This window comes from Trachurus trachurus, assembly GCF_905171665.1.
Source record: "Trachurus trachurus genome assembly, chromosome: 13".
NCBI lineage: Eukaryota > Metazoa > Chordata > Actinopteri > Carangiformes > Carangidae > Trachurus > Trachurus trachurus.
Genome location: NC_139892.1, coordinates 25,505,039 through 25,577,127, shown reverse-complemented (window position 1 = coordinate 25,577,127; position 72,089 = coordinate 25,505,039). Strand labels below are relative to the sequence as shown.

The 72,089-nt window shown below is 41.2% G+C and overlaps 2 protein-coding genes across 2 annotated transcripts; one reads left to right on the top strand and one right to left on the bottom strand.

Moving 5' to 3' along the window:
* Positions 1–45,992: 45,992 nt before the first annotated feature.
* Positions 45,993–51,289, top strand: LOC310996292 (F-box only protein 40; the record flags this gene model as incomplete). The annotated part of the gene is made up of 2 exons (XM_083985668.1): positions 45,993–47,897; positions 51,107–51,289. The coding sequence occupies 2 exons, from the start codon at positions 45,993–45,995 to the stop codon at positions 51,287–51,289; spliced, it is 2,088 nt and encodes a 695-aa protein (XP_083841794.1).
* Positions 51,290–52,151: 862 nt separating this feature from the next.
* ttc36 (tetratricopeptide repeat domain 36) lies at positions 52,152–54,185 on the bottom strand. The gene is made up of 3 exons (XM_083984584.1): positions 54,006–54,185; positions 53,588–53,776; positions 52,152–52,503 (listed from the first exon to the last, which is right to left on the bottom strand). The coding sequence occupies exons 1-3, from the start codon at positions 54,109–54,111 to the stop codon at positions 52,235–52,237; spliced, it is 564 nt and encodes a 187-aa protein (XP_083840710.1). The 5' UTR covers positions 54,112–54,185; the 3' UTR covers positions 52,152–52,234.
* Positions 54,186–72,089: the final 17,904 nt, after the last annotated feature.

Below are 72,089 nucleotides of genomic sequence, written 5' to 3'. Positions count from 1 at the left end.
CAGATAGCTGTCTTGATTTAGGTTTGTGGGTTTTTATCGAGCGGCTGCTGATCTTACCTTTGTACCTCACATGTTATTGTTCAGGTTCCTTCTCTTCTGCTCAACAAGCTACCTTTACTCTTCTCCTCCTGCCAGGGAAACCTTCTTTATGGGCCTCAGAGGGAATTATTCACAGTCTCCTCAGGGCTCTGACAAGGTCATGGGCTTTCTGTCTCCCCTCTCTCTTGGCTTCTGTTCTGAACCGTAATTGATTAGGTTAAGCAGCAAGAGAGGGAAGGTCACGCCTGCAGCGGGTGATCTGGAGAACTCAACAGCACGCGTGGCCACAGACACATGCTCTCCATCACTTGGAGACAACCACGGCACGGACAGGATGAACCACAGTTTTGAAACGGATCCAGTCACAACAAGACCCATTTGGCTGCAAGACACTGCTCAGGTTTTACATTCTCCAAACCACTGGATCATGTATCAGAGGCAAAGTGGGAAGCCTGGTACTTTGTCCCTCTATAATGAAGATTTATTTCCATTTTTAGAAAGGCAACACATATTCCTTTTTGCATCAGGAGCCTGTTAAAAAACAGCATCTGGTCACACATTAGCAAACAAAGACAAACAATCTCAAACTAAATCCTTGAAAGAACATTGTTCCTGGAAGGTGACAGAATACAAAGGATTCTGTTCTCAATTTGTTCAGCCTGTGAATTAGCTCAGCTTCATTAGTCAGACTAGAATTGTTCTTGAAGGACATAAAATGCACTGAATTAGGAGGATGCGGGTGCAATAAAATCAAGGGGAATATCTGGATGCTTTTTTTTTTACCCCCCTGCAATGGAATCAGTCAGCCAACGCAGCAAATCCAAAAGCTGGCCCAGGTTGATACCATTCAGAGTGAAATATCAAAGAAAAAAAACTGACAATGCTTACATTGAGCGAGCCATGCAGGCACAAAATAGGGGAATTCAAAATTTAGTCTTCAAATACAAAATGAGCTCCCCGCCACCATCACTGAAAAGATTTGTTTGACATGTTGATTTATGTCCTCTGATGGTGTTCGTGAGGAGATTTTGGAGATAGTCAGGTTTGGATCAACATGAGGAGATAGCTAAAATAAAGTAGTGTTTTCTATGCCAACCACGGGGGCTGATCCTGGGGAGAAATTGAATACCATCCAACATCCCTCTGGCTTCTCTTGTCACAAAGCAGGTGTAAACAACGCCAGCTTTTTGTTTACCTTTTAAAAAATGATTTTGCAAAAGGTAAACAAAGGATGAGAAGACTCTTGGCCCACTACTTGTTTGACATTCCTTTGTTGTCTCCCTGAATAATCAAGAGGAGTAAAGCCATGCTATTTTCTGTGCTACAATTGTTGTTAGACGTATACCACCTGACTTTATTCACAAACTGTTTTTTTTATTTTTATTTTTTCAAATATGTTGTTATTTTCTGTGTGGCAAGACTGCTGCAGCTGCAAATTGCAAATGGAGAGCAGACAGAAGATTGATTGATTCAGACACACTTTGATTTTCCTATAAAACAAACAATTTAAAGGGTCAGTTCAGTCAGGAGAGAGGGGAAAAAAACATTTTCATACTTATTCCAAGCAGTATGTAGCCATGCAAATAGTTCTGGTTTATTTGCCCAAGTAGTAAAAAATAAAAAAGCTAGCTCTCAAGCCCAGTACGATGAGGGTGAATGGAATTTAATATGTGCCCCTCATGGAAAACACTAGAAAAATAGAATCAGCCCATGCAAATAGAATCAAAACCAGCTACATGGCTAGAAAGTCAGAATACCAAAATAATAATTAGGTGACTTGATAGGAGAGACTGACACAGAGGGGAAGTGATACCCTACTGACACACGGGTATCATTTGAATTATTAATTGGCGATTCATCTGAATGCAGACGCTGTTTTTAATTTGCTATGACTGAACAGGGATCGTTGTGACTCAGGGTTTAGATATATGAAATACAGTATGAAGAGCTGCATGTGAATGAGCAGCAGGGCGCTGTTATCCCTATGCAGAGCGCGGCTCAGAAAGAGGCAGGCCGGAGCGATGATGAGTCCATCCCTTGCGAATAAATTGGGGTTGACTTTGTGAGGGCCTTGAAGGAAGGGAAAGGGAATGGAATGAGAATGTGCTGTTGCTATGCTGCAGGATGATATTCATGGGAGATGAGAGGCAATGGTAATGTTAGGTGAGGGAGGCGGCGGAGCTTCATGAAACCTTTGAGAGGGTGAAGGGCAGATGACCCCGGCCACTGGCATCGCCGTGAAAGACGGGGAAGATCTTATTCAAATGGCAAAGTCAAACCGAGACGATGCTCCTGCTTTCACCAGTGACCCGAGAGAAAAGACAATAACATTGTGAGACCCTGCCTCGTGTCCTCATGTTGTCTTGTCTCGATACAGAACAGAAGCTCCACAGTGAAAAGAAGTCAAGAAATAGCATGTTTTCCAGCCTTAAAACACTCCTGATGAAAAAAAAACGTTTTTTTTTTATTTTCTTGACAGCATATCACTAAAGGCTGTGCCATCTTTATTTATTATTATTAAAGGGCAAAGCCTGATTTGAATATTCATAAACCGCTCGTTCTGTGGACCTCTGTGTTTGAATGCATTAATGAAACACAAAATGTTTTTTTAAATGAATGCAGCAGTAAAAATGCAATAAAAGTGTATGGCATTCTGAAGGAGGTCATTAAAATTTGAGGGAATAATAAATCCTTTCAGAGAAATAAGGCTTTGAATGTGGCGATGAAGTTGAAGCAATTAAATTATTTAGACCTCCCACAGTGAGAAATGGTGCTAATTAGCATCAGACTACTTCAGCATGATGAGATGAGCCAGTATCACACAGGTGCAATTGTCACTTTGTTTTGTTGAATAATGAAGGGGCTGACATTTGTTTCAAGGGCTTGTTACTTCATGTATACACCCGTCAGACCCGCGCTCTGAAAGGCAGTCTTAAGCCTAATCTGGTGCTACATTCTCAGGTGGACTAACAGGATTTCCCCCCCTTCCCCAATCATTGCATTATGCCTATCAAAGACAAACATTAACTAAAACAAATTAGCTGACAAACACAGCATTCTGTGAATGAATTGGGAATTTAAAAGCTGTTTGATGGGCTATGACAGGAGGTATTCGTCCGCATATATCTGCTGTGCCATATTTCAGAGCCTTGCACGTTGCGGGTAATCCTGTCATGGTGCGTCTCTGGGTGTAGGAGTGTGACAGTAAAGCGGGTGTGGAGGGAGAGGCGGGCTGGTGGGGGTTGTTGGGGGGGTCTTGAGCTGAGCGCACAGCTTGTTACCCAGACATGAGGATGAGTGGCCGGCTGCTCCGCGAGGAAGAGAAGCTCCCTACAGGGGAGTGACGGCGGTGCGTGCAGGGACAGCATGATGAATGAGGGGGGAAGGCTGCAGGTGGCCATAAATCAATATCTCCACTTCCCTCCTTTCTTTTAAGCTGGATACTCCCATACACATCCTCCTGTTCTGTCTTATTTTAAAGATGATGGAGGAACACCCTGAACTAACACAGTGATATCCCTGAACCTAACCTCTGGGCAGCTGGTAGCCATTCAGCTCCCCAAATAACCCCTTTACATGAACATCATAGCATTTCAGCAAAAGCAAACTACACAAATGAAGTCGCCCTCAGGGGGGTCTTATTGGACTGAGTGCTGTACCACTAAATGCATTGGTCTGACTCCATGAATGATTTATCAAATGCTTTGTAGCTCATTTTAGAGCTGTTGTGTCTCCTGAGCCAAGACTAGAGAGCATTAATCCCATCTCATTCAGTGTTCTTCTTAACAATGGCATATTGCTGAATAAATACACTGTCTGTAACACCTTTTGAGACTGACATCAACATAATACATAGCGTCATTTATTTGGAGACAACACATTGTTTGTATTAATGCCTGGTTGGCATAATAAATATATTTTACAGTTAAATAATTGGTTCAAATACAAATATTTCTGTATCCACAAAGGAGGAAAACATAAATGCATTTGAAAGAACGGATGATCTGAGTCTCCTGTATTATAAATTTAAAAAGTAACCCATCTACAGTCAATGTGTAGATAAGGCCTGAGTTACTTCAGTATTAATCCTGAATAATTTAAATGCTAATAATAAACTTAAATACTTGCCAACATGTTATAGCTACAACAGTTTTCTCTTCTCAAACCTATTGACCATTTTATTACCTGCTCTAATCCCAACCAATTTTGCTCATACCTTTTGAAAGTATGATGTTCACACCAATAATCCTCCTCTCACTCATCCCCCATGTTCTTTCAATCACTCGCATGCACAACACGTCACTCAATTACCCAGCAACAGCCAGTGCCCATACTGTACACTTCTTCCCAAAGATACAAATTAAAGCAGAAGTAAGCGGAATATTTGTGTTAATATAAGTCTTAAATAGTTAGGCTATATCTTCCGACAGCAATCACTTACATAGAGTGTTTGGTCTGAAACACGGGTCTGCCAGTCACTCTGCTCTGCTATAAGCCGAGGAGAAAACTTCTTCCTTGTATCCTACAACCTTTATCCACTGAGGAGAGAGAACGGCATGAAGGGCTGTGTGTGCAACCAAAGGATGCGCATGAATGTGGTGACGTAGGGACGAGGACCAATAGATCCATGACGAGGGCGGGGGCTGCTAACTCCATCAGCTGACAAGAACGACCAGATCGCTTTTCTGCTCTCTCTCTCTCTCTCTCTCTCTCTCTCTCTCTCTCTCTCTCTCTCTCTCTCTCTCTCTCTCTCTCTCCCTCTCTCTCTCTCTCTCTCTTTTTTTAACATGAAAATGTTTTATCACACTGCTAATTTTGTATTTTTTAAAAAGAAAACCTATTAATGTATTTATTAATTACAGGCAACTATTTATACATATTTTGACTGGGCTACAAAAAGATATATATGTGTCAGTGAAAAAAAATAGTCCAACTATTTATACAATAATTAAAGTAGGAGAGATTTCATTTAGTTTGTCTCTGTCTTGTCAGAGACGCTCCACTTCAAACTAGAAGTGGAGCGTCTCAGCACCCTCAGGATATAGCAAGTTGTGGATCAAAGTAGCAGGCCCCAGTGTTGTAGAAATATACTCACAATGCTCTTCTGATCAATTCAGTGTTTGCAGTTTATTTGTTACTCTCATTGTGCAATTATCAATCATTAATGTTTTTGTTTACCTCTAAGTTATGGCAACAATTCATTTTCACATCTCATAAATAAAAGCTGTTTTGATCATATCAGAAAAGTAAATACCTTTAAAACCTGACAAACATGAACAGAAAATATCCTTACAAATCATAAAACATACCTCTGGAAAATTGGGTTTGTGGCAAAAACATTACATAAAATATAAAGAGAGAGAAAAATTAAAATTTGACTTGGCATAGATCAAAAATGTGTAAGTTGTAAAGATATTTTTTTCATAAAAAATGCATCTAACAAAGTAGTATCAGGCTGTGGTAAAGAGCAGCATAGAGAAAGAATGTGAGACTGATTGATTGACAGCTTATAAGAGGAGGTAAAGCTTAGCAGTGCATCCTTTTTTTCTGATCACCACTGGCACTGGACAGTGAGCTTCTGTGATGATAGGTGTTTGACTGTGTGCAAATAAAAAAACAGTCAAACGACACCATCATCAAAGTTATATTCAAACCTTTCACACAAATGGATCCTCTTCATGTGCTTATTGTGCATGACCCTCACACCCCAGTGTTTACACCCGTCCCGGAAATCATTGCAATTAATTTAGCCGTCCTGCTGTAGCAGTCCACACAGGGTGGAAGCTGAAATCTCAGACATTTAAAGGTACTGCTTCACAAAGGACATTTGGCCAGGCCAGCCTCGACAGAGCAGATATCTACTTTGGTGCTTCCTCCATTATTGACTTGTGTGTATCAGGACTTCCCACGAGTATTGAGCAAACACAGAGGCCTGCAGAAAGCTGTCTCTCATCATCCCCTGGCTCTTTACTCTCCTTGACAGCATCTATGGGCAAATATTTGACTTGAGATAAGTTTCACATTACCAGGAGATCTAAATTTGTTGGCAAAAATGGCACTGCCGCTGTCTTTATTTCCGAGCTGAAATTGAGCATAAACGTCTGAGCAAGACTGCAAGTGATCACCACATGTTGATGTGTGACTTAACTCATCAGTGTTCACTTTGTAGCCTTCCTAGACATCAGTGGTGTGTAGTGATTTAACAGATAGGTAAGCTGAGTCCAGCAGCCAAACAGGCTAAGACATACTTTTCTTGAATGCAGAAGCAAATCGCTCTAAAATTCAAGACGTACTGTCTCATTATTTTGTGCTGCCTGTCCTTCCTGTATTGAAAGTCTCTGTACTGCATCTTCTTCTCTCTGGACATCTTCACCTTTCTCTTCCCTGTCTGAAGAACTTTTAGAATTATTCTTCTGCACTGAGACTGAACATATTAAATGTGCAGTAAAAGGGCAAAATGTTTTAAAAACTACTGTTAATGATATTTTTCAATATATTCAGTCTACAATAAAATATTATCAGTGGTGTTTTTACATGTTAAAAATGGTAAGGCACCAGCAATTTAGTAATAGAAAGGCCCCATGCCAGGAAAACTACACTGCTCTCCTTTGTTACTGATGTGTTCAACAGGGTCCATGCATGGCTCCACAAAACACTTGGGATACAGATCCCAAACAATTTACAGGGATACAGATCTATTCTATGACAACAACCTTAGGACAACAACAACAACCTTATGGCACACCGCAGACCAGAGTAATTAATTCCCATTTAAGGTAATCAGAACCGTTCCACAGTGGCGCTGTGGTCCATCTGCGGTCCGCTGTAGTCCTGGTAGGTGTTCTCATGGATGGACAATTAACAGAAACATTACCGTCTTACCAGTGTGAAGCTCAGTGTAGCAGTACAGAGTGGTCAGACTTCAACTTTTCTGTGTTTCCCTCAGGCCATATTTTCTTTACAGCACAGTCAAATTCAGATGTCGGGAATGACTGGACAAATTCTGGGAGGAGCAAGCTGTCATCCAGCTTTGCAGCGATCAAGTGGTCACTCTGTGAAAACCCCTGTTCCACCTGACAGACATTGATCAAGTCATTTAGTATTTGCGTAAGACTCGTGGTTAGCTAAGAAAGTTTTCCTTCTTCTTACTGACTGTCCAGACATCACAGACAGAGAGCCAGTCAGCGTCAATCAAATATGAAATGATGCTGTAGTGGGGGCATCAGGCTGACTGCCCCACTGGTCACACATTACTGTAATACATAAACACTCTGAGCATGCACATTCATGTTTTCCCATGCACAAAGTGCACTGCATTGAGAGAGAGGCACAGCCCCAGCTTTGCCCCGCCTTCGGGCCCTGTAACCATAGCTACTGCTGACCCTAATCAGGAAAACTGCGATGGGTCTGTTGCAGCGAGGCAGGGACCAATAATCATAACACAAATTATTATGCAATTAAGAAAAATGCTATATTGGTAGGGTTAGGGTTAATGGAAAGGAGTTACGTCACAACCCTACACAACACCATGACAACAAACCGTACCTCTCACCACCCTGTCTGGTTTGACAAGGGACACAAACATTGCAAAGACAATGAAATGAAGGACAGCTTGTGGTGAACAATCGCCACAGTGCAGCTGTCAGGATAGTGATCAGATAGTGAGCTGCTGTGTTGGAGGTAGTAGAGTTGGTAACAAACCAAAAAAGTATTTGCCATTGAATATTTTGCAATTTCGTATCTTTTATTTGTCACGTCCCCTGTGTGTAAGATATTGGACAGTAATGATGAGAAAGTATAATTGGCTGGTTTGCTTGATATTGCTGTCTCCAAATGTTTAGTTTCCACACCTAACGTGTCAATATCACAACCAAGATCAGAACGGTTGAAGCCAAGCCACAGACAGCTTGACAAACACACTAAACCCAATCCCAATGTCCACCCTCACAGACTTCGAGGCATGTCCTCAAGGAATCTGTGATGGCTCAGAGCTGCTCCACTGTCAAATCATGGAGGTCTCAGAGTGAGCATACATTTTGACCTCTTTGTGCAAATTGTCCGTAGCTAATCCACGATTCTACAGACTTTGCTGTTAATGTTAATCATAGCATTACAAGAAAAAGACTAATCAGCAGAGTTAACAGAGCTCACTGGTGATTCAGAGACAGAGTGTGTTTCTGTGCTATGATGACAGCATGTCTCATCCAACATTATTATTTTGTATAAACACAAGTGAATGGCGGGGGAGTCCCAAATACACAGTTGTGTGCAACATGTTCCATTTCTCTTTGTGTTGTTTTGAGCCCTGGCAGCCTCCTACACTCATCACTTGTGTGAGTGACGTCAATTATGTCTGTGAGGGTTCAGGGCTAAGGAACAGTGGCCCTGACAGCTGATCACACTGCAACTGAGGGAAACATATACAAATATCAAAGATGCAAATTCAGAAAACATTTTCATTAATTTGACAACACATGCACTGCAGATTCACATAGCACAACACAAGTGTTTGGAGGGGACACAAAAAGTGAAGAACCTGGCTGGGACCCAAAATTATTCATAACCCTGTCAAATACAAGGGATTTCTTAATTTTGTCAGTTACAGATTAGTATTTCAACTCAGATTTGACATAAATAAGACATGGAGGAAAGTCTGGAGCCACGACCAATTTATTTAAGTAAAGTTACATTGTTAAAGGTGTACAGAAAAGAAAATTGAATTTAAGCCCACTCTGGGTCATAAAATTAGTGTAATAACTCATCTATCAGACGATGTAGCCCAAACTTTGTGCAAAATTCTATTTTTGAGTAAATCCGGGATGAAAGTGTGTATTTTTTTTTTTCGCATTGGATAACGCAGGCGCACGGATTATACGTCAGCCTGTACACGATTCACCAGCCACTGATATTGGATCCGTCATTCAAACGTCTGAGACACGCACACACACACAGAGCTCGGGCTCGCCCCAAGCTTTGAATATCCCGCCCGCTCGATAACGACCAATCAAATTCGTTTTCCTTACTCGGGTAAACTCGTGTTGGAGCTCGTGACAACTCGGCGCGACAAACAGGACAAATGGCCATTTCTGTACACCTTTAAAGGTGTCCAAAATTACTCATACATACCTCAGTGATACCGAGACAAATAGCCATAGGATGTTCGAACAAACCATTCTCTTTAAGGGTTTAAAGTGATACAATTATTTTCAATATTTCAGGGGGGTTATGACCAGTTTTCAAAGATGAGAGAGCTCAGTGAGGACATTGTAAATGCCAAAAAGGAAGAAAAAGGATACAAAAAGGTGCCAATGTCAACGGTGCAAAGTATCATCAAAGTATCATCAAGAAATACCAAAGGATGCGGTCAAAAGTCAGTAGTGTCATCTCAGCTAGTCAGAAAGATCAAGCGAGATGTTGAAAACAATCCAACAACAACTGAAGGAACTGAGTGCAAGTGGTGTGACTATATCAAGGCAGACACTGCACAAAAACAGTCTCTCTCGACCTCAACCAAGAAAGACCCCCCCTGCTTCAACCAAAGCATGTAAATGCCCGTCTGACCATTGCAGTCTCACCTTGAGAAAGACGAAAGCTTCTGGTCACCTGTTCTGTGTTTAGATTAAACGAAAATAGAACTTTTTGGGCACAGAGATGTAGCTTTTATCTTGCGAAAAAAGGGCAAAACAGTAGGGACCGTGTTCTTTGGCTTGTAGGCTTTATCTTTTTATAGTCACACCACTCGGGACTATAAAACTACTACAGTACTAAGGCTAGGAGTGCTTCAGGACAGCCTTGGTAGTAGTCCTTGGATTGTTTTCAACATCTTGCTTGATTTTTCGGACTAGCTGAGGTGACACTACTGACTTTCGACCGCATCCTTTGAGGGATTTCACTGTGTTAAATGTTTGGTAGGTATACTTTGCACCATTGACACTGGCACCTTTTTGTATCCTTTTCCTTCCCTTTTGGCATTTACAATGTGTGCTCTTAAGTCCTCACTGAGCTCTTTGGTCTTTGCCATGGCAAGTCTTGCATTGACGAAAATGACTGAAATGTCACAAGCAAGTCAACTTTTATAGTCAAAAAATCCAAACAAAAAACAAACAAACCCAGAAATATTGAAAATAATTTTTAACACTTTAGACCAGGGGTCGGCAACCTTTGTGACATGGAGTGCCGGTTTGAAAATTTCTTGTCAATGAGTGTGCCACTATATATTAGCAAGTCTGCCTTTACAGCAAAGATGAACATGTTCACAGCCCTTGTCCCAATTTTGGTCTCTAATGCTAATTTCCTTCTTTAAGATGACTGTACTACTGTAGAAGTGAGGCTCAAAGTTCTACATAATTGAAAGCATGTTGCTTTGAGTGACAGGTGTGTAAGCATGTGCTTGCCACAAGGCAGCATGCAGCAAAGTCTTTGCTCCACACAGGTCTCTCATCTTTACCCACTTCAGCTGAGAGTTTGGCAGTGTCAGGTACATGCAAGACGGCGGCAGCGGAGCCGCTCACCCAGGCCTTCACGAGCAGTTGTCTTCACTGAAGACATAGCTGGGGATGTCTTATAACCAGTGCAGCAGGACAGAAAACTAACAAACAGCCCCTTTTTATACAAATCAATCATGGTTGAAATGTCACAGTCTATTGTTGCTGATGATGTGCATCCCTTTATGGCCGCAATTCATCATCTTCTAATGGCTACGTCCAGCATGATAATGCACCGTGTCACAAACTGGTTTCATGAACATAACAATGAGCTCATTGTACTTCAGTGGCCTCCCCAGTCACCAGATTTGAATCAAGTGGAAGACCTATGGGATGTGGCACTCGTCCTGTGGAACCACAAAGAAACGGAGCTGTTTAGAGAGCAACTTGAGGCTCTACTGAGTATCACTGTGTGCAGGCTGTGTATCTGATGTGTCAATAACATCAGTTTTTTTCCTCTCTTTTACTTTAGGTTATTACGCTGCATAAACAATCACCCATGCAGAACTATTTTTGTGTAAAAAAAAAAGCACATAGTGAATTTTAGTCCCACTCTCAGTGGATAGCCATCTCACTGAGGCTCAACAGGGACAAAAATAAAATTTGAGCTGGCACTGAAGGAGAGAGTCAATGAAGCGAGAAGAAAACATACCCAAGGTTCAAAATGTTAATGAAGCCCAAGGTTGTTCAGGGAAGAGAAGTTTAAGTTCTGACAAGGCTTAATAACTTATTAATATGAATTTGACATGAAAAATAACTCGACAAAAAAAATCTCCTGAGTGGAATAAACAGGGCTCTAAAACATCACACAAGCATCAACATTAAATTGATTCTATCAAATTATAAATACAGAGAAAGCCACATTCAATCTTTTAACCATTTATATTTGAGGAACAAAGCACTTTCAAAATCTTCAAGAAAACAAAATTCACTACAGAAATAGCTTTTTCATTCAAATGCTAAAAGCATGCCTTTGCTATTTGGAGCCCAGACTGCTTTATCTGATATATCAATATCGAGATTAAGCCCGGAAAGGAAAGAAAGAAAAAGAACACAAAACAGCAGGAGGTATACTTGTGGTTCACAGCAATCAATATACTTATCAGTGGGCTACTTCCAACCACTGACCGACATCAAAGAGACAGACTGTAGGGGGATTCTGGCCTCACGCAATGCAAATTGTGCAGTGAAGAGTGCTGGGAATGAAGGGGGATGTGTGAGTAACAGAGAGCACTGCTGTAGAAATGTTCCACTCTGTGTCCAGGTGTTTGTATGTGTCTCTATGAATGTGTATTATACTCTATATAATTTTTTTTTTTTTTTGCATGAAGTCATGTGACTTCTAGAATTCACCATATTCAAATATTATCTGGCTATGTTTGGGGGGGGGGTTCAGTGGGAGTTGGATATTTGGTTTGGCCCAACCGGCTCTGTAAATCCAAAACCTCTGGGGGCTCACAGATTATTTTTCAGAATAATAACCCACAGCTCTGAGGATAAATCTTCACCTTCGCAGTATAGGCACACCCCCTCTTTCTCGTCTAAATAAAGCAGTAGCTCAGAGAATTGCAGAATACTTTTCACTAAGGCTACTTCTCAATTGTCGATCAGTTTTATGCACAACAGAACCAAACATTGCTCTAATTGTGTTTGTGTTAGATCTTTTTGGTATTACACTGGCAAACAGTGCAGAACCACCCACTTCCACTTCACTGAACAAGAAAATGGGGCCTCAGTTAGGTTGGCAGGAGAGGATAAATCTGCCACTCCTTGGGAGCCATCACACCTCGACTAGACTGCAATGTTACCGCACTTTTTAAAAGAGTATTTTATTATTAACAACTGCTTTGAAAGAGCAACTGTCATGATATTCACCTTATGTTCATGGGCACACACAGGGTCAATTTTGCTAGTGCTACAATAGAAGGAGAGGGGCATAGTCTATGGTCTGATTGCCAAAATTGAGTTGTCAAAACAGGAGTAATACTTCAAACCCTGTCTGAAGCATCTACGTTAATGGCATATGTTACGACCTCAATAAAGCATGGCTCAAACACGAGGTCAGTGTAATATAAAATTCTAGTCCTAGCTAAAAGTAATCATTTATAATAAAGTGATAAAAAAAAACTACCTGAGGGGGCAAGGAAACCAAACGAACAGAAGAACAAGAAGGCCAATTATTCAGTGTGCTATTACACAGAGAGCTTCCAAATATTAAAAAGAAATAAAGAGAGGAGGGAAGAGAGAGACTATAAGCAAACAAAGTCATGAAAAGAAAATTGTTCCTAAATTCAGCACAAGTTGACTTTTTTCTTTCCAGCAGACTGCTGTCGATCACAGCAAATAAATTCTTACACAATCATGCTAAAAAGAATCATTTTGTTATCATCTTAACAGAAATCACACACACACTGACGTTAAGGCAAGTGGAATCATATAACGTGTTGCTGTGCCAATGGTAACTTTAAATAAATGTAATAATCAAGATTCACTTCACTTTACTGAGAAGGTTAGTTCATTGATTTGTTAAAATGATCACCTGCTGTAGGCCTATAGTTTTTGATCTTACACCTCTTCCTGGGGCCGTTGCTTTGCTTTGTGTGAACTCTTCTGCAGCAGTGGCAGCTAAGTTGAGAGTGAATGGATGAATCATGCCTTCAGTAAATGAAATGAAAACAAAACCACCATTCAGGTCTGAAACATTTGACGCTTTTCAGAAATATAACAACTACTGAACAGTGTTGTCAGGTCAAACCTGATAAAATGTTCTGAATTAAAAATGTTTTCCACTTACTCAAAATTCCTTGATATGCTGTGAAATTATGCAGACTGTTAAAACATGTCGTTTTGATTACTACTGTAATATGAACATTTTAATGGATTTCTTAATATTTTGGACCCTCACATCTTGTGTTCAGTGGTGCTGCATAAAGTGGCTCTCTGGTTCAAAATGCTTTTATAGGCAGACTCGTGCCTTGTGTTGGAGGTTCTCTTTTTCAGAGAATAATTAATCACTCTGGACTCCCACTCTCTCTATATTGCAATTACGGAAACAAATGTATGTTTAGAAACCAATAATGGCAGACACAAACAGGATTCAAATTCAATAACGTAGGCTATCACATATATCACATCTAGGTACCTGTGCAGTTTTCTCTGTGACCGCTTTGTTAAAGTGACACTAGCTGGATTACAAGTAGCTGCATCTCCAATTTTACATTTGCTGGGCCTAATGATGCTAAATTCAAATACAGTGCACAAGAAATTGATGTGAACTCAAACCAACTCTGAAACAACATATAACTTGGTAGCATGACATCATGTGATATTTAAGAGTTTAAACTAGAAAAGTATTGTGTCCAAATCAAAAGTTTAGACAGGCCATTTGTAATTTTAGAGTGAAAAACACCAGAATCCCAAAAGTCGCTGGAAGGTATAAAGGCTTAGATACTGTAGAAGCCAGAGGTTTTGTAATCTTTGTGATGATATCTGTCTTGGCGATGAGTTACACATTTTGTTTGAGTGTATACAAATATTTGTATACTGTATAATGAATTTCAAAGAAAAATGTTTGCCAAAGTATTATGTAAATCGCCCATCTATGTTTTTGAAGAACATCCTTCCTTTGTTTAAGTGGATATTTTTTTAGTTTTTTGTGATTGTCAGAGCTGGAAAACGTGTACAGCCTTGCCACTTGTTTGATTATTGATATTGTTTAATGTTGGTGCTCCATACCATGTGGTCGTGAGATGAATAAAAGTGAAGTGAGGTGAAGTTCTCTAAGAATCTTAAAGGGATAACTTTGGTGTCAATTTAATGACACCAAAGTTATCTGGGTGAGTAAATGATCATATTTTATGCTAGAAATAAGGTCAAGATTGTAAAAAAAAAACTCCCCAAAACTCTGCCAGACAGGCCTCTGAGCCCAGTATTACTAACATGTGTTGCTCTAAAAATGTAGCTCATCAGTTTGGGTTGGATATTTACACACTATTTATACTCCTTAAAATGTTGGTAAAAGATGAGAAAGGAATGTTTTTTTGTTTTTTTAAAAAGCTACAGTGTTGGATCTAGAGGGAAAAGCACAGAGCTGCTGTTACCATTTTGACTTGTGAGCTGGAAAAGCACAGGTGTAACTAATAAATTAAGGTCCCCGTCTATTTAGGTGTCCCAGCGAGGTGGCCCGGTCCTGACACTGCTCTGCTGAGTGAAATGCAGCTGGTAACCATTTTATGTGCACCTGTGTTCGACGAGTCAAAATGTCCTCCATGAGAGCGACCTGTGGGGTCATCTGTATTACTGACATTTTCAATCATGTTACCTTTCAAATACACAGTGAGAGATGGCGTTGTGTCACAATGTAAAACTTTTTTTTCTTTTCTAACCTTTGTCAGGTTCACTGGGTACAACCACAATTTCACATTCTGCCTTTGCTTTGTAGTTTTTTTTTCTTCCTGGCACTTTTATTCTAGTCATGAAATCTCTGAGAAATACTGGGATGGCCATGCAGTTTACTGTAGCATAGACACTCCCACTCCACAGAGAATTTATCTTAATGCAATTTGTATTCTTCTCTCTGTTTATCAGGTGCCACTGTTAAGAATCTGTCTAGTTTTAGACTGGCCATGTGGCCAAAATCCCTCACTACTCCCTAGATATTCCACTATATGGAGCCATTTTTCAGACCTGTCTGAGTGCATAATATGTACAGTAGGTGCATTATTATACCCTTAGTTGACTCATGGTATCCCACAATGCATTGTGAAAAAGTAGTGTACAGCCAATGGACAATGGAAAGGTTTTTTTTCTTTTTAATTAAAAAGCTCACTAATAAATCCAACACTTCCTGGAGTGTGAGATGGGAGGAGTCATGAAAGAGTAAGTGATTTCAGACAACCTGGATCTACAGCAGCTCGAGGGGCTGTACTTCGGTTACATGTGTAGGGTTCTCTAAAAATGTGTATAAACATTCATTCTTTATTTTACTGGGTTTCTATAATCTCAGTTATGTTAAAATTATACAAATTATCCCTTTTATATTGCTTCTAGAAGACAGAGTTCATTTCCTAGAATCCTCTGGTTTTTCTTGTTTTTGGAATAGTCCTATTAAAGGTGTACAGAAATGGCCGTTTGTCCTGTTTGTCGCGCCGAGTTGTCACGAGCTGCAACACGAGTTTACCCGAGTGAGGAAAACGAATTTGATTGGTCGTTATCGAGCGGGCGGGATATTCAAAGCTTGGGGCGAGCCCGAGCTCCGTGTGTGTGTGCGTGTCTCAGACGTTTGAATGACGGATGACGGATCCAATATCAGTGGCTGATGAATCGTGTACAGGCTGACGTATAATCCATGCGCCTGCATTATCCAATGCGAAAAAAAAATACACACTAAATCCCGGATTTACTCAAAAATAGAATTTTGCGCAAAGTTTGGCCTGAATCGTCTGAAAGATGAGTTATCACATTAATTTTATGATCCAGAGTGGGCTCAAATTCAGTTTTCTTTTCTGTAGTACACCTTTAAAATAAATATTGTTCATATATTAACTCTGTAATTCATGTATTATATTGTTTAAAAATATTCTATGGTCTTTAAAAAAATGATAAAGGTTAACTTTTCCTGTTTAATAAAAAAGAGACTAGAACATTCTCCGGGAGGAAGTATCCCACAGTTCACTGGGACAGTGAAGGAGCTGGCTGCATTTTTCCTCGGCAGAGCGAGAAGTCAATGTTTGGAGACTTGGACTAAAGGTTGGCCCAGATATTGCACTGCCCAGAGATACTTTAACCGGTCAGAATATTCTTTTCACGTAGCTCAGTTGACTGTGTTTACTTTACACAACGGTGAAGTTTTACGAGCCGCGACAGCGTGGTCTCCGCCATTATCTCCGTACATTAGCTTAGCAGTGTTGCTATCAGTTAGCTCCTCGGCAGAGAAACCAGACTGCTGCACAACACGGACACGAGGAAGTCGCCACCGGACATTCGCGCGGGACCGGACGGACTGGACGGACCGGACGAGCGGACGAGACGACAGCGGGGAACGAGGACGTGTCGCAGGTCACAGGTAGCGGGAACTGCCCATTGGTCCAACCTCCCATTGGTTCGACCTCCCGTTACTCCGACAAAATCAACCACAAGTCGGACCAATAGGAGGTCGAACCAATGGGTGGTCCCGTTAGTTTGAACTGTCATCGCTACTTTCTGACAAGCTCTTCCATTGATAGGAGCATGCAGCTTTCCCTCTCTCTCTCTCTCAAAATAACGAGAATTACTGAAAGAGAGAGAGCTCTCAGAAACGCACAGAAACGCACACACACGCGGCCCAGAAAGGACCCAGATTATGTCAGATCGCGCACAACCATCATAAATGCTGATCAAGATGTGTAAACTGATAATCAAAGCCCCCCCTCCCCTCCCCGAGTACAGAGTAAAAGAAATACACTTTTTTTCTCTCCCCCCCTCCGCTCGAGCGTGGCTGAACCTGGTCGGCTTGAGCTCACTTCACGGGCGCGAGCCTGCTGCAGACGCCGCTCCTGCTGACAGCAGACTGAGAGAAAAAAAAAAGTAAATTTCGCTTTGGTTAGGTTCAGGCAATGAAAAAAGGAGTTGGTTAAGTTTAGTAAAAACACCAGGTAGAGGCTAGACAGGCTGGAAGCATAATGAGTGTTATATGTTATTATTATGAAGTGCTTGTTTTGCAGTTAATTATGCACATGATCCGTTTGATCCCAGAAAGGAAAAAAGGATCAATGCGCAGCCTCCGTTTCCTTTCTGATTGCGTCCGTCTGTCTGTTCGGAGTGGGAGAGAGAGACAGAGAACCCAATCCACCTGTCTGTATACCTGTCTGTAATGTAAGTTTGATTTGATATGAATGTCAAGGTTTAATTATGGACACTAATGAGCACGCAGCAGTGCATAAAAGTTGTGCGTAATGACAGCTCCTCGTTGGTGAAACACAATAAACTGCACCTCTTCTTCCACGTGTGTCTTATTGACAGGGGGAGCCTATATGAATAATTATATAAATGCATAGTGAACGGTAAGAATGGAGAGTTGGACTAATGCTAATAACTAGTTCAGTTCGAACTAATGAAGACCTCTCATTAGTTCGAACTCTCATTACTCCGATTGTCGGACCAATGGGAGGTCGGACCAGTGCCATGGACCCCAGGTAGCCGGAGCTACGAGAGTCAGCGGGGAGCTGTCTGGACATCGCTCTGCGGCCTGGCTGGCTACACCACCATGTGGCTTCTACACTGAGAGGTTGCGTGAGTACTTGACATTGGAACGATACCGAGTGCAGGATACAGGCACGGGACTGTGTTAAAACAGACTCGGTTTCAAAGTTAACTCTTCTTCTCACAACTGGATAAAACTTCATGTGCACTGTTATATACCTTGTTGTGTAGTAATATAACTATTAATGAGGAGACAGGAGACCGGGAAGCTTCTAGCACGTCTGCATGTATTGCACTTCAACTCAGGACACAGGAAACATGACGTCACATCACAACACATGCCACAGGGGCGTAACCGTATCCCTGTAGGGACAAACTTAGGGTGTAAATACACAACATATCCCTCCCCCTTTACTTTGGATGTACCCTTTAATAAAGTCAAACATTTTACTATTTCTGTATTATCATTTAAAGTCTCTGCTTTAAATACACAATATATAATGAACTTTTAATAAACATGTCAGTACTATAGAACAAGTACCTTAACTACGGAGAGAGGGTAGACTACCTCAATCCGGACTGAACCCTGGGGAATTATTCTGCCCCCAATGTGATGGGTTAGTCGCTATACTATAATGACAGTTTGTCAGGAGGCCGTCTGTTTCTTCTGGGGTAAGTACGACCTGGGGGTAAGTCAGTCACAGTGTCTCTCGGTGAGGACTGAATGAGTCCTGGACTGGGTGTGATGCCTGACACCGGCACCTGAGCAGGCTTAGGTGTGCCTGGAACCCTGTCCATCTCTGAAGTTGGCTTCTGTGACTCTTCAGGTGATTGATGTTGCTCTAGATGGACCTCCGGCTCAGGAACAACAGACGGTCCCTGAGATGAGTCATCACATGAACCAGAAGTGTGGAGCAATTGATCAACATGTCTTCTCCAGACGAGATGATCACTGGTTTCCACTGTGTATGACACAGGACCTGTTTTGGCCACAACTGTTGCAGGTGTCCACTTAACACCACTGGTATAGCTCCGAGCGAGCACCTTATCTCCTGCTGTGAAGCTCCTGGCTTTTGCTTTTGCTCGTCTTTCCATTTGAGCTCTCTGTTGAAGGTGAACGACCTCTTTAGTCTTCTGTGGTCTCAAAAGGTCAAGTCGAGTGCGGAGCTGTCTCTTGAACATAGACGAAGCGGGAGACACTTTTGTTGTAGCATGAGGTGTATTTCTGTATGACAACAAAAATGCACTGAGACGTCGGTTGAGGGACTGCGTGCTTTGAGAGGACTTGAGAGCTTGCTTCATAGTCTGTACAAATCTTTCCGCGAGCCCATTTGTGGCGGGGTGATAAGGCGCAGACTTAATGTGCTGAATGCCGTTCTCTCCCATGAACGTCTTGAACTCTTCAGACACTAGCTGTGGGCCGTTATCACTGACGAGTTGTTGTGGGAGACCAAAGCGGCTGAAGATTGATCTTAGCTCTTCAATGGTCTTCTCTGAAGAGGTGCTTTTCATTATAGCGACTTCTGGCCATTTGCTATGGGCGTCGACTACCACCAAGAACATGTGGTTCTCCAGTGGTCCAGCAAAGTCTACGTGGACTCTTTGCCACGGTTCTTCAGGCCAGTCCCACGGATGTAATGGCGCCAGCTGTGGGAGGTTTCTCAGTTTCTGGCAGTCAGAGCAGGACTTCGCTTTCTCCTCTATGGCAGCATCCAAGCCCGGCCACCAGAAATAACTGCGTGCGATTTCTTTCATTCGCACCACCCCACAGTGTCCAGTATGCAGCTCAGCAAGCACTTTACCTCTAAGAGGTGGTGGAATGATGACGCGGTAGCCCCACAATAAGCATCCAGACTGGATCGAAAGTTCATCACGTCTCACCAGGTAAGGCTTAAAGCTGGGTGTCATCTCTCCTCCTCTCCCCCGAGCGATGATATCCATGACCTCAGACAAAACCGGGTCAGTGCGTGTGTGCTTCTTCACATGAGCTGAGGTGACTGGAGCAGCCGACACATCCTTGAAGTAAAAGATCTCCGCTCGAGTGGGCTCAGAGTGTGTGACAGGCAAGGGGAGCCTCGAGAGCCCGTCAGCATTTTGATGTTGGTCTGACTTCCTGTACTTGATCTCATACTGGTGGGCAGACAACAGCAGAGCCCACCGCTGCATACGGCTGGCCGCCAGCGATGGAATGCCAGTATGAGGACCAAAGATGGAGGTTAAAGGTCGATGGTCTGTCAGTAGCGTGAATTTCCTGCCGAAGAGATACTGATGGAATTTCTTAACTCCAAACACTATAGACAGTGCTTCGCGCTCGATCTGCGCGTAACTGCTTTCCGCTTTGCTCAGCGTCCTCGATGCAAAGGCAATCGGTCTCTCTTCACCAGATGGCATGATGTGCGACACGACTGCACCCACTCCATAAGGTGAGGCATCGCATGCCAGCTGAAGTGGCAGGCAGGGGTCAAAGTGGGCGAGAGCCTCAGATTTGGCGAGGGCAGTCTTTACATCTCTGAAAGCTGTCTCACATTTGTCTGTCCACTTCCATGTTGTTGTTTTGTTAAGCAGTTCGTGTAGTGGCTTAAGTTTATTGGCGAGGTTAGACACAAATCTGGCATAGTATGTCAGCAGGCCAAGGAAAGATCTCAGCTGACTCACATTCTTGGGAGATGGAGCCTCCACAATAGCCTTCACTTTTGACGGGGCTTTGTGGAGACCTGTGCAGTCAATTACATGTCCCAAGTACTCAACAGATGGTCTGAAAAACTCACACTTGTCTTTCCGGACTTTCAAACCATACTCCTCCAGCCGTTGTAGTGTTGTATCCAGATTCCTTAAGTGCGACTGCTCATCTGGTCCTGTGATGAGCAGGTCATCCAGGTAGCACTGAACCCCTGAAAGACCGCTGAGGATCTGGTCCATTGCTCTTTGGAACAGTGCTGGAGCAGAGGTGATCCCGAAAGGGAGCCTCTGGTACCTGTACAGTCCTTTGTGTGTCACAATAGTCAGCAGCTCCTGTGACTCACGTTCCACGTGCATCTGAAGATATGCTTGAGACAAATCTATCTTACTAAACTTCTGTCCTCCAGCCAAACATGAGAAGAGGTCATCGATGAGGGGTAATGGATACTTTTCTGTTATCAGCACCGGATTTACAGTTACTTTAAAATCACCACAGATTCTTGGCGCTCCGTCTTTTTTCATGAGGAACGATGGGCGTAGCCCATTCACTTGTGCTTACAGGTTCCAGAACCCCACTCTTCACTAACCTGTTTAGTTCTGCCTCAACTTTTGGTTTGATGGCATACGGCACCGGTCTCGCTTTTAGGCACTTTGGTGTGCTACCGGGTCTGATTGTCAGCTTAACCATGATGTCTTTCATGCTGCCAAGTTCCCCATCAAACACATTGGAATGCTTCTTTAAAATCTCCTGTAGGGGGCTTGTTTCACCATCCGAAACCATGAACACTCCTTGCCAGTCCAGCTTGATCCTTTTTAGCCATCGGCGACCTAGCAGAGCTGGACGGTTTCCTGAGATGATGTACAGTGGAAGAGTCGCTCTCTGCTTGTTGTGTTCCACTGTCACATTCACAACTCCCAACACTGGAACAGACTCACCAGTGTATGTCTTTAGTTTCAGCTTTGTCTCTCGAAGAGCAAGGTGCTGCAGTTTCTCTTTGTACACAACTTCAGATACCATGGATACACGTGTACCAGTGTCCACCTGCATCCGCACTGGTTTATTCTCCAGAAGTGGTGTGACCCAGTATCCATCATCATCATTGTCCATAACAGATAAAACACGTACAGTATCTTCATCGGACTCACACTCACTCTGTTCATCCTGTTCATGTTCCATTTTGTTCACACGTTTATTTTTGTTTCTGTGGAAGCCACCTCTCCTTTTGTCGTTGAACTGTTTGTGTGTCTGTGTCTTTTTATTTCTGCAGGCACGTTCGATGTGGCCCTTCTTACCACAGTTTCTACAGTCTAAGTCCTTACACCAACACTCTGGTGCCTGGTGCCCAGCTTTTCCACAACGGAAGCATAGCTGGCCAGATGCTGCTTTCTTGGTGGATTCAGTGGACATCTTATGCACTTGGGTTGATGCACTTAGCTGTTGTGCTTCTTTGGCAGCCATTTCCATTGATGTGCTGATCTCAATAGCTTTATCCAGTCTAAGATTAGCTTCAGTCAGTAGCCGTTTCTGGATAGCCTCACTGCGTAAACCACACACCAACCGGTCACGTATGGTATCATTTAGTGACAGTCCAAATTCACAATATTCAGATAACTGTTTCAGTACAGCTACAAATTGTGAAACAGATTCGCACTCTTCCTGGTTCCTTTTATGGAATCTGAATCTCTCTGCAATGATCAGTGGCTTCGGGGAGTAGTGGTTCTTTAATATTGTCACTATCTCATCATAGGACTTCTCTCCTGGCTTGGCAGGTTGCACTAGACTGCGCAGTAGGTTGAATGTTTTTCCTCCCATAACACTTAAAAATGTTGGTACAATAACATCACCTTTGATGTTGTTAGCAAGGGCAAAATATTCAAACCTTTCCGAGTATGAACTCCATTGTTCTGTATTTTCTTCAAATGGTCCAATATTTCCGACCAGCGCAGCCATTTCTGAATGTTCCTTCAGCAATTAGTCTTATCCTTTCTGCTCACTTTTTTCTTTGTCCTATTCGTCAGCTGTTATTTTCGTTTTTCCTTTAACTTACTGCTTTTCTTTATGTCTTTCAGTTGCGTCACACAGTCCCTCCCCTTTTTGTTTGCTCCGGTCTCTTTTCCACCGCGGGGATTTCTCCTTCCCCCGTAGCAACGCTGTCCTCTGGCGCAGCGCGGTCCCGTCTACACACCGGAGCAGCTAGCTTAGCACCGCAGGTAGCCACAGCGCCGTGTCGTACGCGCGCTAAACTCATTAAACTCGGACTTTCTGCCGAAAAACAACAAATGTGAGGCCGTACCTCGTCGCCAGTTTTGTTATATACCTTGTTGTGTAGTAATATAACTATTAATGAGGAGACAGGAGACCGGGAAGCTTCTAGCACGTCTGCATGTATTGCACTTCAACTCAGGACACAGGAAACATGACGTCACATCACAACACATGCCACAGGGGCGTAACCGTATCCCTGTAGGGACAAACTTAGGGTGTAAATACACAACATGCACCAACGCTTCAAATGGGCCCCAACGGTTAGGGAAAATTATCCAAGCGCTTGGGTTAGACTTTTTTCTGGTATCATTATCATCTGTGTGAACTGTGAAAAATACTGTGGTACAAGTGTGGGTACTGGTACTGTGTTTTGAGTGCACAAAAGCACTATTGGTTGATATTTCTATGCATTTGGGTTATTGAAATCACATTTTGAACAGTTAAAAGGTGTGAATACAGTAAGTGAATGGTTTATTAAAAATATAACCATATTTTGATTTGGTTTAAATCTAAGCTAAAAGATCTAATTCATAGGTTTATTGTTTTCATAAAAAGATTGGGTTGAGCTCAAACTAAAACAAATTCATTTCAGTTAAGTGAGGTAACTGAAAGGGTTAAAAGCACTCTTTTGATTCATTATTGGTTGGTTGAAATAAACTAGAAACTGTTCATTTGATATAAAAAGGGTAAAAAGAAAGCATTTTGAAGCTTCAGGTATTACTGTGTTGATTAAAGGGTACAGGTAGTGTTTTCTTTTCTTCTTTTAAGAGTAATTTGTATTTCTGAGGGCTTACATAATCTTTGCTAACACCTAGCATAGTAAGTTTTCAGTGGAGGCACCATGCTAGTTATTTTCCTTTTTCCCACTCTAATGATAAAGTCCCTTGTTTAAATAAGAACCACAGCGAATTCACCATCTTTAGCTGAGAACCTAGGACCTGTTTTATTTTATTGGGTGTGACCACAGTGTAGTTTATAAACACTAAGGGAAAAAGGGGTTACACATGCTCCAACATGCATACTGTATGTGGCAGGGTGAAGAGGGCCCGGGCGGGGATTGAACCCACACCTCCTGGGTAATAGTCATGCGTGCTTGCCAGTCACCCAAAGGGACATCCCAATGGCCCAGTGGCCAGGGCACATCATCAATTGGAGACATAGTGACAGGAACCTCAACTGTCACATGTACATGTCTCCTTGCTGATGTTTAGCAGGTATAACATTTAGCATTTTCACCATGATAGTAAAGAATATTATATATAATAATAATAATAATAATAATAATATTATTATAGTTAATACAAATCACCAAAGACAGACAGAGCTTATATGAATCTCTGTAGTTTTGCATGTGTGCATGTTTGTATGTTTTGTAAGTTTTGTGGAAATGTAGTGAAATGATGCAGAAATAGCTAAATCCTGATTGAAAGATAAAACTATGGTACATCAGACATGTCACTCCAAACAACAGATGTGGACCTCATGGTGACAGTAAAGAAAAACCTAGAGGATTAAAATCACAAATTCCCCTCCCTGCCATCGTCTCACAACCATAAATGTGTATTATAATAAGCATTAAGCAATCTATCTGAAAGTTGTTGAGATATCTTAGTCTGGACCAAAGGGGAGAACAGTCATCCATAGAGCCATGCTGCGCCCATAAATGTTTTTATTGTTAGAAACTACTACTGTACGTCAAGCAGAATGTTTTCCATTTGCTAAACAAAATTTAAAGACAACTTACTTTGAGCATACAGCGGTCCAAGGTTTTGATGCAATGGTTTACATACCTACAACATTGGGATTTGATAATGGGAAATTATCCGCGAGCCTGCTGCAGGCAGTCCTATCAATTTTAGAAAATTGTACAAGACACTTAAAATTACCCCTAGTCAACCAAAGCAAAATTTGGTGGGCATTTTTATTTCCTGTCCTTTACTATTGGGTGAAGTGGTTAAAGCAGAAGTAAGCGATCCGGTCGTTTTGGCTAACTTCTTGTCAGCCGATGGAGTTAGCAGCCCCCGCCCTCGTCATGGATCTATTGGTCCTCGTCCCTACGTCACCACATGCACGCGCATCCCTTGGCTGTACACACAGAGAGGACCGCCCCTTTATGCCGTTCTCTCTCCTCATTGGATAAAGGTTGTAGGATACAAGGAAAGTTTTCTCCTCGGCTTACAGCAGAGCAGAGTGACTGACAGACCCGTGTTTCAGACCAAACACTCTATGTAAGTGATTGCCGTCAGATGATATAACTATTCAAGACTTATATTAACACAAAAATTCCGCTTACTTCTGCTTTAATCAGGTGTGCCTAATCATTGTACTGAAATCAAAAGTAAAAATGCCCACCCCGGAGGGAAATACGGGAGATTTACGGGAAAATATGTAAACGGGAAGACGGCGGGGCAGATGATTAACATAATGGCATTTCCCGGGGAAAACAGGAGGGTTGACAGGTTTGACCGTTGGTTTATAACAGACAGAACTCAGGGCTCTATCTGTAGTGCTGATTGCATAGGTTAGTCACAAAGTCTAGAGTGATGTTTCATTCATAAATCTATTTGAATTCTTGTTTTACTGAAGCAATGTTGTGTGTGCAGACTGTGGCTCAGAGGGTACAGCAGGCTGTCCCCTAATTAGAAGGATGGTCGGTCGATCGATCACTAGTTCCTCCAGGCTGTGTGTTGAAGTGTCCTTGAGCAAAATCAGCGTGCCAACATGTGTACGCTTAAAGCCTAACAAGTGTTTATCCCTCCTCCTCAACATTTTCAAAATTGATTTAAAAAAAACAAAATCAAAGCTTTATTGTTTATGCCCATGTTTACTTGCTGAGAGGCATCTTTCTTTTCTTTTTTTTTCTCTCCCTCTGCTGATGCATTTCTTAGCACTTATTGTGAAACCACTCCAGGAATCTGTATTGTCTTTCATGTTTGTGAACATTCACCTGCATCCTTGTGTGCAGAACAAAGAAAATAGGGGAACACTAAACAAATCTCTTCCCAAGTATCACTATCAGTGGCGGCTGGTCGTCTTTCAAAGAGGGGAAGCTCATTTTCTGCCTACTACATGTATGACTGAATGAACGAAGTAACAAAACAATAATAACTCTGACATGGAAATGTGAGAATTACGTAAAATGAAACAAGAAAATGCTATAATTGTGTTTTATTAACATAGAAGCCCAGTGCCCAGGCCAGCCCGCTGCTCCATTCACTCCCAGAGACACTGAGCGTCCGTGGGAGGGACAACATCGCAGCATTTATCCAATGATCTGCAGTGAAAAAAATGATTCTATGCCGCCCCACTGAAGTCCATGGACACTGAGCTTCAACAGGTGTAATGCAGTGACACTATGGGAATGTATGACAAAAATATCACGTCAGTTGACCTGCGATAAGTAGCTGATTCCCAACAAACTCATCTTATAGTTGATGCAGTTTTAGTAAATGAAATGTAAACACAACAGTACATATTTGACCATAGGTGTAAGATTTAAATGATTTTTATATTTGATCTTTTTTTTTTATTTTTTTTGACATTTTAGAGGAAGCAGAGCTTCAATCTTATAGCAGTCACCTCTGACTAGTGGTCGGGGGACATTTTATTCATCATTCCTAGAAATGCTGTAGCTGTGGCTTTCAGCAGCTCAGCACTGCTCCATCAACCTGCTTGTGAATTAGCCTACTGTAGGCTACTTAGTTAAAGATTTGTTCAACTGAAACATCTGCTGCATAGTCTCATTTCCAACTGGACACTGATGATTGTGGACCAAACTGCTTTGGTTTGCAGATGACACAAGATGAAGTGTGTCCAGGGATGTGTCAGTTCACTGTGTTAGTTAAACTGTCTGAGAAGCTTTGAGATGATACTGATCTCCACAGAGTCGACTTGAGTTCTTGACAAATGGTTAATCTAAATAATCTTGACTCAACCAACAAGGAGGATGTACTGGACTGTCATCAGCTGTCCAAGTTATTTGCCTTAATTGTGGGTGAATGTTATAAGCTGCATTTTCTGTATAGATGTCATGAAGCCTTTATTTTTTTCTTACATTTATTGACTGTTGTATGTCCCTCTTTTTTTCTAAAGATGTCAGAGGAGGGGCATTATTATTTACATGATTCTGTGGATAAACAAATGAATCCCAAAATGTTGCAAAATGTTTTACATTATTCCTAATGGCCTTGTGTCATATGCATTGATGGACTCTACAAGTGTCCACAAGTGAAGACCTTGAATTAAAACTTATTCATTTTCCATTTAGGCCAGTCGTGTACGTCTGATTACATTTCAAATTTAAAGTAGAAACAAAGTAAGTCAAGTTGCCGCACTAAATTTGAAGGGTAAAGTGAATTAAATCCCCCCCAAATGTTTTGTTTTCATAAAGCCTGTGTTTTTGTGAGGAGGCCTATGAATAAATGTATACTAAAACAACAGCTGCATGTAGTTCGCACTGTAATGGGAAAATACATTATCCCAAAACGTTTGGCCCGCTCTTGCCTTTTCCTCATCCCTATACTTCACGTTGAAATACCCATCCAAATCCTCACTCCAGCTCCATCCATTAGTCTGAAATGCACTGCTCACCTTTGACGTCTCAATCAAAAGTGGAGATGTGTCTCTGAAAGATGAGTGGAACAGATGCTCGGGGCACGTCAGCAAATCCCCTTTCAAACAACGATCACTCATCACAACATCACAGCTTTTTTAGATCACTGGTGATAAATGTAGCTTGAAATTGCTAGGTATTTTTCCTCCAATGGAACAAATTGGCAACTGTGAAAATAGACACAGACATATTACATAGTAATGACTGACAGGCTTCATGACTTGCTTTCACATTTCAACTAAACCAGAGTGTTGGGGGTGTATTTTTTATCATGACAGTACAGTAAACTGATTCTCAGTAAAATACTTGATGGCGATATCACACATGCCTGTGTGGGATACTGTAATAAATGGACACAAATGACAATTTTGAATGAGATATCTTCAACATTTGGTGTACAGTAGATATAGCATTTTATTTTCAAAATAATTGTTTAACATGTTGAGTGGCATTCTAAACATTTCAGTATTTTTCTGCAAACTACAATACTGTCAAAACATAAGAAATTGGGTGCAGATTTTAAACTCTATAAATATATCAGACCAATAACCAACAGTTATACAGCAGCTAATAGAATGCCAATATCAGAACAATGCTGTTACATAGCTTAGATGTAATGCTCACTGCATTCACCATCATGGTGGGGTAAGTTAAAATGCGGTAACACTTTTTTTAATTAGGTAGATACACAGGAACAAGGACCCCTTAAAATAAAGTGTTACCTAAAATGCTACTGTTGATACACCATAAAAACACAAACAACAGGCAATGTCATTTTACTGGTACTTGGTCACAAGTACCTAGCTTGAGGAAAAGCTACATGATCATTCAGGTCATATGAATCTATCCTATGGGGACCATGATCATTTTATATCGATCAATCCAATGGTCATTGTGAGAAAAATAACTACAGACCACAAATGTCAACCTCATGGTGGCGCTGGGGGGAAAAAATCAATTTGGAAATATGAACTGTATGTGTGTGAAGTTATATTACTCTTGCTACACCACATTCACTATACCTCAGAATGAAGCAATAAGTAACTTTAACTGTGACAAACACTCATAGGGATGTTAAACTGAAGCAGTGATAATAAAGCACAGGTACATGCGCGTTTTAGCTGTACCTCTGTGCTATCAATATAAAATGGTTTTAATTTGTTGTCTGTGATACACATTTTTGGTTAATGTTTTATTTAAGTGTGGTAATACTATTGATATTTTGTTGCCTCTTCATGCACATCTCAGCTGAGTGAATTAAACGCCATCATAATGAGCAAAGAAGCATTCAGATTTATTGACTAAATGCAAATGTGATTACACATGCTTGCGATTGCTGTGGAAATAGAGGCACATAATTGGTTTGGTTTAAACACAGAGGTCTGGACATGTGTCCTTCCAAGAGTTCTTCAAACCCCACAGGACATTCAAGAGCAGAGGAAGAGCATATGCTGCCCACAGCATGTATAATGACCCCCATCAAAGCCATCAATAACCGTAATGGTTACCCAGACATTTATGTTACAGTTACTGGGATGAGGAATGAGGCATTTAAGTCAGAGGTTAACCTTTGTACATGCTGATTTTAAAAAGGTCCTGTTCACTTTCAAGATATTGTTATCAAATACCAAATGGTGGTCAGGGATAACAGCAATGATGTTTTGCAAATAACAGCAATTTAGAGGAATTACATTTAATGAGCAAATTTAAAGACAAATTCCTCACAGGCAGACAATCACAATATTGGCCCTGATGTAGTTAACAGCAGGTCCTCTGATTTCAGACCCTCTGACTTGAGGCTTTCTAGCTTAAATGTTCCAAACTAACACGATTGGAGAGATTTCAGTCATTCGTTAGATGAGAAACCAAAGGAGGGTTGTTTTCTAATCACGCAATAATTCTGTATTCAAACACTAGAACAGCGTGTGTATGGGTTTGGATTTCAGCTCCTTAGCCATCTTTTGGGAAAATAAATCAAATTTTAATTTCTAAATCCACCACTTTGATCATATATGTATGTGCATAAATGGAGTAGAGTATTAACTCTTTTGCATTTTCATTTTTAAGATATGGATTTCTGAATAATTACTTGCTACTTTCATTCCTCAAAACTTTTTTTTAAATGTTATATTCACATCAGTCTTAAATGTTGTATCTGCCACTCATTTGAAAGGTTATTAACAAATTTATTCAGCCTATCCCTAATTATTATTTGTCAATACAAGTGCATTTTTTTTCATACCATTGTATAGTCTTTAACATCAAAGAAACTTTTCCGTTTTTTCCGTGTGTGAGATAATTAATGTGAATAACGGAGTATGCGCGGTACATGAATATTAATAAAGTTAAGAAGTCTTCAGAAACTAGAAACGTGGTATTAAAAATGTGAAAGATGGATGAAAAGGTTAAAAAAAAAATTATGCATCTGAAAGCAACAGCTTGTAACCCCACTACCTCTGCCCTCCTGGTAGACACCGAACCCACAGATGAGAGATTTACCAAGAGTGCCAAGGCACTCAACACAAGTGCAACAAATCAAAAGTTTCACTTCAGGGACACACACAACCTCAAAATCAAAGCCTAAACCAGCTTGCTTAGCATGTAAGGGCAGCCTCTTCCAGGCACGTGCACACATAGGGCCCAAAGGGTGCTTGAGCACCTGCCCTTTTTGCCTCGTATTAAAAAGTGCCCTTTTTTAAAATGTTTTCTTTTTCAATAAATGCATTCCTGTTGTGCATGAGGATATAACAACCGCGCTGTAAAAATGCCTCGGTTATCTACCGTACGCGTTTCCTTGTAATATAGTACACGGTATTGTGTGTACGTTGGTGTTGTCCGCTGCTGCTCCGCTCTGTCCCTCACTGAGGGGCGGGGCTGCCCCGCGGCGCGCGCTCCCTCACATGCACGTCCAGAGAGAGAGAGAAGTAGAAGCTGCTGCCTCATCGATAACTGTGTGTGTGCTGCACATAGATGAGACGTGACAGTGGAGAGACTTCGCCGTCCACTTATTCAACAAGCTTAATTTCGTATATATTTTGTGTTTGTTTAGCTAACTGCTTGTTAAGAGTTAAGCCCCACCCCGTCCTGAATGTAGTGAACAACAACAGCAACAGGAGGAATCACTCACTCAGCTTGATTTCACTGACTATTTGAATTTGTTTCCAGATATTGAGGTAATTGTGACTTTGCTGTTGTAAATATTGCTGCTGTTCTGAAATATGCACAGTAGCAGTCACAGTAGTCATTTCTTGGTTTTGTGTGTGTAGCCTGTAGGCTTAGCCTACTTCTATTTTGCACTTGCACTCACAAGATTTTTTTTTCTGCAATGTTAATGGGCCCCCAATACCCTATTAGCCTACCAGTTCAGAAGTCATGACTCTGTTTCGGGAAGTTGGGAAATTGGTCCAGCGTGTTGACTGCAGTCCTGAAGGCGTGCAGGCTTTCTCTACCGACTAAATAGTGACTGTAATTTATTTTAATTTATTTATTTTGATATTAAGGCCTGAAAAAATTGTACATACTGCCCTTTTCTGATGTTGAGCCCCTGCCCCTCTATAGTCATGTGCACGTCCCTGGCCTCTTCAGTGATGACTGCTGATGGTAGACTTAGATAACCTCCTGCTCCTTGTTCTTCTGAAAGATGTGCAATAATTAAGACAAGCACATGTACCGTGTGTCCATATCATTCACAGGAGTGTTTAAGCCCTAAGTTAGATTCTATTTGTGGCACATTGATTACATACAGTGACTGGCCAGTGAGCACAGCACATGCATGCAGCAGATCGGTGCACCCTGAGGGACAAGCAATATAGCAATGGTTCAGCAAGGTGCTTCCTTTAATTCCGCCCGCAACTGTATCCTCAAGCTGGTCAAGGCTGGAAAGGTCACTTAGTATCCTATCCTGTCATACTTCCAACCAGACAATGTTTTTTTTTTTTTTTTACTTTTAAGGCGATCCGGTCGTTTTGGCTAACTTCTTGTCAGCCGATGGAGTTAGCAGTCCCCGCCCTCGTCCCTACGTCACCACATGCACGCGCATCCCTTGGCTGTACACACAGAGAGGACCGCCCCTTTATGCCGTTCTCTCTCCTCATTGGATAAAGGTTGTAGGATACAAGGAAAGTTTTCTCCTCGGTTTACAGCAGAGCAGAGTGACTGACAGACCCGTGTTTCGGACCAAACACTCTATATAAGTGATTGCTGTCAGAAGATATAACTATTTAAGACTTATATTAACACAAACATTCCACTTACTTCTGCTTAAAGCAGAAGTGAGTGGTCCGGTCGTTTTCGCTAATGCTGCGTTCCAGGCAGGCTTTTGAAATCGTAAATTACAGCTTCAAGTCACAACTTACGACTTTGTAGCGTTTCAGGCAACCCACTCGTGTTTTTCCGACCTGTTTTACCGGTGAAAGTCACTATAACGGCCACTCGTAACTTCCGACCGGTGAACTCGTACCAGATCGAACTGGTACCACTTCACGGTCGGAAAAATACGAGTTTCCTTGAACGCACCATAACAGTCCTCGTCGCTACGTCACCACATTCACGGCGTTCCTTGGCTGCACACACAGCCCTGCATGCCGTTCTCTCTCCTCATTGGATAAAAACTGTAGGATACGATAAATGTTTTCTCTTCGGCTCAGAGCAGAGCAGAGGGACTGAGAGACCCGTGTTTCAGTCCAAACACTCTATGTAAGTGATTGCTGTCGGAAGATATAACTATTTAAGACTTATATTAACACAAATATATCACTCACTTCTGCTTTAAGTTCAAGACATAAATGTTTTTACCACCTAATGAAAAACTTCATCAATCCTTTATCCGATAATGCCTTCTTTTCATTTTTATTGTGTGTTTTGTTTGGCCAAAAAAATCCTAACGAGTCATTTTCTGAGTCTGACATTGAGAAACTTATTCAAGATTATAGATATACAGTATATTGTTCTGTCATGTTCAACATCTGTTTCCATCTACATGCGTTAATGTTCTGACGCCATCCAAATAAATTTAAACTTAATAGTGAATTTCACGGACATGCACTGAATCCAGGATGCCTGCAGTTTTGACCAGTGAACAGATTTATTTTTTTATGCATTTTTGAGAGGTGTTTTCATTTAAATTTAAACATCTTCAGCCAAGGATGTGATTTCCAGGAAGGTTGCCACATTTCTAACAATAGAATTCTAAACAATGAGGGCTGCCTTTTTTTTTCATGTACCACTGAGAATCCAGAGGCCTGTCAGATTTTGACCACAGAGCCTCAGTGGGGGGAGCTGGGAAGCTGCTCCTGAATCAGTGCTATACAGCTCAGCATCTATGCATTTCTCTCACATCTTTTTCAGGTTCTGTCTACAAGCTTCATACATTAGCTCAGAAAAAGGTGTTTCAGCTATGAGGCTGCCAGTCAAATATAACAAGTGTGTCAGTGGATAATGCCATCAGCTCTTTGAGGTAGTATGACCACACCAGCCCTGCATGAACAGACAGTTACAGTACAAGGCTAGAGTTACACAGCTGCCACTTGTGTAACTCAACAAAGCAGCTTCTTATTTTTCTGCTACTTTCTTTTGATGTAGTTGAGTCGGTTTCAGAGTGCAACCAACAATGTGAGCGTATGATAATTCTGGAAAATACATAATCATGAGTTGAATGCCATCAAGTTACAGTTCTCTCATTTATGTATCCTTCCTGGACTCATGCTGCTCCTTCCCCGACATTCTTCTATCAGGGGATTCAAAGAAAAACAAATTAAATCATAGCATGTTTTAAGTAAAGCATCTGCCGCATAATATTCATGTGCTGATGTCAATCATGAGTTCAGACACTATCTGCAAAGTTAAATTAGAAAATGTCACACAAAGGGGAAAAATAGTGTGCAAGTCCAAGACAATTATTCATTTATATTTCTGCAGAGAATTGTCTCTCAACACCACATGTAGAAATCAAATGATTTTAATATCCGTCTTGTTTTTCTTACATACTGTATTTCCAACATGAAAGCCAGCCTACAGTAACAAATTGAATGCACAGTTAATATAACATTACACAGCAGCATTTACAATATGAACATGAACAATGAGTTGGAAAAAATCTGTAATTTTTCTTAGAGCTGAAATATATAATGCATTTTTCATGAGTTTGTCATTATTTCCATATCATAGATTTTGCTGAATCACATGAAAAATGCTGTATGCATGCTCCCAGTCCTCTGCTGAATGTTATTAAGGTTTGTAGAGTCACACTCTGAATACCACCCAGCCTAATCACTTCAGTGAAAAATACATCTGCGTCCACATTACCTGGTCAGTTAATGACATTTATGATGCATAATAACAAAAACCTAATGGATGCCCGACTATCTTTTCAGAGTCTGCTTAAAGAGCATGACATGGCTCCTTACGTTTAACTAGGAGTAAAAAAAAGAGCAAGTTCCGCAAGCAGGGGGGAGGGAGAGAGAGACGTAGGTTCTCTCTGGAAGTGCGCTTCCCTCTAATTGTGTTTTCATGCCTAAGGTTTCAGTTGCAGTAGGTGTTTGGGGCTCTGATGAAGACAGCAGTGGGCTTTCCTATCAGCAGGCCTTCCTGAGCAGCATGGAGAGCCTGTGGCACAGAAGTGACTGCAACCTGCAGTGACATCAGTGGTCCAGCAGTAAATGAGTCTCACAAACCTGGATTTCCATCATCCTTCAGAGGTTAAGGAGTCTTTTAAGTCTTCTTTTCTCCTCTGATGTGACTGAGTCTGCTGCTAAAAATAGACTTTGCCAATGTTACCTTAAACCGTGTGTCAAAAGAATCTTTTATTCCTTGTGTTTGAGGTTTAAAGCTTAGGTGGCACAATGGCTGTTCTTGGGGCAGCGGCACAAGCTCACTGGCACTGAGCTCGCCGGCTATATAGCTAGCATGGCGAATAAGAGGAACAGCAAACACAGCGCAACCGGAGATAATCTGCTGCCTGCAGGGAGATCTGCAGTGGTGATCTGAACTAGCTGTTTGGTAAAAAAAATCTGCCACCATGATGAGTAGTTCTTGCTGGCACTTCACTTTTTTAAGAGGAGAAATTATGAGGAAGTAGATTTGTTGCAAATATACTTCAGCAGTATGTTTTATATCCAGCTGAAAATTTAATAAAAGGCAGTAAAATGTTGTTAAAGTTTAAAATGAATAGGGGCAGTGTTTAGCTCAGTTGGGAGAGCACCCGCCCCATGTGTTGAGGCTATATGGTCCTCACTGCAGGTGGCCCCGGTTCGAATCCTGTGCCGAATGGCCCTATCCTGCGTGTCATTCCCCCCATTTCCAGTCTCTCTCTTGACTCTCTTGTAATTAAAGGCGAAAAAGCCCCAAAAATTTTAGTTCAAAAACAATAATGTGCAAGCTGTCTATGAGACATTCTGTTGTGACCTCAGTTTTCATGTAAGTTGACGTAGTCTCTCCTATAGGCCTTGCTTTTCCAAACTGCATCTAGTAGTGCTTCTTTTCCCATCATGCTGTCTGAATGGATTGATGGTGCTAAGTGAGATGTTAATGGATTGGTTTTGTGGGGACTGATTTCCCACTGTCAGGTGTCATGGTTTGTGTGACGTTCAGTTGTCTTAGCAACACTCAAAATAGTTTCCTCAAATAATCCTCTCCTGTTGGAGGCTGGAAAATTACTTACATGACTGACTAATATGACTTGTCTTTACTGGCTGCATTGCATTACATAAATCTTGTATCAACTCTGGGATTTGATTGATTTTCTCAGGTATGAGTCAGACATCCAGAATCTGCTGGTATAAAGTTCTAATTTTGATAAACTAATGAGCCAGAAAACAGGCAAAGTTTTCATAGTGCATTTATATGAGTCAGTGGGTTATAGTTGAGGTTCAGGAGAAATGCTGCAAATATTTTATTCCTCACTACCGAATGTTTTCAGGGTGTAACCCCAGACCAGAGCTGAACACTATCATATGAAGAGATTTAAGATTACAGTTTATTTACATTATATAATATATTGTTGTGATGGAAATCTTTTCACATAGCATAGTTCCTCAAATGGCTGGTCACCTTTATTATTATAAATATTACTATTATTATTGTCAGTTTTCCTTTTGAAAATATTATTTTCCAGGAGACACAAAATCAACATGTCCCTGTTATTGTGATCAAATCTTACAGCTTTACAAATACAGACAGACTCACCATAAATGTGGTGATTATATCAGGTGGCATTTAGCTTCAGGCTAGTTGTTGTTCATACATACTATATTATATGTGAGCTCAGCTAACCTTTGATAGCTTTACCAAACATAAAAAACCCCACTGGCATCAGTACACCGAGGACTGAAAATCTCTTGAATCGCAGCTTCTATTTTTAGTTGAGGCCCTAGATCAGGCTCTTAATGTCCAGTGGAACATGAATGATTGCTCTCCAGAAGACGGTTTAACCTCATTTGGCATTTAGCCTGAATGACATACAGTTAGTATAATGAAACCAAAGCTTTGGCCAGGTGAAGACGTGTGTGTCTGATTTTGGATGTGTGTGTTTTGCCTCTTTGTGTGTTGCCTCTGTAAGTGTATCTGCGTGTGTATGCGTCTGCATACAGACTATCCCTGGGTCAGGCTGGGCTGAAAGCCAGTAACATCTGCAGAGGTCTTGCGATAGTGCTGCATGGAGAAGCAGCTAAAGATACTGTACCTGATCACTGTGATGGATGCCTGCGAGCCTTGTGCGCACACCGACATGCACACCTGCCGCCTGTGCCCCATTTATTGAATCCATGAATCAATTTAATGAGAAGAGGACGGGGTCAGGACTTCAATAAACACCACACGAAGCTTTCAAATTTAATGTCTGAGCAATGAATGATACTATATGCTCAACAAATGCACACTGCAAAACAGTTCCACTGTGAAGTGGAAATGGGTTTGAAGCAATTGCCTCGTGTAGTCCACGTACTTTTGGCTGGATAAGTTTTGCAGCTCATGCATAAACATGTCCAACACGCAGTGCGAATGATTGCAAACTAAGCAATCATTCAGCAAAGTATAATTTAGTTGTGTGTCTTTGTGTCTCAGAAGGATGGTGGGCTAAGGGGTGCGACTTGAGAAAGAGAATGAGACATCTTCCAGTGGTAATCAATACTGCAGCAGTGACCTGAGCATTTGCTCTGTGATTCATCCCATTTAGAGCTACAGGGTTGGCTGTCTGACAGAGACAAATCCATGATTTCCCCCTGGATTTAGTCATGGCAAATCCACCCGCTTTACGTGGCCACTTCTACATCTACATAGTCACTGATAGCTAATGCCATCATCCCATCTCCTGCAGTAAATCTCTGAAAACCTTGTCTGAAAGTCACTGTGCTGCTTTGTTGCAAAAAAAAAACCCTTGCTTGACATGCTGCAGAATTGGTGTGCCTTTTAAGCCACTTATGTTTGCATGAAATAATCTGAGCTTCATCTCTCAGTGCAATTTTGGAGTGAAACAATCACTGTCAACCTCCCAATCTTCACATGCTGTGATTATAAACTTACTTTCCCCTCAACTGATTTAACCATGAGCATGCTTCCAGTCATCAGGTCACCCGAAGCACAGAGGACGCAGCAGAAAGGACGAATGGTTGCTATTTAGATGTCTGTGGCAGCAGCATCCCAGTAGTGAATACATTTTTCTTCATCCACTGGGGACGTGGAGGCTAATGGAGCGTGAGAGTGGCAGTTCCCTTGGAGTTGTGTAGCTGAGTCACGCCCCCGTTTGGAGAGGAGCTGTAGGCAGCAGTTGTGTGAGACCGAGACCAAGAGGGCATGCTGTGAGAGTCTGGGCCAATTCAGGGGTAAACATCAGTGGCAGTAATTGGAGAACAGCACAGCAGGGCATTTCATACATTTCTGATCCATGTGGCTCAGTCAAGAATATCCTGACTGTGGACTTTTGGAGTTGAAAAGGAGTGATTGTCTGTATGCCAAAGGTCTTTTTGGTCTCTGTGCAGAATTTGCTGAACTCCACATGATACATAGTCCGCATATATTTTATAGGTCATGACTTCATTGATTAAATAAGCACAGGACTCACCGGCTCAGAAGAATTTCTTCCGATTGAGATGCTGAGTAAGTTTTAATGCAGAGGTTGCGCATGTGAATACAGGTGTGGATAAAGAGCTTGTTTTGGCTGCTGGCACACAACAAGCCGTTGCTGTCCATCACTTTTTCTAATTTAGTGGAGCTCCAGTGGAGCTATTAGTCCTGTATCTGTAATGAGACCAAATCAATATCATTAGTCATCCATTACAGGTGTTTAAGGAACTCCTTTTACAATCTATCCATCAGTCCCTGCATTTCTGTATTTTTGTATTCTGTGCTTTTCTGTCTTTCTGCCTCATAAAGGTAACATGGGTAGTTGTGTAAAATTGAGATGATATCACTACCTTTGAAATACCACACAATGCCAAAAGAGAGCCTTGAATACTACACGTGTGAAGCTAATGATATTCAGTTGTTGTTAATATATGTTTTCACAGAAATGTGCTTACTTTATGGTAATTTCAAACCATAGTTTGTGGGTTATTGTTAACCCTAACCCAAGGACCAAACCCTCAGAAAACTTGTGAGGTCCAGCATTTTAGGTCCCAAAGCCCCACACACCCCACGTGTACAGTGGGCTCCCATTTTTCGGGCCGCACTAATATAGTAAAAGAAACACACATGCACATATTTCCATGGTGCCTTACTAAACTTGTTGGGAAAGTACAAGGTTAGCGGTGGGAGTGACATCCTGTGGTTCTGCTGAGGTCCCTTATCAGTGTCTGCTTCTTATCACTCAGCCCCACAACAGCAGAAACACACAGAGACTATTTTAGCTGCACCACCTGAGAAGAAATTATCTTTATCAATGTCTGTTGCATGACATTCTGCTGTTTTTCTTTCTGTGGATCCTAGATAAAATTATGCAGTACATTCAAGCAGGAGAAACTGAGAGAAAATAAGTGAAAAGCGATACGGACACTTTTATATACAACACCACAGCTCAGGAGACGCTTGAAGTAATGTTGTCATGCTCTGTCTATTTTATATATATATATTTGTCCTCATTTTGCTCTGGCTGTCATTGACAGTACAGACGGACATATACAGTCAGGTCTCCACTCAGTTATTATAATGCCCCTGTGGTCATAACAGGTTGAGCAGAACAAAGAGAGAGAATTATTCCCAGTTTTTCTTTCATCTCCTTTTAGCTCAGTGGATTTAGAGCATCAGTCACACCACTCAACCCTGTGCAGAAAATCAAGCAAACAAGCTTTGATAAACCTTGACAAGGTTAGAGTCATGCCAACCAGCAGCAAAAGACTTTCTCAGTCAGAGACAAAATAGTAGACCAAATATTAGACTCAAATTGATCACGTGGAAGGAAGCATGATTTCACACAGTGACAAATAACAACAAATGATTCCCAAAACATCTTTACCAACTTTACAAGAGCCTACAGTTCAAGATGGATACATATTTTTGTTTGTTGCGGCTGAGAGCAACTATTGCAGTTTACAACAAATTGCTGTAGATGTGTTTCACTTTGACTGACACATTAAAGTGCACTAGTTTTAGCGCCACCTGCCAGTGACATAATATAGTAAAAAACGATCTACTGCTGTAGTACTATACTGTATGACATCCCTTTGACTACATGTCATAATCTTAAAGTGCTACAATGAAAGAAATACAGTATGGTCATGTTGTGTTTTGCACATTATGATAGTGAATAGGTCAATATTTGACCACATGGATGTAAAGTTTTAGCACTTTATTCTTATGGACGTTTGAGTTAAAATGTGTCATGATTTCTGTATTTCTGAATGTATGAAATACAAGCAAAATGTGTTTTGTGTGGTCACAGTGTGCCAGAAGTGATGAAATTCCCTCTGGGTGTTCCTGACCTTCAAACTTTGACCTTTGACCTAGTGAAGGTTTGTGCCAAAAGTTTCATCCAAGTCCTATCAACATCATAAAGATAATCCATCCATTGTCCATACCGCTAATCCTTGCAAGATTTGCATGGGGGCTGGAGCCAATCCTGACAGAGGACAAGGGCTGGGGTACACCCTGGAGATGTCACCATCTTATCACATCATTTCGACATATGGAGATACAGTAAACAATGCTCACACTCACATTCAGACCTACTGTACAGTGTACAGGCAATTTAGGGTCACCAATCAACCTTGTGTGCAGGAGGCTGGAGAACCCATGCAGGTACAGGAAAAACATCAAAACTCCACACAGAAAGGCAGGAATCAAACTGCCCTCCACTAATGCAAACATCCATATGGACAACCAGAAAACAATATGCCTTTGGCACACAGACATAAAGATATGAGGATCTATTTTCATGTCTCTGTACATAATAACATGTCAGATCTTGTGACCACATGTAAAAAGGATGACCTGGATCTAGTCATTTTTCATTCTATATAAAAGTTTTTCCTGCAGTGACAAGACAGAACTGATTGATATCAGTAAATCACTTTTACCTTGTTCACAACAAGCTGGTTTTTATGAATAATATATGATCTGTCATTTGTTACAGTTGTATATTGACCATGAAACAACTTGGTGTTGAAAACGTCCCCATGTGTCCTTCTTCTCTTAGAACTTATTAGACCTGCCGCTATGAAAACAAGTGGCGTGAAATGTCTCATTTGCAACTTTAGAGATTTTTGTCATCCTTCAGCATATTCTCAATTAATGATACAAAATGACACAAAATACCCTGCCCTGGGGGGAACCTACATAGACTTCATTACAAGGTAGTTTTAATTAGTCTTTGTAATTAATGGCAGAATATTGGGTGCAGAAAGGCTGGAAGCTAAATTGATATGCCCATAAACATTTGCATGTTCATTGGCCAGGGTTAGCAAACCGTCTCGTTTTTACTCAGTCATGTCAGAGAAGAGGTTTCAGAGTTGAACTGCAAGGGGATTTAAAAGAAAATGTGTATGTCACCCTCTTAATTAAGTGGGAAGAGAGGAGGGAGGCTGCATAATGAGAGAGAGAAAAGTGGGTGTGAAGTTGGGATATCTGCATTTTCTCTCCTATTTTTGGCTGACCATATGTGTTACGATACATCGTCCAGAGGGGCTCGTAGTGAAATGGCACAGTGTATCCTATAGCTGAGTGGTAATTTGCAGTGTCAGGTTAAAGAGACTTTAGTGCCTCAGGAAGATGGAGATGGTTTATGGCTTTAATGAGGTGAACAGACCTTTGTCCACTCAGTAAAAAAAAATACATTCTTAAGAAGAACAAGTCAATACAAAGAGACACAAATGGTACACACACATGATTTAAAGCAGCTATATAATCAGCATGTTTTATTATAGCAACATTTAAAATAACTGCATGAAAACAACATGACAGTGTGAAAGGGGCCGTTAGAAATGAACCTGCAGAGAATTACCACTCATCTCTGCAGCTCACCTCAGCTTTATAGGGAGTTTCAGTTCATTGTTCAGTTTTCCAGACACAGCTGCTTTGGTTCATTCTTGTGTTTGTATTTTGGGCTGGATGGTTTTTGGCAGCTGCATGTAGCTGTGTTCAGTGAAAACTTAAAATCCAATGTACACTACTGTACCTGCTCCGCACCAAACAGCAGAAAGACACAGATAGACTGAGGAGCACAGAGGAGCATTTACCTGCCCAAGAGGAAATATCTCCCTCAAAACAGAACTACAAGAGTCAATGTTGGATGTACACTCTTCAAAGAAGTGATGTTTTCCCATGTGTAAATAAATTAAAATTCATCATAACAACCTGTTTTGTTATGACCTTGAAATGTTCCTTCTATAAGTATTTTAATTGGATTGATATGTTTTGTATGTGCCAACATGCCATCAGCTGTGATAAACATGCATCCTTTGGTTTCGAGCTCAGAGTGTATCTGAGCTCACCGTCAAGTAATTACATTTTCATTTTCATTACACATTTCCATAGTCGTCTGCATCTTATTTATAGGCCTCCGCTGGGCTGAGCTCTAGTAATAGACACTGTACCAACATGATTTGAAAATACAGTGGTAGCACATTTTATCCATGTCATCCCATTGGTTTGGGCTCATGTCCAAATACTTATTCTTCTTTGACAAATTTGCAAGAGTTTCTAAAATTCTGTTTTTACTTTGTTATAATGGGATAATGAGTGTAGATTTTTTGTAAAGTATATATTTTTGGGGTCTTTTTTTTGCCTTAAATGTACAGGACAGCTGAGAGAGAGACAGCTGGTGACACACAGGATAGGGCCGACATGGGATTCTAACTGGTGCCACCTGCAGTGAGGACTATAGCCTCAACACATGGGGCGGGTGCTCTACCAACTGAGCTAAACACCGCCCCTAATGAGTGTAGATTGATAAGGGGAAAAAGGCATTTAGGTAACATAATGCAACATACAAGGATACACTGTCGCTGGTGGTGGACAGGAAATCCTTCAATATAAGACTTGAAACCAGTGATGTTTTTATCAGTCCCACTGTGCGCTGACAGCTTTTGAATTCTTTGAATACTAATCAAGTTTGACTTTTTTTTCTCTCCATCATCTAAAGCTGTCCGGTCACATTTCAGAACATTAAATTAGAGTTAAATGATATGGAGCTTGCATGAATCATTAACCTGTAGCCTTGGAATTGTTCAAATTCATGCTACAGAAAACGGACAAGCTGTAATTATCCCCTTTTGAGCTGCCAGGTTGCATAAGAGCTCAAGCTGAGTGTTGCAATGAATTTTATTAAATGCGACTTCCATGTTCTGCTAAACATCTCGTTAGTTTGTCAAACTTAGTAAAACTAGAAAAAGATTTTCTGTGAGGGGAGGATTTTTAAAGTTAGCTATAGGGAAAAGTGTTTATGGTAGTAATTACCAGTGTTATAAAACTGATTTAGAAGCACAAGTACTATTTTAACATTTCAGTTTTGCCTGTATTAAGCAAACAAGAACAATATCATGTGGCAACTAATGATGTTTCTCCTTTATGCAACGCTAAGCTAACCAGTTAGCCGTGATTTTATATATGAAGATATATGAGAACTGTGTCTCATTGACACAGAGGGTGGAGCACTTGACTGTTTTTTTTGTTTTGTTTTGTTTTTAAACAGCATCTGTGAGTCGCACCGGCAGATTCAAGCAGTTGTAGTTATTGATTTGTTTTTGTGTTATAATATGAAAAAAAAAGAAAAAAAAAAGGATGTGTATCTCTTCTTGCACGAGCTGAGTTCACATTCAGATTTGCAGATACTCAAATTTTGTCCACGACTCACATTGTTTGATGAATGTGTTATGAATGTGTTTTTCACCAAATACTGCAAGAATAGCAGCAAAAATGTGAGCGTGTCAGTTTTTTAATCTGTAACTTGAAAAATAGGATTTTTGTACCTGTACTTAAAGTAGCACTATCGCAAATTCCAATTCTTTGTTCGGCCACTAGATGCGGCCAGTGGTGCAGCGTATCAGATATAAACATCCTCGTTCTCTTTACATAGCATGCCGTTCAGGAGGTGGGGCTAAGCGTTGGGCCAGCTTGTCTCATAACAAAAAGGAATTCTGCATTTGCTCCACAGGCACTACACCGTTGGCTATATTTTGTGTAAAGTTATAGCTCCCCTGGACCTATTCTTTGCATATTTCAGTTTTTTTTATTGCTATTCCTGCTGTATTTGCAATAATGCTACTTTAAGAATTTATGAAGATGAAACTGTTGTGTTGTGTTGTGTTTGTGGGTGAAAGAAATCTACAATTACCGTACACAACTCATGGAGCTCTGTGGCCTCAAATTACTGATACAAATATGCAACTATTGTATACAACTACAAATTCCACTGTTACAGGTGCTCAAGAGTTTTGCACCTTAAATGTATTTGTACCTGAATTAGGTCAGTGCTTAAAACATCACTGTTTGCTGCTATGTGCCAATAAATCACATGAATCTTCTGTCATAGTCTTTTACCACAAGAGCTCTTAAGTTTTCTGACTGATAGCCTATTATGTTGGCTTTATTGTTTTAATGTCACTTAATGTTCTAGTTTGATGTGTTTTCATGCCTCTGTAAAGGCCTTTGACTTGTTTACGTGGTTTAGGAAATGTGCTGTGTCAGGATTTTAGATTATATCCTGAATTACAGTTGCACTGGTTTATACAGTAACATAATTCCAGTCAAACAACTCAGAATTTGGGTTTGACGTCTAGGCTCCGACCTCATCACTCCCTGTGAATAAGATGTCATTAAATGTATATGGGAGTGATGACGAACTATATTTTTGCCCTGGGGCCTGCAAGTTGCTGCTGGGGTGGTGGTGGAGCAACAATAGGCTGTAATAGTAATGCAGGGCAGCAGTGTCATTGACAAGCAAAGGAAATTTGCAGCTCAAACAGAACGCCAAATTGGGAGGTTGTGTATGATTGAGTGAGACATGTCGCATGAGTAGAGCAGTGCAGCTTGAGTCGACTGCCTGAACTAGCTCACAAGCATTGCTCCATTCATGTAAATTAAATTTAAATCTCGAATTACAGCAGGGTCAGCCTGGGAGTTTGCAGCCTGATAATGGGCATGATTAAGTTTCAGCTTTTAATCAAACCTTTGTTTATTGAAATGATATTATAAATTTAGCAGCAGTTCTACAGAGCTAATCCACAATTTGCCCATCTGCTTTAAAGCACTGTTACAACTGTATTTGACTGATATAAGCCCAACAAACTCTCCAGTCTTGACTGTGCCGGCGCCGCTGTTGTATAGCAACAAGATACTGAAATAGAAAGTATTTTTTCTACATTTCATCTAGTCTATCTATCTCTCTCTCTCTCTCTCTCTCTCTCTCTCTCTCTCTCTCTCTCTCTCTCTCTCTCTCTCTCTCTCTCTCTCTCTCTCTCTCTCTCTCTCTTTCTGTCTCTCTCTCTTGATGAAATGTATGCTGATTGCAGAGCCTATAGAGAGCAAAGCAGTTGCATCTGATAAACTATTCATTGTAATCTGTGCCAGGTGGAGAAAAAAAAACACTGCACAAAGACTTCCAGCTGCAGTTTGTGGATCCAGCACATTTTCAACAGGGTGGCATAGGTGTCAGGAGGTGTTTGCAGGTTGATGTGGGGGAATGAAGGGGGTGATAGTTTTGCCAGCCTTAATGCAAATGAGTGTAATTAGTTAAAGCAAGTTACACTGGATCAATGCCCCATTATGTTGCACACAACATAATGGCCACAACACAGTATTTCTGGAATCCATGAATAACTAACAACACAGATTGACATGTGTGCCCCTATATAATTTGCAGTTTGACGTCACATCAGTGCCACATGTTGTTGGAATTGACAAATAATGGGCCATTGTATGTGCACAATCAAACTATTGCTATTGAAAAGCAGCAGAGAATAATATCCTGGTACCTCTGAATGGTGATTTCATTAAAAGAGACAGCTACTTGTTTTTTTTTTAATAAGTGAAGATATAGTTCCCATGTTGAACCAAAAAAAATTGATGAAGCTGTTTCCCTCTCACTAATTCCCTTAAAAAAAATTACACCAAACACTCTACATTTTCAGTTCAAATTGGGTCGGAATCAACTGCAAGCACCTGAGATGAATTTCAATTGCTGCTTTTTCCCCCACAATATTCTGGAAAACCCCCCCCCCAGAAACCCAACTTTTTTTCTATATCACATACTGACCCAAAAGAGTTTATCTAATCCATGTTGTGACAGCACAGAGCTGATAGAGACATGCTTGTTTTTAAAGGTGTGTGACTGACACCTAGTGGATGACACTGATCAAGACAAATTAATCTATAACAAAACACTAGACAAAACACTACAACACTGTTCATATAATAAAACTTGAAACTATAATCACAAATGTATTACTTCTAAAAGCAAATTTGACAAAACTGTTAAAAAGTATTTTTTATTTGATCAATCAGTTATTATTTTCCTCATGTTGTTATGATTTTGTCACAGAATTGATTGAAAATAAAAAAAATATATAAAAGGGTAGTGTCTGTAAAGACAAATGTGTTGCCTGTGTTAAGATTTTGATGGTTTTGAACAAACGGTAGTTGAAGTGTTGAGAACTTGGATTACCTGCTATTATCACCACCCTCTCACAATGAAGCACTGCTGGAGGCTGTAACTTGACCTTGCCTTTTAATGGCTGTGTGACAATGGTGCCCCGTCCCACTGGCCTGTCTGCCCCTCTGTTGTGTCTATTTATAATGTCCAGACACAGTGCAGAGGTTATTCAGAGGTGCCAGCGAAAACAAGGTGACAGGCACAGAGGAACAAAGGGTGAGAATTTTTTCTGTTATTGTTTCTGTTGTTGACTTTATTTACTAAAACCTGGGTTTCAGACACTGTTTGGTTGAGCTTATCATTCACTGGACATTAAAGATAGAGTTTTACTACACAGGCTATTCATAATGTTAAAATTGAAATCGACCTCTATTGGTAATGCATGCAAGTCTGACCCACTTTGCAATTGTATGTATTCATTTTGTTTATACTCATCAGACCTGTATATTAACAATATATTTCATGGTGGTAGCCTGATTGGTTTCTATATACTGATCAAGAGTGCATGTGACCATGTGTCTTACATGATTGATCTTACTTCATTGAAATCTTGGATGAACAGATTTTTCTCTATTTATTATCACTGTGTAAGACAGATTGTCACATGACTAATTACTAACATTATGCTAAACATGTTGCTATGTTTCTCTCTCTCTGAAGATGAAGCGTAGAAGGACATCTGTGGGACATCATGATCATTGTGACAAATGTTACAGTGTCCACTGTCAGGTCCCAGTGCAGATCTCTGTCTCATGCATGGTCATCAAGTGTCGCAAAAACTGTGGCGCCACCTTTCATATGTGCAAGCAAGAGGAGCACGAGCTCCTCTGTCCAAATGAGACAGTCGCCTGCCTCAATGCTCATTACGGCTGTCCTCTCACCATGCTGCGCAGCAGGCTGGCCAAACACCTAGAGGTATGTCCGGCCAGCGTGGTCTGCTGCTCTCAGGAGTGGAATCGCTGGCCTGTTTCTGAGAGTGATCTGACATTCTACAGAAATGTTTCAGAAAACCCTCAAACTGAGCTTCACCTCGATGTTGCTATGGCTCTGAGGGACCAAGAGCTGCTGTTTCGATCCATAAAAATGAAAAACATTTTTCCTGAGCTGATGATGGAGGAGCCAGCGCTCCAGGATATCACTGCTGGGGTCAATTGGCCTGCAGAGGAAGCAGTTTGCTCTTTAGATTATGGTGAATTTACAGAAAATAGCAGTGCAAGGATGGAGGAAAAAGAGCTCAGTCAAGAGGAGGGGGATGCTTTGGCAACTAGTAGGGATGTGGAGAGCATTCAGAACTACAGCCAGTGGGAAAAAATATTCGCAAAGGAGATGGGGGGATGCAAGCAAACTGTCAAAAACTTAGATAAGAAGGAAGAAAAAGGAAAAGAAAATGGGGAGAAAGAATCATTAAACTGTCAGTGCGAGACAAGAGACTCACACCTGAAAAAGAACACTACTACTGCTGCTGCTGCTGCTACTGCTGCGGCTGCTTCGGGCATCAATGGTGCAACTGGCTTCGCACCATGGCAAGATGGAGTCCTTGAGAGGTTAGGGAAAGAAGTCAACATCGCAGAATACAACATGTACATGGCTCACAACGGGGCGATGCTGATTAATTTTGGGCAACTTGCAGCCTGCACCCCGAGAGAGAGGGATTTTGTTTACGGGAGCCTGGAGCCAATCGAGGTTCAAACTGAACGCACGTTCAATGTTCCTACTAGCTATCGGGCAAAGCGCTGTCACCTGAAGGATCCGGGGCGGAAGGTCAAGACAACGCACCAGAGTGTGGACACTGCAGATTTGGGCTTGTCAGTGGAGGAGCTTCCAAAGAGTGACGAGGTTCACTTCACACTTCTGTGCTCCCTGGAAAAGGAACTGAAAGGACATGTAATCTCAGAGAGTTCAACAATAGATGGCCTTTACGTTGATGTAGGAACACAAACGTACAACTTCAGCTCTGCTCCGTTTAAATCGGATGCATCCCTTGCCGATGTCATGGCCGACAAACCTTGTGGTCTTCATGTACATGTCGAAGCGGAATCTGTCACCAGAAGACATAACAAAACAAGTTCGGCCTTCAGCTACATGTGTGGCCACTTCTTTCGCCGTGATGAATACCGCTCTCACTTCAGGAATGTGCACTCTGACATACAGGCCTCTCTTTGTGGCTGGTTGCAGCAGCGATGCCCCTTGGCATACCTCGGGTGTACTTTCACTCAGACAAGGTTTCAGCCTGCAGGTCACCAAGCTACAATTAAATACTGCCAAGATGCCAACACCTTTGTGCTCCAACCACAGCTCCCTTCATCCCTGTGTGAAGGTGTGAAAACCTCCAGCCCCCAGAGAAACGGTGAACATAATCTGGATCCGCTGAGCAGGCTGCCCCTGGAGATTCTTCAGCACATCGCTGGTTACCTTGACAGTTTTACATTATCTCAGCTGTCCCAGGTCTCCCATCTGATGAGAACGGTGTGTGCCATGTTGCTGCAGGAGAGAGGGATGGTCTCCCTCAAGTGGGAGAAAAAGACATATTCCCACGGGGGAAGCTCCTGGAGATGTCGAAAGAAAGCAAGTATCCCTTTGTATAGATTTCCCTTTTTTTCTGTCATAAAAATGCATTATTGTGTTTTAAAAAATTACCTGACATATTATAATTGAATTAAATGTATATGGCCACTGCTGCTATTCATTTTGAACTGAGCCAGTCAGGGAAGGGAAAGTAAACAAAAGACCAAACTTCTGTATTGGTTCTCCTTCAGTATGTTGCAGTACACCCTGCAAACCGTCATTGGAAGATTTCTGCCATTCATACAGCACAACAGCTGCTGCATTGTGAACTCTCTCCAGGCTCTCTAGCAATATTACAAACTAAATCACAGCCATGTTGGAAGGAGTTAATTGGTTCCCACATAGAACAGCCACTGGAGATTTGCTACTTTAACTTTATCAGAAAAAAACAACAAAAAACAGCTGCATGTGAGGTCAACTGAGGATGTTTGGAAAAAGGATATGTTTCTCATTTGACTTTAGTGCCAAAGTAGTGGTCTCTTGTCTGGCAACTGGACATCTGAGCTGAGCATCATTCATATGTCTCATGCTGATTTTGTGACGAACGCAAACCTCCTAATTTATTTCATTTTTATTTATTTTGTGCTTGTGTGTGTACATGATGGGTGTCTCTCTCTTGATCCCAAGTCTGTACTGTTTGTGATCAATGAAATAACCTCCAGGTTAATGAACCGCTGCTTCTTAGAGTCTTTCTCATCCACTTTAGTCCCATTCTGTGGATTCCCCTGTTAGGACAGAAGTACACTTGAACATAGTGCTACATTTAAACGTAAAATACACCACACAAAAGGAAGGATGGTGTGCTTGCTAGTGGACAGCAGACGCATTTCATCAACATTCAGGTATATTTCACTCTTGATTGAAATGTTTCAAAAGCATCATAAGACATCTAGACGTGTTGCTGGGCAGTTTCCATGTCTTTGAGGATGTCCTTTATCTTGCTTCCTTGCATGGGACATGAGCTAAGAAACGGTTCATCCCTGTGTAATTTACACACAGTTATGTAAAGATAGCCAAACCAGAACAGGAGGCTCCATTTCACCCTTTCAATAATCTTCAATACTTTGGTTTTCAATTTAAACTTCCAGTGTATCCAGGTTAATTGTAAGGGAGATTATAGGTCTTCTCCCTAACTTGAGCTGGTTGCCTGTCTTTTTAGGTAAAGGGAGGTTTTCCCTCACCTCCAACTGCCATCTCTGCCCTGCAGCTGCTCGGTATACAAGTCATAACCACTACCTATCTTAATCTTTACTAACAGCTCTAAATGACAGAGGATAGGTCAAAACAATCTTCCTTGTAATTTTACTAAGATGTTGCAGATGGTCAGGTTCTCCCTAATCCACCAGGCATGAAAAAAAATACAAATGAATGGAAATAAACAGTTTTTGGAAGCAACCAGGCCCTTAGAAGAGGTAACCCAAAGACTAACCATTTAACTCAAAATACCCTGTTGGCAAAACAACATACCAACTCAACTAAATGGCCCACCAGAATGAGACAGTGGGGAGACATATAGTGGCTGATCAGTCCATTAGAAACTAAAAGAGGAAAACAACATCATCAACAACTAAAGATCTTTACAACACGGTTTTCTTTTCATTTCTTGGCCTTCAGTATTAATGCAGACTTCATCCTCAGCCACCTCCTTAGGCCAAAGGAGGACTGAGGCAGGAAACAGAGAAACTGCAACACAAGGAAACACGACTTGATGATGACAGAACAATGCAGAAATATATAGGTTTGACAATGTCACAAACATAGCACTAAACTAATTTCTGTACCAAACACATCACAGTTTTGTTCTCTGCTTGACTGATATTGTAGAAATTGTAGGAAAATGGTGATGGGTGATTACATTCTTTTGCTGCATGAATACACAATACACTTTATGCGGTGAACATACTGTACAGCCCAACAAACTACCAGTCATGTTGAATTATGTTCGAAAAGTCCAGTACACAGCACTGAAAACTAACACAGACCATGCTAATGAATGAATGAAGCTATTCACCTGTCATTTGTACTTCGTATGTAGAGTGTAGTGAGACAGGATGAATGTCACCATTCCTATTTCAATTGTGTGGTTGTGCTTATGGTCATCACACACTGATTACAAGACATAACAAAGTATTAACACAATGTTGACATAATCCTCAATGGCAGCATTAGTATGTTCTTTTTTCTCTCTACTGTAATTATATTAGTTACACAACATCATAAAGTATTCATAAAGTTAGTCTAATGTCCTATGGTGTGGTCAGTTTGAACTGAGTACTGAATGTCAACTCTCCACAATAGTAAATAAATGTTTAGCACCCTCTTTCCAAAGGAGACATGGCCAGGATAGCAGCATTACAAGTTTTAAGATTACAACATCAAACACAAATAAAGTAACATAATGGAAAAAGCAAATTTCAATATAGTGTTTTTTAAATACTTTAAACTGTTAGAACTAACCAGGTATGCTTTGTTTGCATCAGTTCACTAAGCTGGACCTTAGAACTCTAGGCCTCGAGGACGCCCACTGGTCTAGTAGTCTGAGCCTTGTGGATGCTCATGCAGCTGTTTGGAGATGACCCAAGTCTTATCTGGAATTTTAAAAAATAAGGTTGAAATTTCAAATGATTCAGACTAATGACCACTGAAGTGTGTTTTTCTGGCTAGCTTCATTTGAAACACCCTCAAATTGTCAGTGATTTCTCAAATATTCTGCTGTCAAATAAATGAAAAAAACATACATACAGTATGTAGTGAGGAAGACACCCTCTCTGTTGAAGGGGATGAAAGATAGATACAGTATAAATGTGTATTTTAAAATTACTATTTCCGTACCACAGTGATCATGGGACAAGGAGCATGTCAATGATGTCAGTGATGTGGAATGGCCTGAGGCTTCGCTGCCAGTAAACACAGTGCAACCATAACAAGTCAGATATGTGATCATTCATGGAAACACAGGATTGATAAGAATGTGTGGGGGACAGCTGGGTATTTGTTCCCCAGTGGAGGGCATAATTTGTATAAATTCGTAATGGACCAATACAGAAATAACATCATGGCCTGACATGTGATAAAAATACTTTGTGATCTAGATTCCAAGGATATTAAATACATTCATCCACATGTCGTATAGCTGTACTACAGCTGATAAATGTCTTGACAGCAGCCCCCTATACCTACACCTACAGCTCTGTCTTTGTGTTTTACAGGTTTGGGAGTTCAGCTCTTTGTTTTCCTCTGTGGACAGATGGAGCTTCTGCAATACTCCCTCCATGTCAGATCACCTGAAAACCTGTTCCTTCTACCAGAGAGAGGAACGCACTGAGCCAGTGGTCTTAGCCGGCCTGGGAGAGGTCAGAGACAAACATGGGGGAGCAAAGCATACAAGGTAATGCCCATGGCTCAGAGCTCAGTGGGCAGACCACAACATGAGCAATCCTATGTCAAGAATCACTCAGACGTGATATGTATGCACCCACAATACTGCAACATGGAAGAAGCCACAACATATACAGCCACTGTATGGAAACAGATGGAAATATAGGCTTATTGTGTGTCAAACCCCTGCAGACATTGGAATTTATATTTGGGGCATAAACTAATATTATGCGATTTACTCTTTTTTGTAGCATCACTATTAATCTTTTTGCCTGCATGTAAGTAGGAAAAATGCTTCTAGGCTGATTTATTTATGTAGTGCTTTTTAGAGTATTGAGAGAAAATTAAATTTAAATAATCCCTCTGAGGACACTTAATGTGAATTTTGGTTTTTAGAGAGGTTCATATTGTACTCCTTATCAAGAAAGTTGTCTCCCTTATCATTTTGAGGAGACTTGTTTATTCCCTCTTTGTTTTTTCATTATAGAAATTGTTTTTAAAAAAAGTGTAGATATCTTATGTTGCTTATGTTGACTGTTTTTTCCAATATGTCAAGACTGCCATCTACTGGATAAAAGCCAAAGTGCCTCTTCTGTGTGATTAGGTGCCACAACATAAAAAAAAATTAAAAAAAACTTTGGAAATGAATGTTGAGCATGATATCATGTGTCCTATTTGTCATATTTGATTGAAGATCAAGGCGTGCTTGCTTTGTGAGGAGGCACTAACAACTTTGTTTCTATATTTAGACTGGCTTTGTTGTGAGAGGTCTGTGATCTATGTGTGTCATTGACATTACATACTGTGTAATAAATCTGACTTGCAGTTGGCCTAATTTATTTCACAGCACCCACACAGAGGAATAAAAAAGAGACATTAAAAGTTAAAATGTTATTTTATCAACCAATGATTTCATTATATAAAGTAAAGGTGTACAGGTGACAGACTGTTTACATCAATTACTGCATCTCTGGAACCTCAGGGTTACGTAGTTTGTTGATCACCTCCGAGAGCATCTTGTTGCACAGAGCAGCATATGGATTGAGAACCACAGCCTGTTGTCGAGCAAATTCACTTCCAAGCGTAGCTGCTTTCTCAAAGTCTGCTCTGGCTCCATCATTCTGACATGCTAATCTACGTAAAAGGCCTCTCTGCACCAGCGCCTGGCAGGCGGTTCGTCCAGAGTTGCTGCTCAGAGAGATGGCTTGGTCCAAGTCCTCCAGGGCTCCTGAGAGGAGAAAAGAGCTCTGTGAGGCATACACATGTCTGGAAAGGGTTTGCTTTTTTGTTTGTTTGTTTAAATTCATGATGTTTACTTCTTCTGAACTTGAAGTCTATTCTTTAAATTGATTCATTTTTCACTCTTCTTTAAATTGCTTTGCTACCAATTGTTGCAAAGCAATAAAAAATAAATAAATTAAGACTTGGATTCTCTATAACTTCATAAACTGGTGTTTTTATACATCCCAAAAAGTAATCCAAAAAATATATAAAATATAATCTTAATACCTGTTCTGTTTTGAATTGAGAAAATAAATGATCAGGTTTTCAGATGAATGGATACTATACTATACTATACTACGATACTATACTGCTAATTCCAAATACTGCGGTATATCAGCCCATGTGCAATATCTGCTTGTAATTTCAAATAGACATGCAGGTGTTTTGGGAATATTCAGATGATCTTGTCAGTCAGCAAGAATGACAAATGGCACCAGGCTAGAGAAAAAGTGAAAGGCGCCTCCTAAAGATAGAAAGTCCAATTTTAGAAACAGACAATGCAAGTAAAAAAAAGATACACATGATACAGTATTGAATTTGTTGTGTGACTGACAAAGTGATCTCCTGGGGATGAGCATAAAAACACTCACCAATACTCCCAAGAGGTTGCATTGATGCTTGCAAAATTACAATGCTTGTAACATTGGCATTAGCTGTAATCTACTGCATTAAAAAATGTTTTATTATAAATTATATGACACCAATCTATAAAGTATTGGGGGCACTTTATATCATTGATTTGTGAAACACATTATTTTATTTTGACTTTCTGGATGTTAAGGGAGTAAATTAAAAGAAACACACACAATGAATTCTTAAACTTTGAAATTATTCTGTTCATTCAATGTAAACAACCTTGTGACCAACAGCAGGTAAAAGATGCTAACACAGGGATACCACAGAGCATGTGCAGTAACACTGTTGACAAAGTGCATCATTCAGACAAAGCTCTGATATGGTTTCATACTGGCCTTGCAGCACACTGCGATATCTATGGAAAGAGTTATTATTGAATTTGTGGCATGTACCTGCTGTGTTCCCCTGCAGCCGCAGGGCCTGTGCCCGGTTGTTATAGGCTGAGGCTCGCTGAGGCAGGATCTGGATTGCCTGGCTGAACAGTTGAAGTGCAGCTTGCAAATCCCCAGCCTCTGCTGCTGAAACACCCCGCATCTCCAACTCTTTCACTTGCTTCAGCAACTCTGTGTCAAAGCCACTGTCTGGAAGGGGGAGATAAACAGGTTGAAAACCACTCAAACTCAATTGACAGGTACCGTGGCAAGGAAAACACAGAACTGTCACCCAGAACTCAACTTGGATTAAAATGTCATGTTTTTTTAGTCCAGGAATGGAATGTGTTCAAATAAATCCAATATGCTATGAAATGATAAACATAAAAAGCCGTGACATGATATATAGAGACACATCAAGTCAGGAGCTCACGCTCACCATCATCAATTAATTCCTCCTCTTGGTTCAGGCCAGGGATGTCTCCGAAGGGGGTGGTGGGGTTGAATATAGCCTGAAGTACAGCTCTGTCATGTGCTGAGGCCATCTTACTGTTTTCTGAAAAGAAAGCAGAGAAAGATGGCAAAAAAGGAAAACCGTGACACCTAAATTACAGCTGGGTGGAGAATTCTTCCACCCCTCACTTCTGCCATTTCCAGCAGCCAATCAAAGAAGGGGGCGGAAGAAGAGGTGGACTTTGAGATTTGCCTGAGCTGGTGCACATCTGTATTTGGTTAACTCAAAAATTTAGGCCATGGATAAGTGCACACTGCAAAGCTGCTGGCTACAATGGCAAGGGGAGCCTGAGTAAAAATGTTATCACAGCTACATTATCTGATGATTTCTCCTCAGTCTAAATGATGAACATGTATACTATGCTGACCAAACATCATGTGATTTCTATTTACAGAATAATAACAATAATAATAATAATAATTTAAAAAAAAACAGTGGTTGATTTTGAGATGTAACAATATCATACTATAAGATACTCAAAGAAACACACTCACACCTAGGCCTACAATATCCCACCAAAGTATAGCTACAATATCAGAGTTAAAGTAGCCATTATGCATAGTGTAGCTCAGTTCATGCATTATTGATTTGTTACTCTTAGTGCACTGAAGTATGAGCAGAATTTTAACATCAGTAGTCTTCTGCATATAGGAAACCATTACTTTTTGCTGTCACAATTTGTCTCATGCTTCTTTTTTTTTTTTTTTGCCTTTCTGCTCCTGTGTCCTGCCACTCTCCATCTGTCCACCAGATGTCCTCAGGCCTCCCTCTCTGTCACAGTCGCCCAACTGGCCTCACCCACCTACTCAGCTGCCTCTCGTTCCCTCATCACCCAGTCCTGACTCCAACAGCCACCTCACCTGTTTCCTATTCCCCAATCAGATCACAGTTTATATACCAGCCACTCTCCCTGACTCTTTTGTCAGCTCATTGTCTCATTGTTCCTGTTCTGCAGCTGTTGTTCTGGTGTCTGTGACCTATTTTGTCCCATCTGCCTGTGAACTACCACCTTCTCTTCCATTAAAATCACTTAACATGACAACTTAGTGTACAGAATTAGAAAAATGACTGCAATTTGCAGTACTTTATATATAGCCTAAAATATATATTCTTCCTAGGCCTTGCACACAGCAATAGGCCTAGTGCTCTTGGACACCCATAGTCGACTCACACATATGTTTTCGATGACAACTAGCCCAGAGCGATAGATATCTATCGCTCTGAACTAGCCTACTTCCCCTCTTCAAATCCCAACTGAAGACTTTTCACCCAAGCGTTTAACCTCCCCTACCCATAAGTTTTTTTTTTTTTTTTTAAAGGGACAACGAGGAGTTTTGGAAAAGCGAAGCGTTTTCACACTACATTTATGAGCCTCCGCGCGCACCGTAAAATTCTTTTGACCGGCGCAAGACGGACTCATGTTTTCATTCATCAATAATTAAAGTCAGAGGTTCAAAGAGGTTCACATACCACCGTAGTTCCGACCATAAACGGCGATTCAGCTACGTTATTCTCATGACTCGTTGCGAAACTGAAAGTAAAGAAACGCTGGTCGGCTCGACCAGCATCTCCGCCACCACTAATAATAACAAAATAACGATAGAGACAGAACGATATATTTATCGAAAATGGGCCCATTAACAAGTGTGGGTAGCGGAGATTCATCCACATTAACGTGAGACTTTTTTATAACCGATTAGAAACTCCTCGTTGTCCCTTTAAGACTTTCCTTTTCACCCAAGCATTTAACCTCCCCTACCCATAAGTTAGTTTTTTTTGTTTGTTTTTTGTGTGTGCCTTATGTACTATTTATTTTACTACATCTGTAAAGCGTCTTTGGGTCACTGTAAAAGCGCTATACAAAATTAATGAATTATTATTATTATTATTACTATTATAATTTTTTTTACGACAGTGCTAAAAAGCACTTGTCTCCTTCTGTGGTCTTGGTTTTGTTGTAGGCTATTAGTATTGGCGACATCATGAAACTTGATGCATCCTTCTTTATAATAGCCGGTAGTCAGTAGGCTAGTTGGCGCTCATACAGAACGAATTATGGACAAAAAACTCAAGAGCATATCTCATCAGACAGACTGATAAAAGTCAGTCCTCATGAGAATCCTTTGTTATTGCAGACGAGGCAGCAGGCCAGCTGCCTGTGTTGTTGCAGTGCTGCTCGCAGCCACACGTGGCAGTAGCCTACTGCTGCCATGCCAATTGGAGTGAAATTTTAACTTTTGAAATTTGGACACTGAGCCGGTGTTTGCTACACTCGTGGCTTCTCTTAACTCTTTCGCGACCATTGACGAGTAAAAAAACCGTTTTTTTTTTTTTTACAGATTACGATAATAGACACTCTGAGGTAGGTGTGTGAATATGGTAGTCCTCTGATATGTAAAACTGTTTTAAACTACAATCAAAACGTAATGTTTTTTATAAACTGTGTGATCTTGGTTTTGTTTTCGTTTTCGTTCTCCTTGAATGCTGCTCTGGGGACGGCGTGCAGCGCTGTGCGGCTGTCGGCTACAGTGTTGCGACTTTCTCGCTGAATCTGGCGACTTTCCAAACCCTCTTGGTGACTTGGTGACTGATTTTCATTTAATTCCTAATTGTAGTATTTATTTCATCCTGTATTTAATTGAATCTGCATTCTGGTTCCCGTCTTCTAGCGGATCCGGAAATCACCAAATTCACCAAAGTAAAAGTGTTCACCAACATAAAACTTATAAAATAGACATTAACTTGTAATACAATAAAAGCAAAAGGTTAACTTTATGGCTCGGGACTTTCTTGTAAATTATATTCCTTAAATTAAAAAGTTTCACCGCATTTTATTAGCTTGGTGCTTTTATTTTGACTAAAAGGCCTGTCTCTCTCGCCCTGGGTCAACGGCCCCAGACTAGGGAGAAGCAAAGTTAAATATTGAGTTGTGCATTGTTCTGTATTGGACCTCTGTTTTTTGAAAATTAATACAAATATTTCAAACAAATTAATGGTTGTTTTTATTATTGTGTTTACATATAAACGGAATGTGTTGCAAGTGTCCCACTTTGCCAATATCTAGCACTTTACCAATAGTGCCAGGAAATTTGGTGAAGGGTCATCCATCCAGTGTTTAATGTTTCTTTGTTTTTTCTTCTACACAGTACAGATCTGAAGCTGTTTAGAATGGTATCATATGATGGGCTAAGACATTTGGTTCATAATCAAAAATTATGTTGAAGGTTAATTTTCAGAAAGTGTCCCAGTTTACCCATATTCACCCTACAATTTTCAGGATGGAATATTTCACAGCATAATATTACTACATCGGGAACATACATAGGCAGGCCACATGATCAACGGGATTTGGGTGGTGTCTAAAAAATCTAGTACCACTACTGTTTTAGTCTAGGAAACCACAATGCATTGCAGCCTTTCAAAAGGCTGGCAGATCAGTTGGAAGAAAAGTCCTGCATGAAAACAATGCTGTTATATTCCTTTACTGCTTTGCTTGTACACTGTTGACATTAGAGTGCAATACATTTCATAACTGGATCCTGTCACAGGAGAGACGAACCTACCCAAGACCTGCCTTCTGCTGTTTCTGCCGCTGTAACCACTGGAGACTGGCACACTGCCATGACCTGATATAGAAGACGGCCTTCTAAAGGTAAGACATATGACCTGCATACAGCGGGACACGCTTTGTTGATTCAGTGTTTGTGGGAGGTTTTTTTTGTTTGGCCAGGCTTCACAGTTTTGGGATCTTATTCTGAGCACAATTTTTATTGTGTTCATCCTTTTGTGTTATTCTTTTCTTGCAGTGTTGTTTATACGACCAGCATCATCTTGTACTATTTCGGTGTAATGGAATGACAGTCTCCTGCATGTGTGAAGTTGCTGTGATGAGAGTAAAACTGTTCAAAATGTGTTGTCCTGTTCTTGTGCTACATAGTAGGGTTTTCACTACAGGTTTTTCTACTTGCTATTTTGGCATATGGTATGATGATCGCATCGTTTAGTGTGCAATTGCATGTTGTGTCTGTATAGCCGAAATACATACAGTATAAGCAGTTAAAGGGACAATGAGGAGTTTGTATTTGGTCATAAAAAAATCTGATATTAATGTGGATGAATCTACGCTACCCACACTTGTTAATGACTCCATTTTCGATAAATATATTGTTTTGTCTCCATTGTTATTTTGTTATTATTATTATTAGTGGTGGAAATGCTGGGCGAGCCGACCAGCGTTTCCTACTTTCGGTTTCGCGGACGCTGCCCGGCGGGTCATGAGAATAACGTAGCCGAATCGCCGTTTATGGTCGGAACTACGACAGTATCTGATCGTCTTCGAAACTCTGACTTTCATTCTTGATGAACGAAAACATTCTTGGCAAGATGTCAGTCTTGCACCGGTCCAAGAATTTCACCGTGCTCGCAGGGGCTCATGGGAAATGTTGTGTGAAAACACTTTGCTTTCCAAAACTCCTTGTTGTCCCTTTTTTAAAAGTGATTTATGTAGAGAACTACAGTACAGTATAGTGCAAGCATAGTCATTCTAACATTACAACATGTTCATTCAACACTAAAGACATTAGACAGAATATTGAGTTATATAGGAGACAGGGCAGGTATAGTAAATTATACTTTTATAAAGTCTATACAGTGAATATTTCTCTCTGAGCTTTGATAAGTCTTCCTGAGAAGCATTGAATGGCTGTACCTCTACAAAATTATTCAGATGTAACCATTTGAGGAGGAAAACTCTTCTCTGGTTAAACTGCTCACATTTCATCCTGTGATGAGCGTTCTGAAATAGATGCTGCATTGACTGATCACAAGCCAAACAGTTGGGTATCATTGGTGTAGAAACTGTAGTATTCTGATACCACAGACTGCGGATTCCTGGCGCAAGCAGCAGTTAATTAAAAAATAAAAATAAAAAATTAAGTATATTTTTGGGCTTTTGCCTTTAATCAATAGTGTAGCAGTAAAGAGAGACAGTAAATGGGGAGGCAGAGAGAGGGAGAATGACACGCAGCAAAGGGCCACCCTAGTCAGGATTCGATATGGGGCCGGCTGCGGCGAGGACTAAAGCCTCTGCACATGGGGCGCCTGCTCTACCAACCGAGCTAAATGACGCCCCAAGCAGCAGTTTATCTTTAGTGCAAATCACAATGTTTTATGTTAATGAAGAGGAAATCTGCACATTACATATCGAGATTCATGCTAAGACATTTGTGATACTGTCGTACATGCTTTTTTATGCACTTTTGTAAGCCCACCCTAGTTTACCATATTTCGTTAATTCAAGCCTGGTTTCATTTAAAATCAGGCATGTGATTTAGAAACAAATTGTCATTTACGATACCGTAATCTGGCTAATGGTGCTTTTGCAAGGCTGGCAATAAAAAAACATTGTTCAATCAGTGCATACAGTGGATAGTTCAGTTACAGCAGTGAAATGTTACCTTGAGATTTGGGCAGCAAGGTGTAAAAAGTGGTGGTCAATACCACAGTGGGAAACCAGTAACACCGTAACTTTTTTTCCACAGCTTGAGTTTATTGTGTCCTTAAATTAATATGTAAATCTCAAGTGACAATCAAATTACTGAGAAAAGCTGATCACTCTCACATTAAACCTGTTGGTTAATTCTCAGATTTTCTGCTAGTGAATCATTTCAGCTCTAGGCTGTATTCATTGCTTCAGTGACTGACAGTGGTGACCCCCAGGCTCCAGTAGCCGAATCATACAGTATGTTAAGCCTATTTCAAACCATTTGGGTCATGGTCATGGAGTGTGATGTGAGTTTACACACAGCTGTGAAAATGCTGAATACGTTCCCACCTGTGGTAAAACGGTTTCCTTCATGCAATCTAAAAAAATCCTTAGTGCTGTAAAAATATTAAAGTCGTTGCACAGTGTGTAAGTTAATACAACACTAAAGGAGACTCGTCTTGCAAGTAAATTATAAGCCCTAATGACACCTGCTTGACTAATGCTGCAGGTATCTAATTTGAACATCTCCTGCTGCAGTGCTGCAATTCTGTATTCTGTGGCCATCCCAAGACTTAATTTAGCTGTGAGAAGAAAATCTGATCTGGACAAATTACTGCAAGGGTTTAAAAAGGCAATTAAAACCCTAGACAGTAGTTATTTGCCTGGATGATAAAAATCCATGAGGATTAAAAAAGCTCCTTGATGAGCAGAGAGAAGTTTTCTTCTTTACCACTTGAGAGAGCTCTTGCTGCTTTTATAACTGCCAGCCCCTCTGTTCCCCATTCACCAAGTCAGCAGACAGTTTGATCCTGCAGGACTCCCATTTTCCACAGGGTAATAAGAGTTAAAGAGTGAGGGCTAGGCTATCATGTTCACGGTCACTTGGTAAGCAGCAGATTTTCTGCAGAAGCACAGTGTGTCCCCCATGGCCTCCCCTATGGTGCAAAAGTGGAGAAGCAATTGTGTGAGGATTATCAGTCTCCTATTACTGCAAATGTCAGTGCATCAGCACCACTCAGCCTGATTATGTCAATAGGGAAACACACTGGTCGTGTTTACAGACTCCAAAACATAGAGCTTTGAGGATGGAGTCTCCTCTGCCGCAGGCCAAGTGGGAAATAAAGAGATAATCAAAAAACACTGACCCTCAGTGGTAGTGCTGCTGTAAACGCTACTACCAGTATACAGTGAATACGCCCATAGTTCCTCTAAGCAATAATAGGGACAATAGACAGATTAAATCTGACTGCAACAACAGATTATAAATAATGGAATGGTATTTGTGAAGCGCTAATAGTTGGTGAGACAGCAATGTTAGTCATTAGCTGTTTAGTTGACAAAACTGACATTTTTCTTAACATAAAAGCTCCTGGTGGACTCTAATAAACACACCAGAGAGACTTTCGAAGTTATCCCTTCAGTAAAAATGAGCAGCAAAACATAAATAAATGAAATGTTAAAATGAATAAAATTATAATATAAGATCAAAGCGTCTACTGCAGTTGGTCCTCCAAATTTCCCTTTTCTTCTCTTTCCTGACTCCAATTGCTTCATAATGTCTGGTTAAAAAAAAAAAAAAGGACTATCATAATAACCCTGAGAGGCTTTAGCTTTGCTCCACTACTGTCTGTGAATCTGACATCAAAGCTTGTACTCCTAATCCTTCTGCCCTATGGAGGTAAACAAGGACCCGTGTGTCGATACCTGGCCTGTTATGATGACGAAGGACTATCGCGTGCTGTGCGGGGGCATTCTGAGCTGGATTAAAACAAAGTAATCCGCTCTGTGGAGAGAAGGAGAATAACTGCAGAGGTACTGTACCAGAGGTTAAGCAAATAATGTGCTCATTTTATGGAAAATCTTTAAGCAACACCCTCTGTCTCACAGCAGTATATATACTTCCTGTCTGTCTTGCAATAGACTTGGAGGGAAACGTTAATTGTTTGTCGAGATGGCATAATGTTCAGCTAATAATGGTTTGGATAGCCACTTCTAGGTTGTAGCATTTTCACCTGTAAATAGCACAACCCACTGAATAGGAATCTGACAGCAATGGATATTTAGGAGAAGCTGTGCATAGAAGGCTATGTCACCTCCCTTCAGTCTGGCACCAATATCAAAAATGGACTGTATAGGTATATTGAGTGTTTTAATGGCTTTTAGTAATTTTGTGAATACTTTTTATGGCACCCTCTGTGAAGTTATGTGGCAGTGATTTGTTTGGCATATGGTTCAGAAAAGCTGAACGTGGTAAGGCTGTCAGGCGGCGCTAATGTTTTCCACAATAGGCTGTTGCGTGTGGTGGATGGGATCCATCATTATAAATCTGTGACTACAAGCTTGTATACTGTCGCACTTTAGCTTTTCAGTTTAACTGGATTTATTCAAGCACTCTATCATTGTAACTGTAAGTGAGAAGTAAAATAATGGGACAGTATTTGCATTTTTCAATTAAAGACATCTGTGGTTAGGGTTAGCTTCACTGCCATGTCTGCTGTGCTGCTGCTTGCCATATTGCAATTCTCTGGGTGAAGTTGATTTTACCCCTAAAAGAAAAATGGGAGCTATTATCCCCAGTGTGGCTCTACATTTAGTACCCCATCACAAATATGTGTGTCAGGTTTTGGTGAAAAATGGGTGAAATTGTTAAATTGGTGGCCATTTACACTATGTTATCAGCCTGTCTGAAATGTATTGGCTCACTGTCACAAATTTTCTGTGCTCTATATTTGAAAAAAATGGTGAGGTGCCATGATACAGATGGATGTTCATGCAAACTGCAAACAAATGTTCTTAACAGTGGTTTTAAATGTTGAATTAGGTAGCAAGGTTTTATAACAATGTGATTTGTAATGTGATAACATACGTATGTCACCAAACTGCTCCTCTCAGGATGAATGGATAAGTTGCAATTTAGTTTTTCTACCAGGTTTTATCCAGTGGGTCATACTCAGTTTTAACCAATCACAAGCAGTTCAATATCTGTCTAACAATACAAGTACTTGCTCTACAGACTGTAATTGGATGACATAAGTGTAGAACAAGGCATAGAACAACGGAGGAGCAGCTCTGCCCCTGAGCATACAGTATGTATGACAACAACAATTTGAATTTGCTTCACAGTCACTCACTCACTCTTCCAACCTTGATTAAAACAATGATTGTATTAAATGAAGCACTGAGGAGAGAGAAAAATGAATAAAACCCAATAGCAATTTTAGGATTTGCGATATCTGGACATGCAACTCCAATGTTTTCCCAAAGTGATGTGGTGGACCGTAGCCGGAACTGTCATAATGAACCATGGATGATTTATGGTTTACTTGGGCAAAAACAGAGGGATCTAAGTGGAGCAGGCAGCTTTGTAAAGAAGTGTTCTGCTCCCTCTTATAGGCTGATAGAAAACAACACACTGAAACTTTCGAACAAAACTAAAACTATAGTGAGGTGAGCCACTGGTATAGATTTCCCCAGGCTAATGTACATTTCAGGCCTGTTGGGAATGTTTTGCAGATGTTGAGTGAAATTTGATTGTGGGTTTGGGAGGGATAGTGTGTGTGTGTCTTTTGTGTGTGTTGGGTGTCTGCAGAGGAGGCTGGTCTAACACTGCGTCTGTGCTGCTACTCACAATCAATCTAGTGTTGCCATACAATTTAAAGGTGCAATCTATAATCTCGAGTGTAACACCACCCTTCTGTGGCAGTGTGTGTCTGATACCACTTTGCCATTCAGATAAATAGGAAAGTGGTCTCAGTAATGGGAAAGTGGCTTTAGACTTCTCAACCCTACTGCATACGGTATATATGGCTAAATAAAATATCATTCATCAGTTTCAATCCATTTTTCAATACTCTTTCAATAGTAGAGTCTGAGCCAATCCCAGCATGCCCTGTCACATTAACATACACAGTATACAGCACAACTCAGATTGAAAGAAACAAGTTCCTGGTACTGGCTTGCTTTATTAATCCCATTAGGGAATTTATCATATTACAACAGCATAAGGTTAAAAAAAAATTTAAAAGCCATTTTAGTAGCAGGTGTTTCGAGCCAGATATGGAATAACAAAAAATATAAAATAGTAAATTAAAAAATAAGCGTACGAGCAATGTATATCAATTTAGGAAAGGCTGGAGTGCAATAAGGACTCTACAAAATGACAGTGTACAATAAATGCATTAAAAAATCACAATATATAGTTAGCAGTGTGTTCACCTGTCACACAGAGGTGAGTAATGTAAAGTGTTGTAGCAAACATTATGTAGACTGCTTGAATTTTGCACAGATCACTATAAAAGCAAAACCGTGTGAGTGGGAGAGAGGCATTGTTACTGTAGTTCCAAGCACACAGGACTAAACCAGCAGCTGGTTGTGAAAGAAAAACAACATGGCTGAGTCATGGAGCCACGCCATGATCAGATCACAAGGCACACAGCCAGCGCTGCTATAAAATCCTATATTTGGGCAAAGTTGTGATACTTTGTTCTCGGTGCAATAATATAGCACCTGGATGCATCCCAATGCACTGCAGATCCTGCTGCATGAAAGAAGGGGGCTGCACTGCTGAGCCATGACTCTCAGTTCAAACTGATACTGCGCCTGGCCCTTCCCGATGAAGCCAAAGTAGCTGGAAGGCAAGTGAAGAAAACCCTCTAAAGTCATCCACTTGGGACCAGAGATATGCCACCATTTGTTCTAAAAGTCACTGCCCTGCTCAAATCAGTGGAATGACGACACCCAGTGCACTTGGCTTCAGCTTCTTGTGAACAACACAGAGGAATAGGCTGGACTTAGTGCCTTTACATCCTGTGGCAACACTTTCCCTATTTAAGTTGTTGAAATCCATCCCAGATGACACACCTGTGTGTGGAGCCTGCAGGGGGATTATACAGTGTATCATAGATAGAGGAAGTGTCTCAGAGGAATCTCATTGCAATTTGTCCATGAAAAAAAAAAACGAATGAAGTGACAGATAAACAAATAATGCACTATGAGGTTAAAAAGATACTTCATCATTTTTTCTCCTATAATATTTTTGGTGGTGGATTATCGGTTTAGTTGTATTAATATGTTTTGTTTTGTTTTGTTTAGAATTAAAATACCAGCTGCCTTCTATTTATGAGGCAAATGCATTTTTGCAATTGAATTGAATTCATGAATTCCTGTATAATGCTGTTATTATTCTTTCCCCCACCACACTGACAGTGCATACACTTACAGCTATTCAATCAGTATTATTCCGTTGCTCATCTGACAGGTCTGTCTGGATTCATAAGCATGAGTAAGAGTCTCCCACTGTGCTCCAAGGACTAGCTGACATTTTGGATAGCATTGAGGGTATCTTCGGTAGAAAGAGTAACATTTGCTGGTGCAGAACTCAAGGCACACTGAAAAAGCTCAAGCAGCTGCAGCGCAATTGAATATTCTGCTATCTCTCAGTTCTTGTTTGAATTCAATAACGGTGCAGAGATCCATAATTGTGCCTTCTCCATGACAGATTGGAATCAGCAATCAAATAGATAATCATATACAAACAATTTAACACAAATTATTAATCACAATGTACTACATCATACCTGTACCATCAGGCACAGAGAAGAAATTTAAAATGCCTTCCCACTAACATGTTTTCCCCCTGGAAAGCACACATCCACCCACCCTCACATTTCTCATGCATTTTTTAGAGTCAACTGTTCTCATGCCAGGTTGCACTTGAGAAGCCCTATCTGGTCTTCGTGAGAAGCCATCTGCATGTTTTTAAAGTCCTCTATTAGAAAGTTAAATGAGCACATGAATATCCCTGGAGATCGTTTACCTGCATTGGATAGAAAATACGTTTTTTATGGTGGAGTAGACATTACAGTGCAGCCACAAAGTAGAATGGATAGCCTTGGTCCAAAGCTTATTTAACACTTGATGTCATGCGGCTACATCATTTGTGCAGGCGGGATAACTCATTTGGAAAATGAAAAGTCCTTCGGAGTGATGTGCAAGCTCTAATCGGCCGCACTATTGTATGGTTTGTAGATTACTTCTTGTCAGCCAGTTCAGTGAGTGCAAAAATGGTTTGTTAATGTATCAGGCTGGATTGTGTGAAGGACTAAGTATGGCTGTATACGAGTCTGAATTTTGTTTTGCATAAAGAGACTTTCCATTTCAAGAATATATTGTTCACTCTCCATCTTATCTTGTGGAAATGACAAAAAAGCCTGCAAGAAATACAAAATATTGAGAAAAGAAGTGACTGTAAAACAGATCATATTGATTGTTGTTCACTTGCCAGCCTGCTGGACACCATACAAAACCCCAATGAGCATAATGTGTTGATGCAGTTATGCATATTGACCAAAGGATGGAGCCCAAAGACAAAGCTTTCCTGCCCTGATACTGGTCACTTCAAGGGATGTAATCTGTGAGGCTCACGCATTGAGACTGAATAAAACATGATTCTTTTCTTATGCCCTCAGCAATTCAACAACATCAAGACTTCATTTCATCACTGTCTTGCCAAAGTTGCATTTGATTATATTATATTTCTTTTAGTATTCAACTGTTTCAAGGGCTTATCACTTAGAGCAAGGTCTTGGGTTTTGTTGTGATGACTGAGAGCTTCAAGGCAGTTTCCATTAATATGGGTCAACAAGGTATTAATAGAAACAACAAGGAAACATTTAGGGAAATTCACTGTTTTTTTTTCTTTGGTGACTCAACACATTTATTACTGGAGGCAGAAGTGTTTTTATCCAGCTCTGATCTTTTTGGAGCTGTCTGCCCACTCTCTGCTCCCATGTAAATACAGTTGTTTGTTATGAGCTGTGGCTCTAGCTAAAGGTTGGAAGCACTGACCTCAGACCAGCTCTAATTAATTAACAGAGCGGCACGATGTCCCGCACCATTAACCTTACAGGATCGAGAGGTTCAGAGATGACAAAGGTCAGACCTCGGAAACAAAGCTCCTGGTTTCATGAACTTTCGTCCTTTCAGGTGTTTTCAGTTTAGCTGCAACATCAGTGCTAATCTATCCTGCAATTGCCAACCATGTGGTGTGTTTAAAGTTAGTCAGATTTTATGAAATTGTATGTGATGAATGTGGTCATAATTTCGGTTTGCTCAAACACCTTACTTCACCATCCTGGTCCCTTGAGGTTAAACAAGGTCCATCAAGCTGTGGACCTCCGACAAACAAAATGTATAAGTTGGACAGTAGGTACCCCAAGAGTTTGGCTGGGGGAGTTGTGTTCTTTCCCTTTCAAAAGCCAAAAACACAACAGGGGAGATGCCTACAATGGACCAAACAATATGGAAGGCCCCACTCCCAGCAAAATGTCACGAAAATAAACAAGCATGCATACGCCTGCTCCAAGGCTAGGCTAGGCTAGTTTAACGCCATAGTGATAGCTAGCTAGCTAACGTCGAGCTAGCTAGACTAGGCTGAATCCGAAATGACTCACTACTCACTATATATAATATATAGTGCACTTTATTACACATATGTATAACAGACCGTTGCTAAGGACTCCGCTCTGATCAGAGTTGCACAGATGAGAAGAACAATGCAGGATATTTACCATATGTTTAATTGTTACCGTCATTAAACAGCTTCGGGCTAATTGTGACTTGTAACTTGTTACAGGGAGAGTTGGAGGCTCCTTCCACATCGTGGCTGAAAACCAGACCTGTGATCAGAGCCTTGGACTCGGTGTCACAGCTCTCGTCTTGGTGGCACCGTGAGTCTGCGACACAAACACGCCCTGTAAATCTTTTCTTTATGACAGATAAGACTCCACATGGTAACATGTATATGATAATCCATTGAGCCACTGATTGATTATGAAAGGCTTTGTTGAAAACAAATGCACAGGAGCGGGGGAGGCTTAGCAAAACAGCGGGGAAGTGACCGGACTTGCAGATGTGCTAAAAGATGCAATTTATAAATCGATAAAAGCCGTATTTTGATCAACATTATGTTTACATAGTGGTAGGGCTGTAGCCGATATCCGAGTACTCGAGTACTCGCTCGGCTTGGGCGGCATCCGAGTACCATTTTACCTACTCGGATACCCCCCCCCCCGCCCCCGCTGCTTACAGCTCGGGCGCTGGAGCGCACTGTCATCGCTCGGCGGCATAAGAGCGCCTTGTCGATGCGTGGATGCTCGGACACTCGGACACCCCCCCACCCCCCTCCCCACACACACACACCGCTCCGCCCCCGCTTGCACCTCGGGCTCACTGCAGCGCACTGGTTGGCTGTGTCTTCAGACGGAGCGATGGTGTCGGCGAAGAGAAAGCTGACCAGCAGTGTGCTTTTGGGCTATAATTGCACTGCTGCTGACAACCACCTTGTTCTGTGTTAAAAAATGTATCCGGCAATATTTTATTGTTTATTTAGGCTGAAATGTTAATGGTTCCTTTATTGAAGTGTGCGCTGCGTTATAAGAAAAATGTTTAGTCTATTAACGGGACGGGAGCGTGCCTATGTTCCTACAGCCCTATGTTCCCTCTGGACTCTCTCTCTCTGGCCTGTCTAGCCTCTACCAGGTCTTTTTACTAAACTTAACCAACTCCTTTCTTCATTGCCTAAACCCAACCAATGGTGGGACCAAAGGGCTGAGGGAACATAGGGCCTAATTTTCAGTGACAACAAAAGTTAGAAATGAGGGAACATAGGGCTGAGGGAACATAGGGCTGTGGGAACATAGGAATGACCCCAACGGTTCAATTAAATTCCGTGGCATTCCTTCTTCTTCTTTTTTTTGTTGCTCTTTGAATTGCGAGTGATTTGAGGATGGATCTGTGAGGAAAAATATCACACATGAACTCCGCTCCGCTCTCCCTCTACATGGCGAATACTCGAGTACTACTCGAATAGTGACCCCGAACATTCGGATAGTAAAATATGCTACTCGTTGCAGCCCTACATAGTGGCCATGCGATTTTGTAGTGGTGTCTGAATGTTTAGTGATTATTAAAATTCACAATATGGTGCACTCGTATGCGTCTGAGCAAGACACTGAGAAGCTTCTTGGGCTAGAAAGCAACAGTAACTAAGGGGGGCAGAGCTTTTGCGAAAGGTCAGTTGACTGGTAGCACAGTGGGAGATCGGGGATAGGGCCGTTGTTTCACATCCCTCCATCAGCCGAACCATGCCATCAGTACTGACGGTTATAAAGTTGCGTTCACTGCAGTAATTAGGCTATGATTTCTCAAACACTTAGGTTTAGTAAACTGCAAGAGCTGATCGCCGGGTTTCCTAATGACGTACTCGGTAATGCAGTGCGTGCGTCTGCAGACTCCATCCACCAGTGATGATGCTTTTATCAATCACAAAACTATCACTCTATTCATGTCCAGATATTTAATGGTGCCGCCCTCTCCCTGTTGAACGTGGTAATGTTAGTAAAGTCCCTCTTCTTGGCCGTCTTCCGTGTCTCCATGTCGTAAAGTGGGCAGGGCGAGGCCTGGAATACTATATCAGGGCGTTACATACAGTAGGTACTACTTCAAAGTGGCCATTTCACTCGCAGGGAGCGAGATTCACGCAACGCGTGAAATGTAAGTGACAAATGTAGCCACTAGGTGGAAGCATAGTACTGAATTGCAGGTCAAACGATTTTGGGACAATTCCACATTTGACCACAATGTAGCTGCAATGGAGAGTGGCGCTGTTTTAGGCTACAGGTAGAGTGAATGGAGAGGGGGACTGCTAAACCGTATCAGATTGATTCAGACTGATTGTTTCACAGCGGTGGGACATCTCAACTATCTGGGTGACCTTGGATAATCACTTGTGTTTTCTTTGTTTTAGAGTAGAGCTAAAATATGGACAATTGTTTTTTTAAGGAACATTTGTTTACTGGTAAAATTGCCGACCTGGATTATTGTCCCAGTCCGCCCCCGTGAGCCTATATCACGGCCTGACTGGATGTTGCTTAAATATAAGAATAGCCTATAATAATATCTGATACCCTAAAGACATCTGAGGTTGTGATTTTCCTTGCTCGCTGCAGCCACGGCTAAGCGGAGGCAGAAACAATTTTGCACAGCCTACAGAAGTTTCAACTTCCATACAAGCATTTAAGAAATGATTCTTATCAGTTCCATAATTCAGAGAGGATTTTTACTCAACGAAAAAATGTATAAAGATCAGTTTTTAGGTTGAAGACACAACAGCAGTACCGTCCAGACACTGATGTGTGTCAGCTGGAGCAGCGGGTCGGTGATCGATAAGACACGTGAGAGCATTATGACTGATAGCTCCCTAGAACAGCTCCCTCAGTAAGCAGAATCATCCGCTCCACGTTTGAGCAAATAAATGAGCAAATGAGCATTAATTCTCCGCCGGGCCGAGGCACCAACTTCCCTGCTTGTGTATTTGTAGGGATGTGAACGTGTACTTAAATATGTACACGCCCCCCCCCCCCCCCCCCCCCCCCTCTCGCTGACCTTCACGGTCCTGGCCCGCACAGGTACCAGGAGACCAAGACCCCCGTCATGTCGGTCCTCCACCCTTCCTGATCCGCCGCAAGTTGCAAGAGCCCCGCGGAGCCCAGTCTCTCCCTCCTCTCCCACACTTCAGCACCTGTCCTGGGCTACAGCTTGGCTCGCTCCACCGTCCTTTATTTTTGAAGTATAACTAATAATAATGCAACGTATAGCCTAACTATACACGCGTATGAGTGATCAGAACAGTAAATTGTTTACGCTACTTTTAAAAGGAGTGATAAGTCATTTAAAACGAGGAGCGAGCCGAGCCGAGCAGACACTGTGCAGCCCAGGACAAGTGCTGAAGGTCGGATGAGAGGAGTGGACAGACCGGGCAGGAGCAACCAGCCCAGAGGCGTCTCGTCAGTCCTCGGCCGTCTTCAATGTCTCGAGACACCCCTTTCAATTCGTTTAAGGTTATTTGTTTGTGTTTAGGGAGGCTATATTTGCATAGAATATCTTTTGGCAAGCAGAAAAGCAATGTTTGACCCGGCGTGGCGGCGCCATCACACTCGCTTGCAAAAAAAAGACAAGAAAAAAAGGAAAAATAAACGCACTTTTGTCTGAAGGAGGGAAGCGCGTCACAGCATCATTTTTTATTAACTCATAGTTTTCTCTAAATTAAGACAGTGTGTGGGACTATTTTCCACCCAGCCCCCCCAACATTTATGTATAAAAATATGAAGAAAAAAAAATTGCGTGTATCGTTTAGGGATTTTTTACTAAACGTTTACAGTTTTATTCCGTGTAAACGTTTACATGTGTACAAGGTCACACCCCTAATAGGTTGTACCTTTAGTTAATGTGTTTTCTTTTCTCATCATAATTATGATCACATATGGCTCCAAGTTTGAGCAAATAAATGAGCAAATGAGCATTAATTCTCCGCCGGGCCGCAGCAGCTGATTTGAGAACCTAATGTGGGTTATTCAAAGAATTGAAGTTGAACAGCTGTAAAGTACTGTAGGGGGCAGTGCTTTTGCCTGACAATGAGAAGGCTACTGTAGCCTACTTAAGTTAAGTATCTACATACATATGCACAGCGCGCAGGGTTGGGGGTGGGGGTAGATCCAGTGGTTTAGTCTGCGTAATACGCCAATATACGCCCTATACTCGCTAGATTTCGTTTGTTTTTACCTGTTTCCATAGTCAATCCTATAAGCAAATATTTATAGCAGCAAAAGAAAATACGCAATAGTAAACCCACATTAGGTTCTCAAATCAGCTGCCACTCTGCAGGGACAGCGCGTGTCATAAGCCGTTGGAGACAAATATGTACACAAGCAGGGAAGTGGTGCCTCGGCCCGGCGGAGAATTAATGCTCATTTGCTCATTTATTTGCTCAAACGTGGAGCCATATGTGATCATAATGATGATGAGAAAAGAAAACACATTAACGAAAGGTACAACCTAAACTGGGACTCGAACCCATACTAGCAGATGCCTCTGCTTTCTGAGGGAGCTGTTCTACCAGGGGAGCTATCAGTCATAATGCTCTCGTGTGTCTTATACCCCTTTCCCACTGGCCAAAAAACCTGTTTAAACCCGCTAACAATCGGCTTTTGGTGGCAGTGGGAAAGGCGCACCGAGTCGCGTCGACCCGCATCGACGCGGGTCAAACGACTCGGCAAGCGACGCGGGTTAAATCGCCTTTAATCGGCTCGGCTCCGAACGGCTTGCAGTGGGAACGCCAGACCCGCGTCAACCCGCTAATTTACGTGATGACACTGAACGTTACGTGACGCTACGTCATCGCGCCGGTCGCGTCTCATATCACGTACCAAAACAAAGCTCTGCTCCGCTCTGCTCTCATCCGAGACTGGGATCAAAAGATCAGAGAACACTGACCAAAAACGATAGAAAAAAAGAAAAGAAAAGAAGCGACAGTCTGTTTAACTGACGTGTTGTGCCGCGGACGTCCGTCATCCGGCCGCAGCAGACTCTCTGTCCTCCGCGGTCCTGGTGCTCCAGGTCAGCCAGCCAGAGAGTCTGCCGCGGCGGGCGGCTGTGGCATGACTGTGTGTGTCTCTTGCACCGCGGAT

Coding starts and splice junctions, on each gene's coding strand:
- ttc36 (XM_083984584.1), bottom strand. CDS start 54,111: ATGGCCTCAGCACATGACAGAGCTGTACTTCAGGCTATATTCAACCCC. Junction 53,777..54,005: donor GGAGGAATTAATTGATGATG/GTGAGCGTGAGC, acceptor TCCCCCTTCCAG/ACAGTGGCTTTGACACAGAG. Junction 52,504..53,587: donor GCTGCAGGGGAACACAGCAG/GTACATGCCACA, acceptor TTCTCCTCTCAG/GAGCCCTGGAGGACTTGGAC.